The 72,089-nt window shown below is 39.7% G+C and overlaps 1 protein-coding gene across 2 annotated transcripts; it reads left to right on the top strand.

Annotated features, from left to right (window-relative positions):
* Positions 1-38,949: 38,949 nt before the first annotated feature.
* LOC107791950 (cyclin-D4-1-like) lies at positions 38,950-41,686 on the top strand. 2 transcript variants are annotated; one of them, XR_012697859.1, is made up of 6 exons: positions 38,950-39,648; positions 40,285-40,371; positions 40,462-40,560; positions 40,657-40,858; positions 40,961-41,243; positions 41,424-41,561. XR_012697859.1 is itself a non-coding variant. In NM_001325529.1 (6 exon segments), coding segments are annotated over 6 exon segments (1,065 nt in total). In that variant the 5' UTR covers positions 39,152-39,333; the 3' UTR covers positions 41,661-41,686.
* The last annotated feature ends 30,403 nt before the right edge of the window (positions 41,687-72,089 follow it).

The raw sequence follows: 72,089 nt of genomic DNA, 5'->3' as shown, positions 1-72,089 counted from the left end.
TATCGAATATATCGAATATAGCTTATATATCTTAAGCTGTATATATAGTATATACTATACTATACTATAATATATATACATCTTACTATATATATATTATATATATCTTAAGATGTATACTATCGAATATGACTTATATACTATGTATATATAGTATAGTGTGTGTGTGTGTATATATATATATATATATATATATATATATATATATATATATATATATATATATCTTAAGATGTATATATAGTATATAAATCGAATATAGCTTATATATCTTAAGATGTATATATAGTATAGTATAGTATATATATATAAGCTTATATATATATATATGTATATCGAATATATCGAATATAGCTTATATATCTTAAGTTGTATATATAGTATATACTATACTATACTATAATATATATACATCTTACTATATATATTATATATATCTTAAGATGTATACTATCGAATATGACTTATATACTATGTATATATAGTATAGTGTGTGTATATATAAGATGTATATATAGTATAGTGTGTGTATATATAAGATGTATATATAGTATAGTGTGTGTATATATATATATATACTATATATACATCTTAAGATATACTATATATACTATACTATATATACATCTTAAGATATACTATATATACTATACTACATATACATCTTAAGATATACTATATATACATAGTATACTAGATATACTAGATATATATAGTAGATATACATGTATATATAGTATATCTTAAGATGTATATATAGTATATACTATACTATACTATAATATATATACATCTTACTATATATATTATATATATCTTAAGATGTATACTATCGAATATGACTTATATACTATGTATATATAGTATAGTGTGTGTATATATAAGATGTATATATAGTATAGTGTGTGAATATACTATGTATATATAGTATAGTGTGTATATAACTATATATATATATATATATATATATCTAAAAATGTATATATACACTATAATATACTATATATATACTATAATATATATACATAGTTTATAAGTCATATTCGATAGTATACATCTTAAGATATACTATATATACATCTTACTATATATATATATATAGCTTATATATCTTAAGATGTATATATATCTTAAAATCTACTAGCTTATATTTCTTAAGATCTACTATACTATACTATATATATATAGTATATCTTAAGATGTATATATAGTATATTTTAAGATGTATACTATGTAAAAAAAAATTAAAAATAGAAAATTTCTGTTGGGCCCGTTTAGGCCCGGGACCGGCCCCGTTAGTTCGTGGTCCCGAGCCGGTTCCAAAAATAAGCCCGCGAAGCCCAGGACCGTTTAAAACCGGACCGCATAGGACCGGCCCACTTAGGACCGGGCCCGCGAAGCCCACTTAGGACCGGGCCCGGCCCACTTAACACCCCTACTACCACTTCTGATCGCTCTAATTAGGAAAGATCATTCGCTTTATTACGTTTTACTCGTTTGTTTTCCATTATGTCACAAACTCATCTTTCTTCAAACTTTCATTTGTTATTTATATAGCCAATTGAAATAAATTACAAATCTTTGTTTAAAATAATCCTATCATTCAATGGACGATATATCTGGTATTTGCTTTCTATATTTTTCTCTCTTAGTTTGTTTAATAATATCATTTACAAGATACATATACTTTACTGATTAAATCATTTAATCATAGTTAAGTAACAAAAGTTACATAAAAGAACTAACACGTATCATACTAATGAGCGAGGTTTTTTGGGTGAAGTTTTTATTTTAACCTGTGACCTCAAGGTTGAAAGTGAAAGGTGTTTGCTACTTGATTAACCATTCTCTAAATCACATTTAAGTAACAAAAATTACAGAAAGAACTGACATGTGTCATACTAATGAGGTTTATTTCAAGTGGACTTTTTTTTTAAAACCCGCAACCTCAAGGTTGGAAGTAAAAGGTGCTTCCCACCTGATTAACCCTCTCCTATCTTTACGAGTGGAGCTGATTTTTATGAAAAACAAGGTTGGAAGCTTATGAGACAGAGAAAGCTGGGAAATGAGATGAATTAAAGAATCAAATATGCAGCATAATGTTGGTTGGCCAATGGCCAAATCCAAATTCCAAGAAGCCATAAATGGTGATACTAAAACCCACAAAAAATCATTGAAGCTAATACGGCAGAAGGCGCTGTTCCTTCAAAAAGTAACAGCATATATGCCCAGTTCTGATATATGTAGTGATTTTGGTCCAAATGGTCCAATATTTCTTCTTCAAGCCAATCATTCTTTGATCATTTATGTCCCTTCCATATCTTCCTCTAAGAAAACTGAACTTTTGACCATGATATCAAATCATGGTCCTCACCCCTTATGATTGTACTTCTTTTTTTCTCTTACTATCAACAAATATTTAGTCGTACTTGTTGTTTGCATCGATCAAAGTAAAAATATGTATTAATTAACTATCGTTGAATAATAAGAGTGGTAGATAAAAACATGTATCATGTATTCATTGGATTTGTGTAAACATGGGTGCTACTTCTACTGTGTTTAGGCCATTTTCATATTCCCTCTTTTTTCTTTCTTTCTTTTCCTTTTTGTTAAAAGATGCTGTGAAATTGATATAAAAGAATATATTAAGAAAGATGGAGTATACTCTAGGTAATATTTGTACTACAAAGTATGCACCTAACTAAAAGTTTGTACGTGACCGTGCATATAAAACAATGATGTACAATATTGATTCTTTTTATTTTCCCTAATAATTCCTCTCAAATTAAGGATATCAAGAAATTACGATCAGAGTTGGCCGATCTTATCAATTCTTTAAAAGACAAACATAGAGTGAAAGCCAATGGATATTTGACAACTCATAGTTGTATTTAATACACCAAAATAAACTACGCCAAGAAGAAAGAAAACTCAGCGCTTATCGTGGAGTCGCAGAAGCTACGCCTAATGTTTCGGATGCGTTTGATGTCGAGGCACGGCATCTCGCAGGGTTGGGATGGGATCACAGGCGGATTTAGCATTTGCGATATTGAGTTCATATAAATTTACTTTTTTGATATGCGATATAAATTTACGTAATAAACTTTATATATTTTGAACAAAATAAGTAGATCTAAACTTATTATTTTAAAAAATAATAATAGATGTTAAAACTTTAAAAGTTGAACTCATATACTTTAATTCTTGAGTCTGTCTCTCGGTAGGTCGAGAGAATAAGTCAAACCTGTATGAGGGTAAAACCGGGCCAACTGAACACCTCGATTTCCCGGTAAGTAAAATGGAGTAGGAACGTGACTGTAATGAATCGAAGTCAAAGCAAAGAGCCCCTCGTATCGGGGCTCGGGCAAAACACCTACCCTTGGGGGTATCGGGGCCATGTCCTCCGGGTCTGGTTCGAGGATCAAGACTTCGGAGAGCATTACCAAACAGCTGCACACGACTAACAAAGGGTCATGATGTCCGTGCCCAATCAGATATCATGGCATGAATCTCGGCTCCGTATCGGCAGAAAATCAATAATTAGCGAAACAGAAGATTTTTACCTTTCTTAGAATTATACTTAGGGTAAAACTCTCCTATTATATAAAGGGGGAAGCTTATTACTCATGGGACACATTGCAACACGCATATCAAGGTAATTTATTTCAATTCTCTTTGTTGTTTAAAGTTCTTATTTTTGTTCTTAAGTTCTTCATAAGTACAAGCTCGAAATCGAGGGTAGGTTCCTCATCGAGCTATCAACCGAGCTCGAAATCACCCTTGTCATTGGTATATTACGTCTTTCATTTGCTTAATCTAACGTCATTAATCATTTGTATTGAATTAATTCACATATCCTTAAAACCACATATAAATTCAATTGTTATCCATTTTTTAGGGTAAACGGTTTGGCGTCCACCGTGGGGCTAGGGATAATAGTGGTAATTTATTACAAATTTCCATAACGCACTCTATTTTATACTTGTTCTTTGAGATTTTAATTTCACGACAAATTGAAAATGTCGAACTCTCAATCTGCTCATTTGAAAGTTGATGTTGAGTCTGGCCACCATGGCGAGAACAACAATGCAATGCCCAGCAACGAAGTGCCTCCTGTTGACCCCAACGGAGTTCCAGTGGCGGACCCGGTCAATGCTATATCACATATGACTATCGACGCAAACTTGCCTACTGACCCCGAAAACAACATTCGCGGGGGAGCCCGATCGATAGCCCGGAGTACGTACGACGGTGAAGGTGATGAGATCAATTTGCGAGCGATAGCCCAGTTGCAGAACCAAAGTCGCGCCCCCAGCAGAGTTGAGCCCGAACCATCCCGGGAAAACACCCGCAGAAATAAACCAGCCACCGAAAGGCCAGGTGAAGTTGAACCCGGGACCAACCCCGAGATAATAAAGATGCTTGAGGAACTGACAAAGCTGGTAGAATCAGGAGAAAAGAAAATCGAAGCCAACGACAAAAAAGTGGAGACCTATAACTCCAGGGTTGATCAAATCCCAGGAGCGCCCCCGATATTGAAAGGCCTGGATTTCAAGAAATTTGTTCAAAAACCTTTCCCTCCGAGCGCAGATCCGAAACCGATCCCAAAGAAGTTCCGTATGCCTGAGATTCCAAAGTATAATGAGACCACAGATCCAAATGAACACGTGACCTCCTACACGTGTGCCATCAAGGGGAATGACTTAGAAGATGACGAAATCGAGTCGGTTCTGCTGAAAATGTTTGGAGAGACCCTGTCTAAAGGAGCAATGATATGGTATCATAACCTGCCCCCTAATTCCATTGATTCGTTTGCTATGCTTATAGATGCCTTCGTAAAAGCTCATGTCGGGGCCATCAAATTTGAGACCAAAAAATGGGACCTCTTTAAAGTGTAACAAAGAGATAACGAAATGCTCAGGGAATTAATATTGAGGTTTCAAATGGAAAGGATGGACCTGCCCCCAGTTGCTGACGATTGGGCCATTCAAGCATTCACTCAAGGACTCAACCCCCAAAGTTCTTTGGCTTCACAATAGCTGAAAAACATTTTGATAGAGTACCGGCGGTAACTTGGGCTGATGTCCATAACAGGTACCAATCAAAAATCAGAGTCGAGGATGATCAGATCGAGGCCCCCTCTAGGTCAGTGTATCCCATCAGAACTAATGACAGGTCTAAGAGAGTCGTCGATCATGAACCAAGACCAAGCAGATATCGTTATCAACCGTATAGCGGAGATCGATGGGGCAGGGGATCCGGACGTAGCCCTGTGAGGAATGAAAAAAGAAGTGATCGAAGTCATAATAGTTGGGGACTCATGAGCAAAAATGGTTTCGACCGGCCAATCAGGGCTAGGGAGGCACCAAAGTTATCGGAATACAACTTCAACTTTGATGATGCCGGCATCGTATTAGCCATCTGACACATCAAAGATACCAAGTGGCCTCAGCCTAATGTGTAAATACCATTACAGTCTGATCCTGCCCAAAGAGACCCCATCCTAATGTGTAAATACCATGGCACTCACGGCCACAGGACCAAAGAGTGCCGACAACTAAGGGAAGAAGTGGCCCGGTTATTTAATAACAGACACCTCCGGGAATTTCTGAGTGATCTAGCCAAAAATCACTTCAAGAATAGGGACTCCAACAAGTAGACTGAGCAAGAGGAACCTTAGCACGTCAACAACATGATCATCGGTGGAGTCGACATCCCCTAGGAGCCAATGCTGAAGTGCACTAAGGTGTCCATTACAAGGGAATAGCGAACCCGAGATTATATGCCAAAGGGGACCATCTCTTTCAACGATGAAGACGATGAAGGCATCGTGCAACTGCATAACGATGCACTGGTAATTTCTGTACTTATAAATAAATCTCGAGTTAAGTGTGTGTTGATTGATCCAGGTAGCTCAGCCAATATCATCAGATCGAGAGTCGTAGAGCAGCTGGGTCTACAAGACCAAATAGTGCATGCAGTCCGGATCATAAACGGATTCAGCATGGCATGTGAAACTACTAAAGGGGAGATAACCTTGCCAGAACCATTCAGGAAACGAATTTCTACGTCATCGAGGGGGATATGAGGTACAACGCTTTATTCAGAAGGTCATGGATTCACAAAATGAGGGCAGTACCCTCGACACTACACCATGCATTAAAGTTCCCCACACCGGGAGGGATCAAAACAGTTTACAGGGAACAACAGGCCGCAAAAGAAATGTTCGCAGTTGATGAGGTGATCCCGATGTCCGCACTCTCAACATCAAAGAACCTGAAGCCGGATAGAAAGGAATAAACTTAATAGCAACCACCGACATCGGCCCCCGACCGAACCGAAGAAGCAAAAAGTAGGGGAGGATGATGATTACGAAGTTCCTATGCCGTTCATCACCCCTGACGATTTCTATGAAACCAAATCAATGGTCGAGGAGCTGGAGCAAGTCATATTGATCGAATACTTGCCCGATATGAAGGTATACCTGGGCATGGGGTTAACTCCGGAGCTCAGGAAAAACTCATTGAATTCCTTATAGCTAACATATATTGTTTCGCTTGGTCCCATCTTGATATGACAGGGATCCCGCCAGAAATAACCACTCATAAACTGAGCTTGGATCCTAAGTTCCACCCGGTTAAATAGAAGAGGAGGCCTCAGTCCGAATTTAAGCATGCATTCATCAAAGATGAGGTATCCAAACTCCTTAAAATAGGTTCCATTCAGGAAGTTAAGTACCTAGATTGGTGAGATAACATAGTGGTAGTGCCTAAAAAGGGAAATAAATTAAGAATGTGCGTAGACTACAAAGACTTGAACAAGGCGTGCCCTAAGAACTCTTTTCTTTTGCCTAACATCGATCAAATGATCAATACGATGGCCAAGCACGAGATACTCAGCTTTCTCGATGCCTATTCCGGGTACAACCAAATTCGGATGGACCCAGGCGATCAAGAAAAAACTTCCTTTATCACTAAATTTGACAATTATTGTTATAACATAATGTCGTTCAGACTAAAAAATGCTGGTGCCACTTATCAACGCCTAGTAAACCGGATGTTCGAATATCAAATCGGAAAATCAATGGAGGTTTACATTGATGACATGTTAGTTAAGTCCTTGCGAGCAGAGGACCATTTGGAACATTTGCAGGAAACCTTCAACATCCTGAAGAAATACAATATGAAGCTGAACGAGGAGAAGTACACATTCGGGGTCGGGTCCGGGAAGTTCCTTGGATTCATGGTGTCCAACCGGGGGATCGAGATCAATCCCGACAAAATCAAAGCTATAGAAGACATCACTGTGGTGGACAATGTCAAGGCCGGTCAGAGAATAACCGGGCGCATAGCCGCCCTGAGTCGGTTCATATCAAGGTGCTCCGATAAGAGCCATCGGTTCTTCTCATTATTGAAGAAGAAGAATAACTTTTCGTGGACCCCGGAGTGCCAGCAATCTTTGGAAGAACTCAAACGGTACCTTTCGAGTCCACCTTTGCTTCATACTCCGAAGGCAGATGAGCAATTGTATATGTACTTAGCGGTATCCGAAATAGCAATAAGTGGTGTCTTAGTTTGGGAAGAGGAAGGTACGTAATTTCCTATCTATTATATTAGCAGGACTCTAGGCGAGGCCGAAACAAGGTACCCTCACCTAGAGAAATTGGCGCTCGCTTTGCTAAGCGCCTCCAGAAAGTTAAAGCCATATTTTCAATGCCATCCCATATGTGTCGTAACATATTAGCCACTAAGGAACATAATGCACAAAACCGAGCTCTCGGGACGATGGGTAGTAGAAATTAGCGGGTACGATATCGAATATCGACCCCGAACCGCCATCAAATATCATATTTTGGCAGAATTCACACCGGCCTTAACACCCGAAGTTGAAAAGGAATTATTGTTAACCTCAGGGACTTCCTCGGGAATCTGGACCCTCTTTACGGATAGTTCTTCTAATACAAAGGGGTCCAGACTCGACATCGTGTTGAAGCCGCCTACGGGTAACATAGTTAGGCAATCTATTAGAACTGTGAAATTGACTAACAATGAGGCCGAGTATGAGGCCATGATTGCAGGTATCGAATTGGCCAAAAGCCTGGGGGCCGAGGTGGTCGAAGCTAAGTATGACTCCTTCTTTGTGGTAAATCAAGTCAACGGGACATTCGAAGTAAAAGAGGAGCGAATACGAAGGTACTTGAATAAATTACAGGTAACACTGCATCGATTCAAGGAATGGATCTTACAACACATACCACAAGATCAAAATAGTGAAGTCGATGCTCTGGCTAACTTGGGGTCATCGGTTGTTGATGATGAATTCAGCTCGGGAATGGTCGTACAACTCATGAAATCAGTAGTGGAAGAAGGCCATGCTGGGGGAAACTCAACAAGTTTAACTTGGGACTGGAGAAATAAGTATATAGACTACTAGAAAACTGGGAAGTAGCCCCCGGATCCTAAAGAATCGAAAGCTCTGTACACGAAGGCAACCAGGTTTAGCCCGTCCGAAGGTACTCTATTCAGAAGAACGTTCGATGACCCACTCGCCATATGCTTGGGGCCGGGAGACACCAAATATTGTTTGAGGGAAGTTCACGAAGGCACTTGCGGAAACCATTCGGGGGCAGAATCTTTGGTTCGTAAGATAATCAAAGCCGGCTATTACTGGATTGACATGGAGAAAGATGCAAAGGACTTTGTGCGGAGATGCGATGACTGTCAGAGGTATGCACCAATGATCCATCACCCCGGGGAGTTACTATATTCGATCTTGTCTCCTTGGCCATTCATGAAATGGGGAATGGACATTGTCGGTCCCCTGCCATGGGCACCCAGTAAGGCTCAATTTATACTATTTATGACTGACTATTTCTCTAAGTGGGTCGAATATCAAGCGTTCAAGAAGGTCCGGGAAAAAGAAGTCATCGACTTCATTTGGGACCACATAATATGTCGGTTCGGTATATCGGCCGAGATAGTATGTGATAACGGGAAGCAATTCATCGGTAGCAAGGTAAGCAAATTTTTCGAGGACCATAAGATCAAAAAGATCTTGAAAACACCCTATCACCCTAGTGGGAATGGGAAGGCGGAGTCTACGAACAAGACCACACTTCGAGTACTTATGCGCCACCAATTTACCTATTTTTCCATGTTTCTTCCATTTTCTTATATTGTCTCTTCCTATGCCTAACTGTTATATGTTTATACTAGTGTTGTTAAATTGATCGTCATTATCATGTTTACGGATTTTCAGTTGGTAATCGAGTATTTATTTAAAAGTTGAGATTTATATTGTGGAACCAAATGTTGAAGTAAGGTTTGTACTTATTATTCTATCTCCCTATTGTTATTTATGCATTGCATTATGGTAAGGGAGAATGTTAATACACGAAGGGTGATATCGTGCCATGATATGAGAGTTAATGCACGAAGGGTGATGCCGTGCCATATTGATTGAGGTGGGAGAACCAAGCCTCAGGTTCCGATATGCAACCGAAGAATCAAATGGTGAGGCCATGAGCACGAGCCTGGAACTATTAGATGACAGGCGCGCCGCCGCCCTAGTCCGATTGGCCGCCCAGAAATAGCGGATAGAAAGATATTACAACCGAAGAGCCAACCTACGATACTTCAATATCGGGGACTTTGTGTTAAGAAAAGTAATACTGAACCTCCGAAACTCGAACGAAGGAAAACTGGGACCGAATTGGGAAGGTCCATAACGAATCATCGGGATTACCGATAAAGGTTCATACAAACTCGAAGCAGAAAATGGTGCACATCTACCGAACAACTGGAACGTGACCCACTTAAAGCGGTACTACTGCTAAGGTACGACCTCATCCACTTTTTTAAATTACGAATTGGACTAACACTTGCAGGCAATAACCAAAGGAGAATGTAGTTGTTAGGTCTGAAAGCACGCGTTGCACTCTTTTTCCCTTGAACAGGTTTTTTCCCAAATGTTTTTTTCGGCAAGATTTTTAATGAGGTAACAATAAATCATGCTAACTTAGAGCCCGACAAGATACAAAAATAAAAAAAAATCCTAAGGCATCTTTGCCTGGTCTTCACCGGAACCCGACTCGTTACCAGAACCGTCGAGGCCTTCGGATTCTTCAGAGCCCTCAGAGACGTCTTCACCTCGGGGTTCAGCTAGCTTCTTGGCCTTGACCTTGAGTTTTTTTGCCTCTTCGATATCGGCAGATAGGTCGAAGCCTCGGGCATGTATTTCTTCGAGGGTCTCCCTTCGGGGAAGCCGCCTTACATACTCAGCAGTAGTCTTTAGGCGGGCCTCGGCTGCTTCAACATCGGCCTTATATTGGGCCACCATCTCATCAGTATCGGCCGAGGTTGCTTCCAACTTGGACCTCATTGTTTCGAGCTCCTTGCCAAGGGCATCCCGTTCAGCGGTGGCCGAGCCCAGTCGTACTTGGAGGTCCTCATTTTTCTGAGTCCGTGTATCGGCCTTCTCTTTTCCACCCGAAGCTGAACTTCCACCGAAGATAGCTTAGCCTGGGCGGTCTCCTTCTCCGAGGCCAGTAGGTCCATCTTGTTTTTTCCATCCGTCGGCCATCACTTGGATCTCATCCATCTCCTTGTGGAGTTGGTCGATCTAGTCGATCTTCTGCTGGACCTGCGATGTATTGTTGTTAGCCTCTGCGATCGAACCTTTGTTTTTAACTTCAAAAACCTTTACCTTTTCTAATAAGTCGGCATGCTCCTGCCTTAAGACCGATGCCTCTTTCTGAGTTGCATCCAGCTCGGCCTGGAGGTTATTGGCGACCCTCTCTTGTTGCTCGCTAAGAAGCTTGTACATGTCCCTTTTTTGGGCAAGCTCCTTGATCTCGAGCTCGAGTTGATTGACCTTAACCCAGGACTACCAAGGCCTACAAAAAGGCAAAGAAAACGTGAGAAACGTCAAACACAGATAACTATAGATAGATGGAAGGGAACAATGCCTTACCTGGTTCAGTACTTGCTATGCCTTATTGAAAAGGCATGGCATGTTCACCGCATTCATTTTTGCCTAGTCCTCCTCGGTCACCAGGAATCGGAGGTAACTAGCTACCCCCACAGGAGCGGACAAAACCCGGGCATCCTCCGGGATGGTCAATATAATTGACCTCTTGCGACCAGGGTCCACGCTCGGATAGGGAACTGATCGACCAATTTCGGGCTCGAGCTCGACCCGCCGGCTTCCAAGGAAATGTCTTTCTTTGGAACATCCAATTCACCCACACTGGAGAAGTCTTCCAAAGCAGACGAGTCCACTCTGTTGAAAAAGGAGTGAAGGGGTTCTTCCGCACCCTGTCCCCCTTCGTTGGATTTCTCCTTTCTCGCTTGGGCCTCCTCGAGCATAGACTCAGTATAGGAGGGCATCCCCGAGATCACAATTATGTTGGGTGCTTCCTTTGGAGCAGAACCGACATCATGGGAAGTTTCACCCTCGGGTATCCATATCTGTCTTTTGAGTTTGAGGGGGGTCGATCTCACGAGTCTCCCCCTAGGATGCATCTCATTCCCCGGGATAGGTTATCCCGTGGGTTACAAAAATATATTCATCCTCCGGCTCGTCCCTAAGACAGAGGAGGGAGTTGGAGCCTGGCACCCGGGGACTGTAGCCCCTTTTGGGCTTGCGAAGCACCCGCTTCTTTGGTTTCTTCACCTCAGAGATAGGGGAGCACGAGGGTTCTCTTCCTCTTCTTTTTTCCCTCTATGGAAGCAATGAAGGGATCAATGGACGGGGGCACATCTTCATCCCCTTCCGAAGGTCTAAGTTTGGTGGTCTTAGGCAATCCTGTAATAACAAAGAGGGAAGAGGAGTTGGTATAATAAAAGGTGAAGACATAGTGTTGGCTACTTGGAAAGAGGCCTTACCGTGAGAACGGGCCTCCCATCGGCCCTTCGAGAGTCCGTACCATGTGCACTCGAAGTACTACATCTAAGTATAGATGCCCTCGATCCACACCTTTAACCAGGGGACCGCATTCGGAACCTGGATGATAGTTGCACAGCCACAAGCATGAATGAGAAGATAGAAATGGAAGAAGAAGAGTTTTTGATGTTGAGAGAGGGAGTTGCACTTACGAGACGCATTCCACTTCTAAGGGAATGGCATGTATTCCGGGGGGATCAAATCTTCGGTCTTCACTAGGACAAAGAATCCTGCCAACCCTGGTCTCGATCTTCATCGATACTTGAAAAATAGGCCTAGCTGGCCCGGCGAGTAAGCTTGATCAATCCCCCTCAGAACATCCGGGGACTGTATAATCGAAGCATTTGATCGATCATGAACCGATGAGATTCGGACTTGTTCACGAAGTAGCGGAGGAGGGCCACGATCCCCCATAACGATGGTGGATTTTCCTGAGGCACACCTCGTACTTCTTGCAAAAGTCTAGAACGATCGGGTCTATCGGGCCCAGTATGAAGGGATAAGTGTAAACACTTAAGTACCCCTCCACGTGGGTAGTGACGGAGTCCCCAGGCCCGGGGACTACTACGTTCTTGCCTTCTCAATTATAGTCTTTACGAACTATGGGAACATCTTCAATCACAGAACATATATACCTCGAAACTCCTTCACCCCGATCCTGTTTGCACGAGGTATTCTCGACTTTAAAGTCATTTTCAATTGAGCAGCTGAATCGCGCTCAAATGTACACCTCAAAACAAGGTATGAAACGGTCGATTGCAATTAAAGTAACCCGACGAAAAGTTGGGGTCGAATCTACAGGGAGCTAGATGGGAGTTAGGCTCATCAGACTGGCCTGTGGTGGTAGACGGCTGACCCTTATTCTTAGGGTTGTGTTCATCCATCAGTGAGTACCATGAGAATGGATTCTTCGGCCGCACCTTTGTGTCAAAATCCCTCGGCTCTACCCTCGCATCTGTGAGATACTCTATAATGGTGTTGGGATACGAGTAGGATGTGTCAGCTTGCCGAGCGACCATGGAGATGTTGGCTGATATCACGACACCTACATTGATAGGGTACCCGACCATGATGGAAGCAACTAGAATAGCTCGAGGGATTGGAAGATATGTCTCGTTCTGGCACGGGTCTAGTCTGCTACATACAAAGGTTTGCCACCTCTTTGCCTCAAAGCTCAGCGTACTCCTGTGAATAGAAACCCCTGTTGTGATCTATGATGGTGGTGGCCCAGGAGCTGCTAGAATCTCTGCTAGCCAAGAACGAGTTGCATCCCCAAGTGCACATTTTTCTAAGTGCTTTGTGGGCTCGACATCATCAAACCCCAAGTAAGTGCTCAATATGTGCTAATCAAATCGCACCTTGAGGTTCCTCACTTTAGTTACCTCTGTACCTTTCTTGATATGCGCCACATTGGCATAGAATTCCCGGACAAGGTACTCCTTCGCATCCACCACGCTATGGGTAAACCTCATCCACCTTTTGCAATTGTAGAATCTCCCCTTCAATTATAGCATATCCCCTTCTGCCATCATCGGGGATGTCCTGAATTGATGTCTTTGGTGCCCGGGGGACAAGTGTAGTAGAAGGCTCAGAAGCGTGACTGGCACTCTCTGAACCCTCAGAAGTGTTGTGTGATGTGGATTACTCGTCCCAAAGCTGATACCTCTCTGGAGACCTTGATTGGACAGCCGTCTACTTATGTACAGATGCTGAGTTGCCCTCTGATGCTTCCCTAGATAGTGCATAAGAACTGGTCATGGAAAGGTCTACACCTCTCCCTCTGCCGGCTGTTGTTTTCTTTCTGATTTCAAGCTGTTGGGCACTAGGTAAGGGTCTCTTCCCTCATCCCCGAGAAGGGTCACCCCTTCCTTTTGAAGTGTCGCCTCTGCCTCTAGATCGAACCATTTTCTGTACCAAGCAAAGGCGATTGTTAGATGCCATTCAAGTTAAGACATACAATGAATGTAAGGATACATTAGAAGATACAATGAGGAACACAATTGAAACATGTTTGTAGGATAGGGATTTGCGGTTCGCATGTTTTTCATTGCGGCCGTAAAATAGGACTTGCGGACCGCACAATTCTCATTTGCGGCCGAAGAATTGGATTGTGGGCCGCACATTTTTCATTTTGGCCGCAATTCAGATACCACCAATATGCCAACTCTCTGAGAACAAAGAATTGGCTCTTTTGCGGCCGCAACCTGTTTTCTGCGGTTCGTACAAATTATTTTGCGGCTGCACATATGAGTCACCAATTTGACAACTCTCTAATCACAGGAAATAGGTTGTTCTGCGGCCGCAATGGGATTTCTGCAATTCGCACAAATTCCTTAAGGCCGCATAACCATTCCTTACTAAATTACCCTAGACTCAACTTCTGCGGACCGCACAATTTCTTGTGCGGCTCCAGATTTCAAATAATGATGAACACGCAGTGCGTTTTCCTAGGGCTTGCAATTTTTGCACAATTTTGACATGGAAACAACATATAATCATGAAAATCTATTAACCCATTCTCCCTAGATCATTTTCTAGGCTACCCGCTACAGATTTACCCCACATAGTTGTTCAATTAGACTCAACAGACAAATGGTCTAAGTTATTACTAAAAATCTAAAAATTAAAAGAAATTAACAAGATTATGAAGTATACCATATATGAATGATTGCAATAGATGAGTGATCAACAGTTACTAGACGTGTGGGCAGATGATTTAGTAAAGGATTTCGAATTGGTGCAAGTTTTGTGCTTAGAGAGGGAAAAGAGGATCAATGACCTAGCCTCTCTATTTATACTATTCGACTTTATGCTAAGGGAAGGAGAAGTGAGTGCGGACGCAAAATTCCAATTGCGGTCCGCACTCTCTTACCTGGAGGCTCCATTTCCCTTTTGTTTTATGGTCCACAAAATTTGGTGAGCGGCTGCAGAGCAATTGTTACGGATCGCAGAATTGGTGTTGCGGCCGTAGATCAGCCCTTTTTCTGATGGACCAACTTCAGAGAGTTGGCATTTTTCACATTCCAATTCTGCGGTCTGTCAACTATGCTAGTAAGACCATGAATAGTGCCCAAGTCAGCTACACCGTTACGGAGAAAGTGCTCCTTGCCATTGTATTTGCAATTGAGAAGTTATGCCCATATTTGATGGGTGCGAAAGGTATTGTCCACATGGATCATGAGGCTCTTCGTTATCTTATAAACAAGAAAGATTCCAAAGCTCGGTTGATGAAATGGGTGCTTTTGTTGCAAGAGTTTGATATTGACATCCAGGATCTAAGAGGGAGTGAAAATCAAGTGGCGGACCACTTGTCTCATTTAGAGGAGGAGGGGAGGCCGCATGATGGCCTTGAAATCAATGACTCCTTCCCCAATGATCAACACTTGTCTATTTCAATGAAGGAGGTGCCATGGTTCGTGGATCTAGCAAACTTTCTTGTGTGTGGAATTATCCCGAATGAGTTCTCTTCAAACCAAAAGAAGAAGCTTAAACATGATTGTCAAGATTATTATTGGGATGAGCCATACCTTTTCCGAATTTGTATGGATGGGGTAATTAGAAGATATGTACCGGAAGAAGAGCAAAGTGATATTCTTGTGGCTTGTCATTCTTAGTCATATGGTGGTCACCATGGTGGAGCAAGAACGGTGGCCAAAGTGCTAAGTTGCAGTTTCTATTTGCCCACTCTTTACAAGGATGCAAGTAATTTAATGAAAATATGTGATGAATGTCAAAGGGCCGGTGGAATCTCGAAGAAGAATGAAATGCCTCTCACTACCATTTTGGAGATTGATATCTTTGATGTGTGGGGTATTGACTTCATGGGTTCTTTTGTCAGTTCTTGTGGAAATACCTATATTTTGATCGCGGTTGATTATGTGTCTAAATGGGTTGGGGTCATTGCTCTACCCAACAACGAAGCGAGGAGTGCGGTGGCGTTCTTGAAGAAGATTATTTTCACAAGGTTTGGTACTCCGCGGGCTATCATAAGCGATGGGGGATCGCATTTTTGCAACAAGGCTTTTGACACTTTACTTATCAAATATGGTGTTACTCATAAAGTTACGACTCCCTATCATCCACAAGCTAGAGGTCAAGTAGAAGTCTCCAACTGGGAGATAAAGAGTATCTTGTCCAAAAAAGTGAATGTTAACCGGACGGATTGGTCAAAGAAGCTTGATGATACATTATGGGCTTATCAGACAACTTTCAAAACTCCTATCGAAATATCTCCATACCGGTTGGTGTTTGGCGAAGCTTGTCATCTTCTGGTGGAACTTGAGCACAAAGCCATGTGGGCTCTAAAGAAGTTGAATCTTGATTGTGATGTTGCCGCTAACTTGAGAGTTGCACATTTGAATGAATTGGATGAGTTTTGGAACCATGCTTATGCGAGTTCGTCCTTGTACAAAGAAAAGATGAAATATCTTCATGACAAATATATTGAGAACAAAGAGTTCAAGGTGGGTGATCTTGTATTGTTGTTCAACTCACGATTGAGGATATTTTCCGGAAAGCTAAAGTCTAAATGAAGTGGTCATTTTGAAATTGTGAGTGTGACACCTTTTGGTGCATTGGACTTGAAGAACAAAAACAATGAGGTATTCTGAGTCAATGGTCACCGGGTGAAGCACTATTTGGGGAAATTTGGTGATGGCTACATCGTGGCAGTTATTCATTTCAAATGATGATAATCTGCATCGTACCGCGACGTTAAATCGGGCGCGTCTTGGTAGGCAACCCATGTGTTTTACTTTTCTTTGTTTCTCTTGTACTTAGGAGTTATTTTTATGCTAACTTGATTTGAAGTATGCTGCAGGAATGAGTGTGCTTTACAAGAATTGTGCCGAGAAATCTGGTTAAGTGTGGAAAGAACTGTGGTCTGCAATTGCATTGTGCGGACCGCACAGTTTTAGTTGCTGAAGCAAAAATGTGCTCTGTGGCCGCACAAAAATCTTGCGAACCGCAGAACTGGAATGTGAAAAATGCCAAGTCTCTGAAGTTGGTCCATCAGAAAAAGGGCTGATCTGCGGCCGCAACACCAATTCTGTGATCCGCAACAATTGCTCTGCGGCCGCACACCAAATTTTTTGGACCGCAAAACTAAAGGGCAATGGAGCCCCCGGGTAACAGAGTGCAGAACGCAATTGGAATTTTGTGGCCGCACTCACTTCTCCTTCCCTTGGCATAAAATCAAACAGTATAAATAGAGAGGCTTGGGCATTGTTCCCCTTTTCCCTCTCTGAGCACAAAACTTGCACCAATTTGAAATCCCTTGCTAGATCATCTGCCCACACGTCTAGTAACTGTTGATCACTCATCTATTGCAATCATTCATATCTGTTATGCTTCATAATCTTGTTAATTTCTTTTAATTTTTAGATTTTTAGTAAAAACTTAGACTATTTGTCTGTTGAGTCTAATTGAACAACCATGTGGGGTAAATCTGTAGCGGGTAGCCTGGAAAATGCTCTAGGGGGAATGGGTCAATAGATTTTCATGATTATATGTTGTTTCCATGTCACAATTGTGCAAAAATTGCAAGCCCTAGGCAAACTCTCTGTGTGTTCGTCATTGTTTGATATTTGCAGCCGCAGAAGAAATTGTGTGGTCCGCAGAAGTGGAGTCTAGGGTACTTTAGTAAGGAATGTTCTGCGGATGCAAGAAATTTGTGCGGACCGAAGAAATCCCATTGTGGCCACAAAACAGCCTAGTTCCTGTGATCAGAGATTTGTCAAATTGGAGACTCACATGCGCGGCCGCAAAATAATTTGTGCGGACCGCGGAAAATAGTTTGCGGCCGCAAAAGATTCAATTATCTGTTATCAGAGAGTTGGCATATTGGTGGTATCTGAGTTGCAGCCGCAATGAGAAATGTGCAAACCATAATCCAATTCTGCGGCCGCAAATGAGAATTGTGCGGTCCGCAAGTCCCATTCTGCGGCCGCAATGAAAAACATGCGGATCGCAAATCCCTACCTTGCAAACATGTTTCAACTGTGTTCCTCACTGTATCTTCTAGTGTATCCTTACATTCATTGTATGTCTAAACTTGAATTGCATCTAACAATCGCCTTTGCTTGGTACAGAAAATGATTCGATCTAGAGGCAAAGGCGACACTTTAAAAGGAAGGGGTGACCCTTATCGGGGACGAGGGAAGAGACCCTTACCTAGTGCCCAACAGCTTGAAATTAGAAAGAAAACAGCTGCCGACAGAGGGAGAGGTGTAGACCTTTCCGAGACCAGTTCTTATTCCCCATCTAGGGAAGCATCAGAAGGCAACTCAGCCTTTTTACATGAGCAGTTGGCTATCAAGTCAAGGCCGCCAGAGACGTATCAGCTCAGGGACGAGTCATCCACATCACACAGCACTTCCGAGTATTCGAAGAGTGCCAGTCAGGCTTCTGAGCCTTCTACTACACTTGTCCCCCAGGCACCAGAGACATCAGTTCAAGACATCCCCGATGATGGCAGAGGGGGAGATACTACAGTTGCCGGCCTTGAGCAGTCGAAGTAGAAAGAGGTGTGGGAGGACCGGTTTGTCAGTTTGGCTTCTTTCTCCAGCTTCCGTGATTGGTGACCAGTGAGGTAGCTCACTCTTGAGCGACAATTTCAGTTAAAAGATTTTGAAAAGTATAACCTTGCAGTTTTGAGGTAGTTTCGGTAACGCAAAAGGTAGATGTGGTTTAGCCAGAGCGTGGTGGATGCGAAAGAGTACCTTGTCCGGGAATGCTACACCAATATGGCGCATATCAAGAAAGGTACAAAGATAACTACAGTGAGGAACCTCAAGGTGAGATTTGATCAGCACACATTGAACACTTACTTGGGGTTTGATGATGTCGAGCCCACAGAGTGCTTAGAGAAATGTGCACTTGGGGATGCATCTCGTCCTTGGCTAGTAGAGATTTTAGCAGCTCCTGGGCCACCACCACCATGGATCACAGCAGGGGTTTCTATTCACAACAGTACGCTGAGCTTTGAGACAAAGGGGGTGGTAAACCTTTATATGCAGCAGACTAGACCCGTGCCAGAACGAGACATATCTTTCGATCCCTCGAGATGTTCTAGTTGCTTCCATCATGGCCAGGTTCCTCTATCAATGTGGGTGTCATGATGTCGGCCAACATCTCTGTGGTCGCTCGGCAAGCTGACACATCCTACCTGTATCCCAACACCATTACAAAGTATCTCACAGATGTGAGGGTAGAGCCGAGGAATTTTGACACAAAGGTGCAGCCGAAGAAGCCCTTCTCATGGTACTCACTGATGGATGCACACAACCCTAAGAAAAAGGGTCAGCCGTCTACCACCACAGGCCAGTCTGATGAGCCATCAATGGTAGTTATAGAGGTAGTTGATATTCCATCCACTTCGGCCGAGCCTTCATCTAGTGCTGCAGCCATGCCTCCACCACCATCATCAGTTCCCACAGCAGTACCTGCCAAAGGTTCCACCTCAGCTTTGAAGATGGTGCCTATGGCTACTGCTTTACTGTCTATGCTGTGAGTCTCCTAGACATAGGCAAGCCTCAACAATTGGATGCAGACAGCCACTGCAAAGCTTTCTGACTTATCCAGTACTGTTGCAGCACCGTCTTCTATTCCGGCACTTCAGATGCCCCCATCAGTGGAAGAAACTCTGAAGAAGCTCCTGGAGAACCAGAACACAATCATGGCTACATTGGTGCAGCATGGGTCAGTGATCGAAGAGTTGGGCAATGAAGTAAAGAAGATGAGAAAGTCCTAGGCCTCCAAGAAGTCGGTGGACAAGCTCCAGAGACAAGTTACCAAGCTTGCTGCAGCCGGAGCTATTCCATTCGACATGCTGATTGACCCACACCACTCAGGCCCAGATCCTACAGCACCAACGGCACTGGTGGCACCAGCTGGCTAGTCTGACGAGCCAGACTCTGCTGCCGACACTGCCAAGGCAGTGCGTCAGATGTTCACCAACCCACTCACTCCCAGAGTTGAGGATGATGAGATCCAGTTGGAAGAGACTGAGGGTGGTGACATTGCTGGGGATACAGATATGTCCAAGGAGCCATAGGGAGTCTTCTTCACTCTTTCCCTTCATTTTCTCATATTTTTTTAAGCATTGGGGACAATGCTTATTTTTATTCGGGGGGGGGATGGAGTTTATTTGATCTTATTTGATGATTCTGAGATAATTGGTTTGTAATAGCTTGACATTATTTTTCTTCTCTTTCCTTATTCTGTATATATTCTCTCTTTTTCTCTCATTATGTATATATTTTCTCCTTCTCCCCCATTTTGTATATTCGTTAGGCTTTCAACAGTTTTTGCTTTGTAGCTTCTTTATGTTTGTTTTCTTATTAGTTAGTGTTTAAGTGAGTAGCTTCTTTTTGAATTAGTAGCTTCTTCTTGATTTAGTAGCTTCTTTTTATGTTTTAGTAGATAATAAGCCTTTGATTTTCTTAATGCCATGGTTCTTTCCAAAGGTACTTTTTGTGTGAACCGGGTGACTCTTCCTAATGATGGATGGCGTGAACACCTTCATAAGGGACTGAGTCCATTTTTGTGTTTAGGTAATAATAGTAATAATGAATAAAAAGACCTAATTAAGTCATGCTCGAAGAGTCAAACATGCTTCACTTGCTACCAACACACTTAACTACGTGCTTATGGTTAGAAACAAGGTTTTTGAAAGAAAGAGCCTTAGTTAGTGACTTTGTGACTCTTGTGTTGACTTAGGCAACCATCGAGTCGTTTAATCGAACCATAGTGATTTTCAATCTTGAATGTGGTCGTTGTAGGCTCTTGACTCTTTCCTCTTTAACAATCCAGTTGCATGAGGGGTAAGAATTGTTCTTAGTCCAAGTACCCGTGTGAAAGGTCTAAAACTTGCCCCGAATGTGCTTCAAGGTGAAATCCTAAGTTTTGCTTGGCTTGAGAAGTGATTGTAGGCTTTCCTTGGCCCGCTTGAGTTCTCTATTGCCTACCAATGATGTCATCCCTAGTCAATCTCTTCGAGCCTTTAGCCTTTCTCATTTGAAAACTATGTTAAAAACCTTTACCCGTTCTATTGTGACCCTTTCTTGGCACCCAAGCTTTCCTTAATACTCATGTGAAATAAATGGCTAAAAACGTAAGTTTGGGGGAGAGACGAGGAAATTGAAAAAGGGTATCAAGGCACAAAGATAAAAAAGAAATGATGAGAAGAAAAGGCAAAGAAAATAAAAGAACAAAAAGGAAATTGCAACAAAAATGAATAAGTAGAAGAGTTGAAGGGATTTAAAGAAAGGCAATGAGCCCAAACATGAAGAAATATGAATGTAATGATCAAGAAAGAGCGATGTTAAGTCTCTCTAGTCCCCCAAAGAAAAGAAAATGCCTCAAAGAATTGGCAAGGTGTGAGCGAGAATAAAAAGATGGAGTGCTTAAGGAAAGGTATAACCACTCAACCATATTGTATCCAACCCTAACCCAAAAAGCCTTCATTACATCCCAAAAGAAGTCATACCTGATTTCAAGCCGAGTAAGCTTACATTAATGGCGATCTACATGAAGGGCAAGCCTATGATACTTGAAGTCGTACTTGCGACATTCTCTTGAGAGAGATGAGTGAGCCTTTCATAAATTTTTTAACTGAGTGCTAAAATTCTTAAGTGAGCTAGGCAAACGGAGAGTAGAGGAGGAGGAGTTTGGGATCCACAATGACCTACATAAGAGAGCGGGCTTCCTTGATGAGTAAAGTCAACTCTTGATGCTCAAGTGTCACACTAGAACTATATGTGCATGAATGTTTAACTTGTCGCCTTGTTGATAATGCATAAGTAGTGTGGGTAATTGTTGGTCCCAATTGATGTGTGAATGGCTCACCTTTAACTGGCTGAAATGGCCCTTAACTTGTGGAGGTGGGAACTATTTTATTTGCTTGTGGACAAGCAAAGACTTAAGTTTGGGGGAGTTGATAAGTGGGGATTTTGACTACTTATTAGCGCCTTTTAGCTTTTGTTTTAGTCTAAAAGCATTGAATTGCGTTGCCAAAACTAATGAAGTGTGCAAAATTGTAGGAATATTGGAAGTTGGACTCCTGAGATAAAATCCGGCTCAAAGAGGACTAGGCCGGGCACAAGGCAACAAAAGGGCACAAAAGCATACAAAGTGCAGTCCGCAGAAGAAATTTTGCGGCCGCAGGAGAAATTGCGGTACACAGAATTCCATCTGCGGCTCCAACCAAAGAAGAATAACCCAGCAGACTTTCGTGCAAATTGCGGACTACACATGAATTGTGCGGCCGTAAAAGAAGGGCTCAAGACCAAAATTAGAGAGATGACAAAACAGTCAAGTCCAAGGCTTCATTGAATTGCGGTCCGCAAAATATTTGTGCGACCGCAGAAGATTGTCTTGCAGCTGCAATCATACTATTGCGGACCGCAGAAGAGGGCTTGCATCCGCAGTGCTAAATCTGCGGACCGCAGAAATATTGCCTCACAGTCGCAGTTCAGAATTGTTCGGTCGCAGAATCCCATCTCCTACCAGATGAAGATTTCTGCGGACCGCACATGGAATTGTGTAGCCGCAGAACCTCCCGAAGGGCATTTTTTCCCAAAATTTTCAGTCTTGTATAAATAGACAAGTTTCACAAAATTAGGTTATGTTTTTACATCAGCAAGTTCTGTAGACGTTTTTCTTTGCCTCTTTTGGAAGTTTTCTATATTTTGGTGTATTTTACTATATATTTTATCATTTTAACTTTACATTATGAGTTTAATTAGTATTTCTCTTCTTTTTCTTCAAACCCAAGCATAAGTGGCTAGATGTTTACTAGGGTTATGACCCAACCCTTGTGTGTTAACCTTATGGGTAATTTAATCAGTGCTTGTTTATGATTGAGTGTTTATTATTTAGCTTAGTTCATGCTTTAATTTGTGGAATTAATGGTTGCAAACATTAGTTCATGCCTATTTGACTTAGTCTCTACTTGAGAAAGAGAGACTTAGTCTAGGAAAACTTGGCTAACAAGGAATTGGGACAACCGAGAGATTGATTAACCCAATTAAAGGGTTCAACCTAGAGATAGTAATAACCCGACTCGAGCTTTTATCAACTGTTTTATGTGATACCCATTTGGTCTTGAGAAAGCCAAATTTGGCAAAACCACTTTCTGACTGAGAGGTATTGAGTGGGTAATTGAGAGTTGATAGCTATAATACACCCCGATCAACAAAACAAGCATTAAGGTTTTTATCTCATTAGGCAAACACCTAGGTGATGGTCACAACCCTAGGCTTTTTACAAATTTGAAAAACATCAAAAACAATCATCCTAGTCTTATTTCTTTATTGTGCAAACTTTAGTGTAAAATTAGAAATAGAAACAAAACCCTCTTTTGTGGAAGTGTAAATTAAGATAATCCAATTTCACGCATTAGAATATATACCCCCTAACTCCCATCTAGTTCCCAGTGGATTCGACCCCGGCTCTTCGTTGGGTTACTATAATTGCAATCGACCGTTTTATACTTTGTTTTGAGGTGTGCATTTGAGCGCGATTCAATTTTTGCCGCCGTTACCGGGGAGTTAAAAACGGTGTTAGCTATATATTTGGGTGTGTTTTTGGAATATCTTCTTTTCCTTCCGTGTTACTAACGTGTTTGAATAATTATAGGTGCAACCATGGAAAATAATGAGCTCGGAAATATTTCTTTGGGGGATGTGTACATTGAGGATGATCAAGTGGATGAGGTTCCTCTTGAACCTCATGCTTATAGAAGAGGCCGAGTGCCTTATGCCAATGTGCCCGTTCCACCCCCACATCCATCACGAGCGGCTCCACACCGGGTGTTGCACAATGAAGGATATGCAAGTACAATAGTCCCTCCCCATATTAGGGCGGGCAACTTTCAAATAACCAATGTGATGCTCACTTTGCTAGAGCAACGAGGCTTCTTCACCGGTGCTCCAGGTCAAAATGCATACAAACATTTGAATGGGTTTCTGGACAGTGTTGGGGGAGTAAACAAACAAATGTCTCCGAGGATGCTTTGAGGGTAAGGCTTTTTCCCTTCTCTTTACGGGGGAAAGCTTCAGATTGGTTGGAACGTTTGCTGAACCATTCCCTTCACACTTGGGATGAATTGGCGGAAAAGTTTATTTCTAAGTACTTCTCTCCGGGGCACATGGCTACACTTAGGGATGAGATTCTAGCATTTAAGCAAGAGCCCAATGAATCACTACACGAGATATAAGAGCGATATAGAACAATGATCAAAGAATATCCCAACAACGATATGACGGAGAACATGATTCAACAAACTTTCTATCATGGGATCAACACAACCAACCAATGTGTAGTGAACCAACTTGCCGGTGGGAACATCATGACTATGTCTTATGCGGAGGCGTGTGAGATCTTAGATGAAATGGCGGACACATCATCGGCATGGCAATCTCGGGCTAATATTCCACAAGGTGATCCCAACGTGATTCACCTCCATAAAGAGTTACATGACCATAGGCAAGCCATAGCCGAATTGACTACCACTATGAATTAACTAGCAAAGGCTCAACTTCAACAAGTGCAAAATCCTAGGCAAGTAAATGCCATGAAGGGAGTAACCATGATAATGAACAAACGGAAAACCAAGGGTCCACAAGTGCAACAACGAGTGGACAATTTTGTGCAAAAAGATAGTGGGTTTGATCAAGATGATTCTTACAATGACCAAGAAGAGGAGGTGCAATATGTGAACAACTTTCAAGGGCAGCAAAACAATTTCCAAGGCCCAAATCAACAACAATGGCGACCTCAAAACAATCAAGGCAATTGGAATTCTAATAACCAAGGTAATTGGAGTGGTGGAAACAATCAAGAATATTGGCATAACAACAACAATCAAGGAAATTGGAATGGAAATAATCAAGGTAATTGGGGAGGTAACAATCAAGGTGGATGGAAAAATAATCAAGGCAACCGGAGGTCGGGTTTTCAAAGGCCCAAAATGTATTAATAACCGAGCAACCCACCTCCTTATCCTTCCCATAGTCCTAGTTCTTCAACCAATAAGATGGGGCATATTGAGAACATGTTCAAGCAAATGATGGAAAAGAATGTCGATTTTGATGCCCAACTTGCCTCACACAATACATGATCCGCAACTTAGAAGTTCAAATGGGACAAATCTCTCAAGCTCTAAATTCTCGTCCTAAGGGGGCACTACCAAGTGACACGGTGGTGAACCCAAAGGGTGAGAACAATGCGGGGCATGCCATGGCCGTTACTACAAGAAGTGGAAGAGGTGGGAATGCACCCACCTTAAGTCAAAGCCAACTTGTGGATGATGAGCAAGTGGTACAAGAAGAAGAGGTCCCGAGCAATGTGATGCAATCAAATAATAAAGTTCGGATTGATATTGATGACAATGTGGAAGAGACTCAAAAGGAAGTGAACCCATCTAGGGATCACGTTATTGACATACCAGGACCGGTAGTACAAAAGGCTAAGGCACCATTGTCTAAGCCTCCTCCTCCATATCCTCAAAGGCTTGCCAAGAAAAATGGCGAGAATCAATTCAAAAGGTTCATTGACATGATGAAGAGTCTCTCGATCAATGTGCCATTAGTTGAAGCTTTGGAATAAATTCCCAGTTATGCAAAGTTTATGAAGGATTTGGTGACAAAGAAGCGGTCGATGAATTTTGAAACTATCAAAGTAACTCATCAAGTGAGTGCAATTATGCATTCAATGGCTCCTAAATTTGAAGATCCCGGTGCTTTCACAATCCCTTGTACCATTGGAAGTGCCGAGTTTGCTAAAGCTCTTTGTGATCTTACGGCAAGTATCAATTTGATGCCCTATTCGGTTTTCAAGACCTTTGGAATTAGGCAACCAAGACTCACATCTATGAGATTACAAATGGCCGATCGTACCATGAAGAGATCGTCGGGAGTGATTGAAGATGTATTGGTTCGTGTTGATAAATTTATTCTTCCGGTGGATTTTGTCATTCTTGATTATGATGTGGACTATGAGGTGCCGATTATTCTTGGACGACCTTTTCTTGCTACAAGGAAGGCTCTTGTTGATGTGGAAGCTGGAGAACTCACTTTTTGGGTGGGTGATGAAAATGTGGTATTCCACGTGTGCAAATCTATATGGCAACCAAATAGCAATGAAATGTGTTCTTTTATGGACTTGGTGACCGATGTGGTTGTGGATGATACAAGTGCCACGATCAATGTAGGTGATATGTTGGAGGCCGTCTTGCTCAAATTTGATGATGACGAGATGGATGGCTTCATGGAATGTGTGAATTCTTTGCAAGGAATGGGGTCGTACAACTATGCACCCCGGAAAGTCTTCTTGGATCTTGAAAATAGGAAAACTCCTCATACAAAGCCTTCAATAAAAGAGCCTCCAACCTTGGAGTTGAATCCATTGCCTCCACATCTTAAATATGAATTTCTTGGACCTTGTTCTACTTTACCGGTTATTCTTTCTTCTTGTTTGACTAACGTGCAGGTTGATTCTGTATTGGCGGTGCTAAATAAGAGGAAGAAGACTATTGGATGGACATTGGCGGAATAAGCCACGCATTTTGCATGCACAAGATCAACTTGGAGAAGACACCAAACCATCTATTGAACATCAAAGGAGACTCAATGAGGCTGTGCAAGAAGTGGTCAAAAAGGAGATTATTAAGTGGTTGGATGCCGGAGTTGTTCCCCCATTTTCGATAGTTCGTGGACTTCTATGGTGCAATGTTTAACAAAGAAGGGGGGCATGACGGTGGTCACCAATGACAAGAATGAGTTGATTCCCACAAGAATGGTGACCGGGTGGAGAGTGTGTATGGACGCAAGCTCAACAAAGTCACAAGGAAGGATCATTTTCCACTTCCCTTCCTTGACCAAATGCTTCATAGATTGGCCGGCAGTGCTTTCTATTGTTTACTAGATGGATATTCGGGATACAACCAATTCTTTATTGCTACTAAAGATCAAGAGAAAATAACTTTTACATGTCCCTATGGTACTTTCGCATTCAAGCGGATGCCATTTGGTCTATGTAATGCACCGGTGACTTTTCAAAGGTGTATGATGGCCATATTCATGGACATGGTACATGACTACCTTGAAGTTTTCATGGATGACTTCTCGGTTGGGGATTCCTTTGATTATTGCTTGGAAAATTTGGATAAAGTGTTGGCAACATGTGAAGAAACGAATTTGGTGCTAAATTGGGAGAAGTGTCATTTCATGGTCGAGGAAGGCATTTTCCTTGGCCACAAGATCTCAAAGAATGGCATTGAAGTCGACAAGTCAAAGATTGAGGTGATTTCTAAACTTCCATATCCAACTTCGGTGAAAGGCGTGCAGAGTTTCTTAGGCCACGCAGGGTTTTACCGGCGTTTCATCAAGGATATCTCTAAAGTGGTGAACCGTTGTGCAAGCCTTTAGAGAAAGATGCTAAGTTTCACTTGAATGATGATTTCATGAGATCCTTTGAATTGTTAAAGTTCAAGTTGACAACCACTTCCATTATCACCGCTCCTAATTGGAGTATCCCTTTTGAGCTCACGTGCGATGCTAGTGACGTAGCGGTTGGAGCTGTTTTGGGGCAACGCATCAACAAGATTTTTCATCTGGTCTACTATGCTAATAACACCATGAATGGTACCTAATTCAACTACACCGTTACAGAGAAAGAGCTCATTGCCATTGTGTTTGCAATTGAGAAGTTCCGACCGTACTTGATGGGTGCGAAAGTTATTGTCCACACGGATCATGCGGCACTTTGTTATCTTATGAGAAAGAAAGATTCCAAAGCTCGGTTGATGAGATGGGTGCTTTTGTTGCAAGAGTTTAATATTGACATCCAGGATCTAAGAGGGAGTGAAAATCAAGTGGCGGACCACTTGTCTCGTTTGGAGGAGGAGGGGAGGCCGCATGATGGACTTGAAATCAATGACTCCTTCCTCGATGAGTGAATCTTGGCTATTTCAATGAAGGAGGTGTCATGGTTCGCGGATCTAGCAAACTTCCTTGTGTGTGGAATTATCCCGGATGAGTTCTCTTCAAACCAAAGGAAGAAGCTCAAACAGGATTGTCAAGATTATTATTGGGATGCGCCATACCTTTTCTGGATTTGTATGGATGGGGTAATTAGAAGATGTGTACCATAAGAAGAGCAAGGTGATATCCTTGGGGCTTGTCATTCTTCGTCATATGGTGGTCACCATGGTAGAGCAAAAACGGTGCCCAAAGTGCTAAGTTGCGGTTTCTATTAGCCCACTCTTTACAAGGATGCTAGTGATTTAGTGAAAAGATATGATAAATATCAAAGGGCCGGTGGAATCTCGAAGAAGAATGAAATGCCTCTCACTATCATTTTGGAGATTGATATCTTTGATGTGTGGGGTATTGACTTCATGGGTCCTTTTGTGAGTTCTTATGAAAACACATACATCTTGGTCGCGGTTGATTATATGTCTAAATGGGTTGAGGCCATTGCTTTACCCAACAACGAAGCGAGGAGTGTGGTGGCGTTCTTGAAGAAGAATATTTTCACAAGGTTTGGTACACCGCGGGCTATCATAAGCGATGAGGGGTCGCATTTTTGCAACAAGGCTTTTGACACTTTACTTAGCAAATATGGTGTTACTCATAAATTTACGACTCCCTATCATCCACAAGCTAGCGGTAAAGTGGAAGTCTCCTACCGGGAGATAAAGAGTATCTTGTCCAAAATAGTGAATGCTAATCGGACGAATTAGTAAAAGAAGCTTGATGATGCAATATGGGCTTATTGGACAACTTTCAAAACTCCTATCGGAATGTCTCCATACCAGTTGGTGTTGGGCAAAGCTTGTCATCTTCCAGTAGAACTTGAGCACCAAGCCATGTGGACTCTATAGAAGTTGAATCTTGATTGGGATGTAGCCGCTAACTTGAGGGTTGCACATTTGAATGAATCGGATGAGTTCCGGTATCATGTTTATGCGAGTTCGTTCTTGTACAAAGAAAAGATAAAATATCTTCATAACAAATACATTGGGAACAAAGATTTCAAGGTGGGTGATATTGTATTGTTGTTCAACTCATGATTGAGGATGTTTCCCGGAAAGCTAAAGTCTAAATAGAGTGGTCCCTTTGAAATTATGGGCGTGACACCTTTTGGTGCATTGGACTTGAAGAACAAAAACAATGAGGTATTCCGAGTCAATGGTCATCGGGTGGAGCACTATTTGGGAAAAGTTGGTGATGGCCACGTTGTGGCGGTGATTCATTTCAAATGATGATAATCTGCGTCGTGCTGCAACGTTAAATTAGGCGCTTCTTGGGAGGCAACCAATATGTTTTTCTTTTCTTTGTGTCTCTTGTAGTTAGGAGTTATTTTTATGCTAACTTGATTTGAAGTATGATACAGGGATGAGTGTGCTTTACAGAAATTGTACCCAGAAATCTGGTTAAGTGTGGAAAGAATTGCGGTCCGCAATTGCATTGTGCGGACCACATAATTTAGTTGCTGAAGCAAAAAGGTGCTCTGCATCCGCACAAAAATCTCAAAAATTGAATCGCGCTCAAATGCAAACCTCAAAACAAGGTATGAAACGGTCGATTGCAATTATAGTAACCCAACGAAGAGTCGGGATCGAATTCACAGGGAGCTAGATGGGAGTTAGGAGTATATATTCTAATGTGTAAAATTGAATTATCGTAATTTGCACTTCCGCAAGAAAGGGTTTTGTTTCTATTTCTATTTTTACACTAAAGATTGCAAAATAGAGAAATAAGACTAAGATAATTATTTTTGATATTTTTCAAATTGGTAAAAAGCCTAGGGTTGTGACCATCACCTAGGTGTTTGCCTAATGAGATAAATAACTTAATGCTTGTTTTGTTGATCGGGGTGTGTTATAGCTATCAACTCTCAATTACCCACTCAATACCTCTCGGTCAGAGAGTGATTTTGCCCAATTTGGCTTTCTCAAGACCAAATGAGTATCACACAAAACAGTTGATAAAAGCTCAAATCGGGTTATTACTATCCCTAGGTTGAACCCTTTAATTGGGTTAATCAATCTCTCGACTGACCCAAATCCTTGTTAGCCAAGTTTTCCTAGACTAAGTCTCTTTTTATCAAGTAGAGACTAAGTCAAATAGGCATGAACCAATATTTACAACCATTAATTCCACAAAGTAAAGCATGAATTAGGCTAAATAACAAATACTCAATCATAAACAAGCACTAATTTAATTACCAATAAGGTTAACACAATAGGGTTGGGTCACAACCCTAGTAAAAATCTAGCTATTAATGCTTGGGTTTGAAGAAGAAGAAGAAGTACTAATTAAACTCATAATGTAAAGTTAAAATGATAAAATCTATAGTAAAATACACCAAAATATAGAAAACTTCCAAAGAGGCAAAGAAAAACGGCTACAGAACTTACTGATATCAAAACTTAACCTAATTTTGTGAAACTTATCTATTTATACAAGGGTGAAAATTTCGAACAAAAATGCCCTTCCGGAGGTTCTGCGGCCGCACAATTCCATGAGCGGTATGCAGAATTCTTCATTTGGCAGGAGCTGGGATTCTGCGACCGCACAATTCTGAACTGCAATCGTGAGGCAATATTTTTGCGATCCACAGATTTAGCACTGTGGCTGCAAGGCCCTCTTTTGTGGTTCGCAACAGTATGATTGCAGCCGCAAGACAATCTTCTGCAACCGCACAAATCTTTTGCTGACCGCAATTCAATGAAGCTCTGGACTTGGCTGTTTTGTCATCTCTTTGATCTTGGTCTTGAGCCCTTCTTTTGCGGACGCACAATTCATGTGCGGTCCACAATTTGCATGAAAGTCTGTTGGGTTTTTCTTCTTTGGTTGCGGCCGTAGATGAAATTCTGCGAATCGCAATTTCTCCTGCGACCGCAGAATTTCTTCTGCGGACCGCACTTTGTACGCTTCTGTGCCCTTTTGTTGCCTTGTGCTCAGACTACTCCTCTTTGAGTCAGATTTCCTCTCAAGAGTCCAACTTCCAACATTCTTGTAATTTTGCACATTTCATTAGTTTCGGGAATGCAATTTAATGCTTGTAGACTAAAACAAAAGCTAAAAGGAGATAATAAGTAGTCAAAATTTCCACTTATCAGTAGCCCTCGGGAATGAACGCCGACAAGGGAGGCTCAGTGGTCGGTTCGTTAGCAACCACAATGGGGGAAGCCGTTTCGAGGGCAACCACCTCAGGGGAAACCGCTTTAGTACCAGCAGCCGGTTGAGAAGATTAAGAGGCAATTTGTTGAGGAACGATTTTCGATGTTTTGGCCCTTGTCATATGAGGGAGTGTTTGAAAATTTGAGAAAAGAATGCAAAGTTTTGGAAAAATAGGTTTTGAAGATGAAGAACAAAGTATGAAGATTTGAAGAAAATCTGGAGATTACTATGGAAATTGAAGAACTAGGATGAAAATATGAAGGTTTGAAAAATGTTTGATGATGGCTGGAAAGCTCAAACATAGTAATTTGGTCAAAAAGTAGAAAAAGGACGAAAAGAGGAAGCTTTATAGGGAAACAACCGACGCATCACATTCGGAGGCGACCTGCTGGTGAGCGACACATGTCCGAAGACGCAATTGATGGGACGTTTCGGCTCCCTCGTCGTAACGTACATAGGAAGCAACCAGAGTCATCTGTCGCTTCCCATCGTTTCGGCAAGCCTACTCTCTGAGAAACGAGGGGACTATCTATATACGGGTAAAACTGGGCCCACTGAATACCTCGATTACCCGGTAAGTCAAACGGAGCAGTAACATGACCGTAATAAATCGAAGTCAAAGCAAGGAGCCCCTCGTATCGGGGCTCAGGCAAAACACCTACCCTCGGGGGTATCAGGGCCATGTCCTCCGGGTCCGGTTCGAGGATCAAGACTTCGGAGAGCATTATCAAATAACTGCATACGACTAACAAAGAGACGTGATGTCCGTGCCCAACCGGATATCACTGCGTGAATCTGAGCCCGTATCGACAGAAAATCAGTGATTAGCGAAATAAAAGATTTTTACCTTTCTTATAATTATACTTAGGGTAAAACTCCCCTACTATATAAAGGGGGAAGCTTATTATTCATGGGACACATTGCAATATGCATATCAAGGTAATTTATTTCAATTCTCTTTGTTGTTCAAAGTTCTTATTTTTGGTTCCTAAGTTCTTCATAAGTACAAGCTCAGAATCGAGGGTAGGTTCCTCATCGAGCCATCAACCGAGCTCGGAATCACCCTTGTCATTGGTTTGGCCATTTATTACGTCAATCTAACGTCATTAATCACTTGTATTGAATTAATCCACATATTCTTAAAACCACATATAAATTCAATTGTTATCTATTTTTTAGGGTAAACAAAAACCATATAGCTTAATTCTTGAGTCTTTCTCTCGATGAGTCGAGAGAGTAAATGAGAAGGTACTCTTGGTCGGGAAGCTTTTTACTTTATATTTACACTAAATTATAGTATCAATTTATCATGGTTAACTAATAAACGGAAATGGCATTAAATGTTTTCAATTATAGTTAATTAATAAATAAAAATCATATGTTATGTGCAGTGGTGTAGCCATGAATTTCGTTAAGGGTGTTTAACTTTAAATAATTCAATAATTTGTTTTGACATAAATGGTGTACCAAAATCTTTAGATCAAACTACGTAATATTTAGCTAAACAATAAAGAAAACTTTTAATAGAACTATAATTTTATAAATTAAAATAACAAAAAGATAATGTTAGAAATTTTATTAATAAAAGTAAGCATATAACCAAAGAAAAGAGAGAGTCGAGAGGATTTATAGTTTGTAGAGAGCTTTTGTTGAAGAAATTTTTATAAAGCTTGACTTTTAAATTATAAAATTAATTTAAGAAATAACTTTTAGTAAAAAAATTACTTTTAAGATTAGTTATTTATTTCTACACAAATTTTAAGTTTTAAGAGTTATTAGAAAAAATTTTAAATTGAAAAAGAATCAAATAGACCACACATGGTGGACTCCGTTTAGTTTTGGCAGAACTTTGAACCTGTGAACAACACGTCACTTTGAACATTCTAAATCGTTGGACTGTCTCACTCAACTATGTTAAGGGTGTTCAAAATATAATATATAACCATATAAAGTAATATTTAACTTATTATAATTTTTCGGTGAAGGGTGTATGCGCTTGACCACCTTGACATAGGTGGCTACGCCACTGTTATGTGGTCATTGATTTAGTGTAAATACATAATAAATACAACTGCTCCTCTCCCCCTCCAAAGGCTAGAGTTAGGACCACTGCGGGTTCTTGGTCATGCATGGCAAGTCATGTTACAAGCAATGTGTTTAATTCATGTTCAGCTACAAATGTAATAAGTTATGTGCAAAAAAAAAGAATTTAAAATTTAATTTTGAAGTCTTTTTACATCTTTTTAGTATCATGTCTTAGAACACAGTCACACACTAAACACCGAGGAAAAAACATGCTCTTTCTTCTTACATAAATGGAAGCGAAAGAGAGGAAAGGCTGCACACTTAAGTTTGAATACGTACACTGCTTCTACTCACATCGACATACTTTAATTTGATGCTTGAAGTAAAGGTGATGCATATATATATTTGGTCTAACTAGAATTTTTGGGGTCTAACCCTTGAAAAGTTTTGGTCATGTTTGTGAATTTGGGGAGTGAGAGGAAAGGGGAAGAATTTCTCTAGAGAAGGAAAAGGGCTTGAAACTTTGTATAAATTAGAGTATAGTAAAAAAAGAAAAGAAAAGAACGAAGATAATTATAGTATTAAATACTACTCTCTCCGTTCCAATTTAGTATTTTCCGTTTCTTTTTAGTTTGTTTTAAAAAGATATATTTTTCTATATTTCATAATTCCTTTATTAATCCAATATTCTACCAAGCATGTATAAGGCTACTAGATTCAAAGGGCATTTTGTTACATTATGCAGATTTTTAGTTTAAAATCATAATATTTTTCCTTCTTAAATTTTGTATTTAGTCAAACTAAGTCACTTAAATTAAAAACGGAGGAAATAATATGTATCATAAGAAAATACAAAGTCTGTACGGAGCAATAGTTCATGCACATCGAAACCCAAAATATTACGATTAATAGAAACTTTTCTTGCAAAAGTAGCTCCTAATATATCTGCTTCCACACTGACATATATATACATATAAATAGTTCATTTAAAATTGTGGAGTAAACAACATGATCATGAAAAAAACAGATTAATTAGCTCGAATGCATCCACGATTATCTCTAACGGTTTAAAGATTCGTCCATTGCGATTTTCAGATCCTTCAATCGTGCAGGCCATAGGGTTCTTTAATTAATTAATCTATGAAGAGATTGATAATCCAATCAATTGATAAATTATCCGTTGACTTCTACGTTAATTGCACAATACAATTTAAACTAGTGAAAAACAATTCCAAAATGGGACCTGCCTCAATTTTTTTTTTTTGTTTACTGGGGAACCCGCAACCGCTACCCTTTGGGTTCGCTCTGGGTATACCTCGCTCCAAGGCCGCTCACATACCACACTTAAGAGGTAAACTACACTAGGCAACAAGCTCGACTAAGGCTGGTAAGTGGGCCGGTCCAGGACCGCGGCCCATGTGGGTAATGAGCCTAAACGGGCTGAACCATTTAATACCGGGACCGGAGTGGGCCGGTCCTTATCTTGAGGCTCGCGAAACCGGACCGTTTGAGACCGGGACCGGACCGGTCCTAGCGGGCCTAAACGGTCCCAACGGCCATAATTTTTTTTTTTAAAATCTGCCCGTTTGGACATTTAAAATCTCGTCGTTTCCTCTGCCAAAATAGTCGTTGGCTATTTACAAAATAGTCATTTAACCCTCCAACTTTGTTTTAACCCCAAACTTTTTATAATTATACTTTTTCCCTATTTTCAACTATATATACCCCTTAATTCTTTCATTTTTCTCACAAAATCATCAATCTCGCTCTAATTTTCTTCTATAATTGCTTACTTTATTGTTACAATTTGTGAAAATTGTGAAGTTGGTGAATTGAAGTCTTCAAGTTTTCAACGATAATTAATTTTCAACAAGTTGTTCGTCAATTCGGTAAACTCGTTCCAACTCTTAAGTTTTAATATTATAGTTTTGTTTGTTTTATTTACTTTGTATTGCTTGATTAATTAAGATGGCTTATTCCTTAAAAAAATATTTAGTAAAAATAAGGAAAAATCCAAGAGTGGTGAATCTAGTGGCCAATCTATTCCTCCTCCACTTCCCCCGGCTCCTCGACCCAAACATGTTACCCGTCCTACACCTGCCATTCTTTATAGCGATAATAGTTTATTACAATTTATCGAAAGTCAATTTTGCCATAATATTGTACCCGGTGAATAATTAAACCATGAATATATGAATGCTCTTTATGGTAATCCAACTATTGATGAAAATGATGATAAAGAAATAGATTTTGATGAAACGCAACCGGATGACGATACACCCACTAGTCCTGCTCCTGAAGTTAACCCAACTAATAATAATCTAAATGATGCCCCGTCTGACTCTCTTGTTACTGCCCTTACTTTTTCTAGACAACCTTCTAAACGGACAGAAACATCTGTTGTTTGATCATTTTTTACTCAACTAAGAGACAAAAAATAGGGCTAAGTGTAAAACTTGTGACAAAGAGTTAGCTTTTAAATATGTTGGAGGTCAGGAGGGACGGGTAGGGGAGGGGGAGGGGGTTTGACCGGGGACATATTGCTACACCCTCAAGATAAAGTTAGATATATGAAAGCTTTGGCCGAGGGGACAAGTGTACCTAGTCAGTCTGACCTTAGTACCGGGTCAAATCAATTTCAACCGGTAATTAACACTGTTACCGGTGGTATTTTATATTATGATCCAAAAAAAGATCGGGAAGAATTGGCAAAAATGGTTACAGTTATGTGCTTACCCTATAGTTTTTCTTCTAACCCTCACTTTGTCCATTATATTAGAAAAGTTTTTAATCCTACTTATAAAGGTTTTTCTCGCACAACCGTAAAGAGCGATATTTATAAATATAAACATGAATATGAATAATATTTGCGCTATTTATTTACTCATATAAATTGTCGTGTTGCTATTACAACTGATATTGGTAGAAGTGGTAATGACTGTGATTACCTTACTGTTACCAGATATTGGATTGATGAGGATTGGATAATGCAAAAGCGCATTATTGTTTATAGAATAATTAATTCACGTCACACAGGGCAGATTATTTCTAGCACAGTTACGGATATTTATAGATATTTTTGCATTAGTGATAAGAAAGATATTGCCATCTTGATTAGTTTCTTTTTCTTCTCAATGGTGGTATTAGCACCTTATTGTGCTCATTCCATAGGGGGGGAGGAAGATTAAGAAAGATATTACAATATTTTTATAATGCTATAATAAAATAATAACGCATTGCTTTGAATATCTCTTTACAATATTTTTGACTTTAAATTTGAGTTAAAAAATTTAGGTCACAATTCTATAATATAATTTACAAGGAATTACCTTAGATATTTTTATTGTCATTTTTTTTCCCTCTAACTTCTATAAAAAAAATTTAAAAAATAGAAAGTATCCGTTGGGCCCGGGATCGGCCCACTTAAACCTGAACCATTAGTTCGTGGGCCTGGTCCCGGTCCGGTTCCTACAAAAAGCCTGCGGAGCCCGTTTAAGTTAGGACCGGGCCCACTTAGGCCCGGACCCGACCCACATGCCAGCCATAAGCTCGACCGAGAAAGCATGCAGGGGGTTTCGAGCCTGCAACCTCTCATTTAGGGGATCTCCTGCTCAACCAACTCGGCCATCCTTGCGGGTTGCCTGTTTCATTGTTGAGTTGATGATAACTTCATTGACATCTTCCCATTGGTTTTAAGCCTTGATGAACAGAATTAGCCAATACTTGTCTTATCAAAGATAGCAGATACTCGTAAAATTAGTTAAGGCATGTGTAAGTTAGCCCGAATATCACGATTAAAAAAAATAACTTCATTGACGTTGTTTATTAATGCATTCATGATAGTCGCCGTTTTAATTTACCGAACAATTAAGATTGAGATTATCCTAATTAAGTTCCTAACCTCATGGATAGGTTGTTAGATCGCTTTATCACGATAATAATTCTTGTTTATATTGCTGTTACCGTTATATTTAACAACAGAACATGCGTGTTCAACACAAATAGGAGCGCCTGTATCAATTTCCATATTTTTATTCTTTAAATAAGAGTATATATATAAGAATTTACCAAATGAAAGATATATAGTATAATATTTCTTTTTAATTAATTATTGCTAAATAAAAGAGGGATAAGAAGGGAAATGAGTATTGGCACGCTATTATTGAGATCAAGATTTGAACGTTACTACCAACTAGTATTATTTAAAGAACTCAAGTAATTTATAGTATTTCTTTTGTAGTTGTCAAGTAGCATGTAAAATTTGTTTTACAAAAAAACTAAATATTTAATACGCAATGTTCAAATTCACTCAAATCTGGTGTGTGGGAAAAGTGTGGAAGAAATGATCTCTGATGCTTTTTACTATTTCAATAGAAGAAAAATGTTCTTACAAAAAAATTTGTTGTTACTTTTATAGATTTTTTTATTTTATTTTTACCCACACAAAGTCCCAAGAAAGTTTTATAAAAATGTTTGGAGGCCAAAGGTGTACATGTAGCGTACATTAGTGGGATAAAGGACATGTATGATGGAGCTAAGATCCGAATTAGGACAGTGGGAGGAGACTCGAGATACTTTCCAGCCGTGATGAGGTTACACCAGGGATCAGCTCTTAGCCCATTTTTATTTGTCTTGACGATGGAAGTATTGATGGGTCACATTCAAGGGGAGGTGTCATGGTGCATGTTATTTGCAAATATCATAGTATTAATTGACGAGACGCGAGACAGAGTTAACATTAGGCTGGAGGTTTGAAGACAGACCTGTAGTCTATAGGCTTCAGGTTGAGAATGCCGAAAATAAAAATACTTCAAGTGCAACTTCACGGACGTTACTCATGAGGCTAACGTGAAAGTGAGGCTGGATTCACAAGTCTATCCCTAAGAGAAGAAGTTTCAAGTACCTTGGATCAGTAATCCAAGGCAACAGGGAGATCGCGATGATGTCACACATTGTATTGGAGCGGGATGAATCAAATAGAAGCTAGTATCAGATGTCTTGTATGAAAGAACGTGCTACCAAAACTTAAAGGTAAGGTCTACAAAGTGATGGTTAGACCGATTCTGTTGTATTGGACAAAGTGTTGGTCTCAGGAATGAAGATATTTGAGACAAGGTAGGCGTGACCGCCGTGGTGGACAAGTTGGGGAAAGCTTGCATGAGATGGTTCGGGCATGTGAAGAGGAGATGTTCGAACCCTAGTAAGGAGGTGTGAGAGACTGCCGATGGCCGGTCTTAGGAGAAATAGAGGTAGGCCAAAGAAGTATTGGGGAAATGTGATTAGGCAGGACATGACACATCCTCAGCTTACCGAGTATATGACCCGAGAGTATGAAGGACAAGAATTATGCTAGAAGGTTAGTAGGCAGTTGAGCGTATTTCATTTCATTCCAATAGTAGTTGCGTTATTCTAGTATTTCCATATTCTTAGAATTCTATTGCTAGATAATGTTACTTGTGTTATGATTTTTCTACTATCTTGTGTTACTTGATGTTATTGCTTACCTAACATTTACACTATTATATTTATTTCTCGGACTACACTAGGTTTTATTTTTGTTATTGTTGTAAATTTATGTGAAATAAGTCGTATAATTAAAAAATATTTATAACGGATTACAAAATCAAATCTCGACTGTGTGCGCCTTTTTAATATTTTTTTATATATATTTTTCACTCAATGTCGAAGGTTCCGACTAATTGAAATTCATTTGTATAAGATTCATTAAAAGGAAAAGAATCCTACCAATATTTTTTTTTTTATTTCCGACCTTAAAATGACAGAATCATATTCTATCTCACCACAATTTTTTGTTAGTTATTTGGGCTTTTTTGGTCTTTAATTTTTCTTTTCCTTTTTTCACGTAGATACGTTTCTGCTTAGAATCCGCAGTCATCTTCTCTCCCCCAAAATCTCTCCTTTACCCTAAACACAAATGTTCATTTCCTATATAAAAACCTCATTTTCTTGTAACAGTCTCCAGCCCCCACTATCAAATTTTTCTCCCTTCTATAGTCTCTTTCCTGTTCTCTTAAAAATCCTTAAAAATTTATTTTTTTTAACAATCTCATGTAAATGGGATTAAATTTTGTAAAAATATAAGATTTTGATAAAGGGGGTTTAATTATAACATAGTAAATTAAGATTTTTTTTTTTGCTTTGCTAGTTTGCTTTAATGGCAGCTGATAACATTTATGATTTTGTAGCCTCAAATCTTTTATGTACAGAAACAAAAAGTCTTTGTTTTGATGATGTTGATTCTTTGACTATAAGTCAACAGAACATTGAAACTAAGAGTAAAGACTTGAGCTTTAACAATGGTATTAGATCAGAGCCATTGATTGATTTGCCAAGTTTAAGTGAAGAATGCTTGAGTTTTATGGTGCAAAGGGAAATGGAGTTTTTGCCTAAAGATGATTATGTCGAGAGATTGAGAAGTGGAGATTTGGATTTGAGTGTGAGAAAAGAGGCTCTTGATTGGATTTTGAAGGTGTTTTTATTAGTCTTAAATTCTTAATCAATTGAATCATACTCTATTTATTTGGTTCTTGGATTTTTTCCCCTTTTCAATAATGTTGGCATTGGTTTATTTCTTTGATTGTGTTGATCTTTTATAATTAATTTATGAATGCTCATTAAGTTAGTCGGAACCCCATTTTAATTAACTCCCTGTTTGCATTAATTTGATCTCACTTTTGCTATTTTGGAAAATGCTGGATTTATCATTGAGTTTCAAGCTTTTGCTTTTTTTAAAGCTAAAAATTGAGTTTTACATCTTTGATGTACTTCTCTTGGTATTAATAGATTTTCATGGATTTTACTTTGGAAATTATTTTTATGAGCCGATGGTCTGTCGAAAACAGCCTCTCTACCCCTTACCAGACCCACTCGTGGTATTTTAGTGGGCTATTGTTGTTGTTGTTGTTGTTACTTTGGAAGGTATTTTGAATTTTTGATGACATTAATGGTTGATACATTGACTTAGTTTGTTAGAGCAATCAAGAATGGAATGTTATGTCTTTATGTATTTTCACTCTTTAAATGGTATCCTAATTTGTATTACATAGGAAATACACTACGAGAATTCTGCTATAGTGATTACTGAATTGGGATTTGTGTTTTGCAGGCTCATATGCACTATGGATTTGGAGAGCTGAGTTTTTGTTTGTCGATAAATTACTTGGATCGATTTCTATCTCTGTATGAATTGCCAGTAAGTTCACTATGAATATCACTTTGTTCTGCCTCTGTTTGAAGTTTGAATGCTAATTCATTGTTTGCATTCGGCTAATTTGCTATATAGAGAAGTAAAACTTGGACAGTGCAATTGTTAGCTGTGGCCTGTCTATCACTTGCAGCCAAAATGGAAGAAATTAATGTTCCTTTGACTGTTGATTTACAGGTGAATGAAACTTTCATCCAAAATTGAGATATTTGTCATGTTAATAGTTCATTTCTTGAATTAGATTATGTAGTAACTTTTGAGTTTGTGGAACAGGTAGGGGATCCCAAATTTGTATTTGAAGGCAAAACTATACAAAGAATGGAACTTTTGGTATTAAGCACATTGAAGTGGAGAATGCAAGCTTATACACCTTACACATTCATAGATTATTTTATGAGAAAGATGAATGGTGATCAAATCCCATCTCGGCCGTTGATTTCTGGATCAATGCAACTGATATTAAGCATAATAAGAAGTCTTAACCTCACTCTAAGTCTTTGGATATAGTGAATTGATTTCTATTGTTTCATATGGTCCTAAATATTTAAGTGTTTGATGGGTGGGAAATTGAATGCAGGTATTGATTTCTTGGAATTCAGGTCTTCTGAAATTGCAGCATCAGTGGCAATGTCTGTTTCAGGGGAAATACAAGCAAAAGACATTGATAAGGCAATGCCTTGCTTCTTCATACACTTAGACAAGGTAAATTTTGTGGGCGCCCATGCATCGATGTAGCGGTAAGAATGTAACGATGTGTAGATTAGACGCACATCACAAGTTGGAACGCTGTTGACGCATGTCACGAGTTCGAATGCTGACGTGGACGCAAGTCTAGTATTTAAGTAGAGAGGGGTAAAGAGGCGAGTCCATTACTCACTAACCTCGGAACTTTTTCGATTATAAAAAGAGTAGATTTTTAAGGGCAGGGCAAGCATTTCTTTTGTTCTAGATTCTTGAGGCAATAATGTACAAATACTTGGTTTATTTATTTAACTTAAGTGGGGTTCCCTTTTTTGTAATTTTTTTTTTGGATTTTGCAGGGTAGAGTGCAGAAGTGTGTTGAACTGATTCAAGATTTGGCAACTTCTACTATTACTACTGCTGCTGCTGCCTCATTAGTACCTCAAAGTCCTATTGGAGTGTTGGAAGCAGCAGCATGCTTGAGCTACAAAAGTGGTGATGAGAGAACAGTTGGATCATGTACAACTTCTTCACATACTAAAAGGAGAAAACTTGACACATCATCTTTAGAGCATGGGACTTCAGAAAAGTTGTGAATCTGAATTTTCCCTTTTTAAAAAAAGAAAAGAAAATCCCACCATCTCCAAGTCCATTCAATTTTGGCTAAATGGAAGATTTGGTGTGGCTTTGACAAAGTCACAAAAGAGGAGAGTAGAAAATATACAAAAAAGAAGGGTGTGTGGGGGGGGGGGGAAGGGGGGAAGGGGGTGGGGTGTTTCTTGCTTTTAGCATGAAAAGAAATGTCACTAGCTGTTAATAAGAACTCCTGAGTTGTCAACAACCATAGTAATAGGAGGTTGAGGGGTAAAAGGGAATTTTGGGAATGGCCATCATTTTTGGTAGGGATATACTTTTTTCTTGTTCGTTTTTGGCTTATTATTGTTATTTCATTTGGAGAAATAAAAGAATGATAATTGGGAAAGGAAAAAGAGAGAACTATTTGAGAAATATTATAGAGAAGGCAAATTCTAATACTATTTGAGAAATGCATTTTGCGCTTGAATTTTTGTCTATAATGGTGTAATGTCTTGTGCAAAAAAGTTTTTCCTCATTTCCTTTTCTTTTACCTGTTATTATTTTGCACTTGGTGAGTGTTGATAATACCATCTGTTAGGATCGGGTTATCGGGTAGTGCGGAATTTAGCCAAATAACGTTATAATGATAATAAAAAAGACAATGCAAGTTGATAATAACAACAATTAAAGAAGATAAAGAAGACACAAATTTAACGTGGTTTGGTCAACGGTCAAGGTGACATACGTTCACAAGCGGAGAGGAACAATTTTACTATACTAACAAGAGTACAAAATTAGAGTAAATACTCTAATTAGTCCTAAATACCCTAAGAGAATAACCTTACAAGATCACTACAAAGATAGGGTACACACAAGTATTTCTCAACACTCACTCTCTTACAAAATACTCTATAATGAAATAAAGGAGGAGAAAGAAAGACAAGAGTGAAAAGCTCTTGAATTGGTGTGTTTACAAATGAGGAGAAGCTCCTCTATTTATAGCAAGAAATCCTTGGCCTAATAGTGGATATTATGTCATGGCAAATGTCATGATCCACAAATGTTTCATCCTCGGACGGACGGACAGTCCGAGCGCACTATTAAGATATTGGAGGATATGCTCCACGCTTGTGTTATAGACAGTTATATACAGTTATACATATATTATACATGAATTATCATAAAAATAAGCTCTAAAATATTAAAATTATCTTAAGGATCGATCATTAGGTTTGAATTATAACTCTAATAAAGTAAGGGTGTTGGAAAGAAGTGAGCCTTAGATATACCTTGATTTTCAAATCTCATATTTTAAGCTTGAAGAAATTGTTAGAAGCCTTTTGGTTGGGCAACAACATTTGTTTGATTATTTGTAGAAAAGCGTAATTGATTTTTTACGGATAAAATTTTTAGTTTTTTACAGTAAAAAAAGAGCAAGGCGGATTATTTTGCAAATTAGGGTGTTAGAAGTATTTCGAGGGGAGAAATCGATATTATGTCATGGCAAATGTCATGATCCATAAATTTTATTATAGTGGATATTATGTTATGACAAATGTCATAAAAATTTGGCCCCCACTTGAGAAGAAGCCAAATTAATAGCCATATTACAAATCTCCACATTGACCTAATTTCGGCTTATATATAGTAAATTTGCTCCACCTTTTTCGAAAAAATCTCAATGGGCAAAATCATTCTTCATAAATGCCAATCAAGTTCAAGCAAAGCTTGAACTTGGACACTGGAAGAGGTTTTGTGAACATGTTAGGAGGATTGTCTCTAGTGTTGATCTTCTGACCAGAGACTTTTCCTTCAGCAATGGTTTCTCAGATGAAATGATACTTTATATCAATGTGCTTCGTCCTCTCATGATACATATGATCTTTAGTCAAGTGAGTGGCACTTTGACTATCACAGAAAATGATAAGACCACCTTGGTGTGAACTGAGTTCCGCAAATAGACCCTTCAACCATAAGGCTTCTTTGATTGCCTCGGTCACTGCCATATATTCTGCTTCGGTAGTAGATAAAGCTACTACATGTTGTAATGTACCTTTCCAACTAATAGTGCAACCACCAATGCAAAATACATAGCCTGTTCAGTGATCTTCTTTTGTCAAGATCACCTGCATAATCTGAGTATACAAAACCAACCAAAGTGTTAGTATTTATCCCAAACTCCAAACGTGTGTTTGAAGTACCTCGCAAGTATATGAGAATTCATTTCACAGCCTGCCAATGTGCTTTACCAGGGCAAGCCATATACCGACTTACCACGCTCACTGCTTGTGAAATGTCTGGACGTGTACAAACAATTACATACATAATACTGCCGACTGCACTGGAATAAGGAACATGTTTCATGTACCTCTCTTCTTCCTCTGACTGCGGGGACTGAGCAACTGATAACTTAAAATGAGTAGCAAGAGGGGTACTAACTGGTTTAGCATCTTTCATGCCAAACCTCTCCAAGACTTTCTCCAAGTACTATCTCCATGCCAAGGATTTTCTTAGCTGCTCCCAAATCTTTCATCTCAAATTCACTTTTCAGTTGACTTTTCAAATTGTGAACTTCTGTTAAATCCTTAGAAGTAATGAGCATGTCATCAACATAAAGTAATAAGTACACAAATTCACCCCCATTTAACTTCCGGAAGTAAACACAACTATCATACATGCTCCTCGAATAACCATGACTCAACATAAAGGAATCAAACCTTTTGTACCATTATCTTGGAGATTGCTTTAATCCGTACAAGGATTTCTTCAACAAGCAAACATGATCTTCTTTTCCTTCAACTTCAAATCCTTCGGGTTGATGCATGTATATTTATTCCTCAAGTTCGCCATGTAAGAAAGCTGTCTTAACATCAAGTTGTTCTAATTCCAAATCATACATGGCAACGAAGGCAAGCAAGATACGAATAGAGCTATGTTTAACAACATGTGAGAAAATATCATTAAAATCAACTCCTTGTACCTGACTATAGCCCTTTGCAACTAATCATGCCTTATACCTCGCATCTTCAACCCCTGGAATGCCATCCTTTTTCTTGAAGACCCATTTGCAACTAACAATTCTTTTTCCTGATGGCGACTTTACAAGAGACCAAGTACCATTCTTGTGGAGGGACTCAATTTCTTCATTCATTGCAATCAACCACTTGGCTGAGTCAGCACCAGAAACTACTTCTGAATATTTTGATGGTTCTCCAATTTCTTCAGTTTCCTGTGCAACTGAAAAAGCAAATGTAACATAATCTCCAAACCTTAATGGTTATTTACCTTCTCTTCTTGGTCTATGTTTGGCTATAGAATACTCCTCTTCTTCCGGTTCAACTTCAGGAGTCTCAACTTCAGGAATTTCAGCTTCTGTCTCAATTTTAGGAGTTTTAACTGTATTTTTCTCCAAAGTTGATGAGCTTGGCTCAGAAGGAATGCCAATCTCAATCTCCACCTAGTTCTGTGTACTCTTTCATTTATCTTTATTACAAGAACTAGAAGACTCTTTTATAGAATGTAACATAGAGGATTCATCAAAGGTCACATCTCTGCTAATTATAAATTTTGGTGCCGTGGGATCAGGATACCATAGTCGGTATCCTTTCACCCCACATGCATACCCAAGAAAAATGTACTTTTTAGCCCTTGGCTCTAATTTTCCATTATTTACATGCATGTATGCAGGGCAACCAAATATCTTTAAATCAGAATAATTACCAGGAGTACCTGACCATATTTCCTCTAGAGTCTTAAAGTTAAAAGGTGCAGAAGGAGCTCGGTTGACAATATAACAAGCAGTAGAGATAACTTCTGCCCAAAAGGCGTTTGTCAACCCAGCATTTGAAATCATGCAACGAGCCCTTTCCAAAAGAGTTTTATTCATCCTTTTTGCCACACCATTTTACTGCGGTGTCATTCTCACAGTACGATGTCGAGCAATTCCTTCATTCTTGCAAAATTCGTTGAATTCATCATTACAAAATTCCAAGCCATTATCTGTTCTAAGACGCTTAACCTGTTTTCCTGTTTGCTTCTCAATCAAAACTTTCCATTGTTTGAAATTTAAGAAAATACCACTTTTATTTTTCAGGAAATAAACCCAAACTTTCCTTGAATAATCATCAGTGAAAGTTAACATATACCTCGCATCACCTTTTGATAGGGTACGTGAAGGACCCCAAAGATCTGAATGAATGTAATCCAAAGTACCTTTTGTTCTAGAATCGCTGGAGATTTGAAGCTGACTATTTTCTGCTTTCCGAACATACAATGTTCACAGAAATCTATATTTCCGGTACTTTGGCCATATAAGAGACCTCTTTTGTTGAGGATGGAAAGACCTTTTTTACTCATATGCCCCAATCGCATATGCCACAATTTGGTAATGTCAAAATCTGATTTATCTGATATTGAAACTGTAGCAACACCTGTAATAGTAGATCCCAAAAGAGTATACAACGTACCAGATCTGCGTGCTTTCATGATCATAAGAGCACCATGAGAAATTTTCAAAACTCCACCTTCACTTGTGTACTTGCACCTAAGAGATTCTAGAGTGCCCAAAGAGATGAGATTTTTCTTTAAGTCAGGAACATGTCTAACATCGGTGAGAGTTCTCACCATACCATCGTGCATTTTGATTCGTACTGCACCTTTTTCAATAACTTTGCAGGAAGCATTGTTGCCCATCAAGACAACTCCACCTCCAATAGATTCATATGTAGTAAATAAATCTCGATTGAGATACATATGATAAGAACAACTCGAATCTAAAATCCACTCATTGTTAGATTTGAAACTATTATTAGTTGCTAAAAAAATAGTTTCCCCACTCTCATCAGCAGCTACACTTGCTTCGGCAGTGTTAGTATTTTTGTGCTCATTTTTCTTTTCTGTATGCTTTTTTTTGTTTTTCAATTTAAAGCATTCAGAAATAATGTGACCTTTCTTATGACAATATTTGTACATGATATTTCTGTATCTGGATTTTGACCTTGATTTAGGTTTCTCACTACTTGAATCTTTCTTATTGGATCTACCTCTTATGAATAAGCCTTCCCCCTGGTTCTCACTTTCTCCAGTAATATCTATATCTATTTGTTCTTTTGATTTCAAAATAGATTTGATATCTTTATAAGAGATATTATCCTTTTCATAAAGCATAGTATCTCTTATATGTTTAAACGACTGGGGTAAGGAAACACGCAATAACACAGCTTGATCCCCATCTTTGATTTCAGCATCTATGTTACTTAAATCCATAAGAAGAGAATCAAAAGTATCAAGATGTGTAAGTATAGAGGTACCTTCAGCCATACGAAAAGTGTAGAGTTTTTGCTTTAGGTAAAACCTGTTTTCTACTGTTCTTTTCATATATAGGGTTTTAAGCTTTTCCCATATACCTTTGGCTGAGCTTTCTGCTGCAACTTCACGCAAAACCTCATTTGAAAGATTTAAAATAATACATGTTGTTGCCTTTTTGTCTGTGACGGCAAACTCCTCGTCCGTAATTTTATCCGGCATCTTCTCCTTTCCTTGCAGTGCCAAATCTAAGCCATCCTGAATTAGGATAGCTTCCATCTGTAATTGCCACATTCCGAAGTTTGTACTTTGGTCAAATTTCTCAACATAAGACTTTATTAGAGTCATTTTGGCTATTTAAACTAACCCGGTTAGATCTGGCTCTGATACCAATTTGTTAGGATTGAGTTATCGGGTAGTGCGAAATTTAGCCAAACAACGTTATAATAACAATAAAAAAGACAATGCAAGTTGATAATAACAACAATTAAAGAAGATAAAGAAGACATAAATTTAACGTTGTTCGGTCAAGGTGACCTACGTCCACAAGCGGAGAGGAGCAATTTTACTATACCAACAAGAGTACAAAATTAGAGTAAATACTTTAATTAGTCCTAAATACCCCAAGAGAATAACCTTACAAGATCACTCCAAAGATAGGATTCACACAAGTGTTTCCCAACACTCACTCTCTTACAAAATACTCTATAATAAAATAAAGGAGAAAAAAGAAAGACAAGAGTGAAAAACTCTTAAATTGGTGTGTTTGCAAATGAGGAGAAGCTCTTCTATTTATAACAAGAAATTCTTGGCCTAATAGTGGATATTATATCAGGGTAAATGTCATGATCCACAAATTTTGTTATAGTGGATATTATGTCATGACAAATGTCATGAAAATTTGCCCCCCACTTAAGAAGAAGCCAAATTAATGGCCATATTACACCTTCCCTTAAATCTTAGTCAAAATGGAGTGAAACTTCTTTTTTCCTTGAACGAAGTATAGTGAGAAGTCTCTATATAGGACATCCTTTATAATCACTTTATTATAACAGTCAAGTTTTTTTTGACATTCTTCATGCTATGTTTTAATATATGTTCTCTATACCTTCACATCACTACAGGAATGACATGTAACCTTTCTCTATAAACTTCTAGAGGCTTGTTAATTCTTCACATGCTCTCGGTAATCTGCCTTCTGTTATTTGGTGAAAGAAAAAATATTTATCAAGTAAATATTATTGACATAAGACGTAGTTTACTTAAAAAATAAATGAAGATTTTGCAAAACTTCGTAAGATGGAATGACCATTTGAGAAATTTGAATGTTTAGTAAGTCACATCACACATGGCATGCCGGGTTAATCTTTCCGGCACACACAAAAAAAAAAACTGGTTTTCCGGATGTAATGACTTTCTAGGAAGGTTAAGTTTGGAAGATTTTATAGTGACACAAAAGAATTGACTTTACTCTGTAATTAACTTAATTTAAATGACCGTTGAAGTGAATTCCCAACCTAAATATAATATGTATTAAGAAAAGAAAAAAATAGATATTACATAGCATTCTATTTTTTCAATTTAGATGACACATTTTGTTTACCAAGAATCAGTTTGACAAATTTTGAAGCTAAATTGTATAAGTTCAATTCAACATTTTAAATTAAAATTTAGATATACAGAAACTATACGAAAAGTACTACTCCCTCCGTTCCAATTTATGTGAACTAATTGACTGGACATGAAGTTTAAGAATAAGTGAAGACTTTTGGAATTTATGGTACTAAACAAGTTAGAAAGGGGTCCATAGTAATTTAAGTAAAATATATCATCTAAATTGAAAAGGAGCGGTTTATAAAACGAATGTCTGGCATACGCCTCCCTATCGAAGGCTCGAACTATTTGCAAAGATGTACATAGGATGTTTTTTGTAATTGGTGTATATTTGAAGAAGTAAATAAATAAATAAATAAATTATTATAATAATGAGCGGTGCCATTTCTTATTTATATTTAATATTTTTATTTTACTTATTATCGATACATAATGTACCTGTATTGTATCATTTTTCGACGAAATAGTTATTTGTTATACCGCTTGGGCCAAGATATACACATCCCTTCCCACCAATCAATATGCCACCCTTTGTGAATTGGAAGAGTAATACTCTTGTTGAACGGTTTATATGAATGTAAAAATATTTAAAATTTCGTTCTGATTGCTGCCAGATTTGAATTCTAAACTTAATAGATTTTTAATCTCTGATAGAGAAATATTGTAATTTAATTTAATTTAAGTTTATTGAAAAGAACACCCGAATAAAAAGATATCAAAAGAAATGCCTCACACAAATTAAAATACATAGTTTATCCATGGATCTTTGTACCCAAATCTCTCTTACACACCTGTTGACCGCGGGAATTATATAACACACTCAAACCTTTCAAAAGGTTGTTAATGACACAGTAACCCGTCACTTTAGCTATATGGCATCCGCGTGTTCTACACATAAAACGTAAATTCTAAAAATTTTATGTCAGAAGTTTTATAAAGAATCCACGTGTCCAAATTTTAAGTTTCTTTTTTCCTTTTTACACTAATTAACAAATAAATAAATAAAAAATAACCCCTCCCACTCTTGTCTTCTTCCCCGCCCCAACCCCCAACCCCGTGCGTCTTCTTCCTGATAGAATAATGCCCCAGTGCTGGAACGAGAAACAGTTTGCTTCTTGGAAGACCAAGAAATAAGATTTGGGCCAAAGAATACAAAGGACCCAGTGATAGACCATCGAGTGTCAGGACAACCAGCCAAATCAGCATCAAAGTATGCAGTAAGAGAAAAAGTAGAACTTCGCTTCAGCGCTAATCCAAAGTCAAGAGTGCCAGCAATATAATGCAGAATGCGTTTAATAACAGCAAAATGGCCAGAAGTAGGAGCATGCAAGTGCTGACTAACTGTATTTATAGCAAAATCAATGTCTGGACGTGTTAAAGATAAATATTGTAAAACACCTACCAAACTACGATATAAGGTAGAGTCAACAGGACCAAAATTCTCAATACCAGGAGAGCGAGAAGAGCATGTTGTAGTGGCAGGCTTTGCTTGTAGCATACCAGCACTATCAAGAATATCTCAAGCATACTTACTTTGAGAGAGATGTAAACCATCATCCAGGCAAGTGACACGAACTCCCAAAAAATAATGAAGTTCACCAAGATCACTAATAGAGAACTCAGAGTGGAGTAATCCAGAAAACCAAGAGATCAAGCGAGGGTTAGAGCCAGTAAGTACAATATCATCCATATATAATAAAAGAAAAAGATAATGGCCACCGGATGAATAAACAAACATAGAATAGTCTGCACAACTATTATGAAACCCGTGAGATAACAGAAAATAGCCAAACCTACTAAACCAAGCACGAGGCGCTTGCTTAAAACCATATAATTCTTTATGCAATTGGAAAACATAGTCTGGTTGAAGAGAATCAATAAATCCCTGTGGCTACTCCATATAGACAGACTCATGCAAAAAACTATTAAGGAAGGCATTTTTTTACATCAAACTGACGAATAGTCCAACCACGAGAAAGAGCAATAGAGAGTACCAAACGTATGGTGGTAGGGCGAACAACAAGACTAAATGTCTCACCATAATCCACACATGGGGCTTGTGTATAACCTTTAGCCACCAATCGTGCCTTACATCGATCCAGGGATCTATCAGACTTCTTCTTTACACAATAGACCCATTTACAGCCAATAATATTAACACCAGAAGGCCGAGGAACAAAAAATCATGTCTTATTTTCAAGTAAAGCATTGAACACCTCTGCCATAGCACTTTTCCATCTAGCATCCTTAACAGCTGAGCTAAAATAAGTAGGCTCAACAAGCATTAGTCATAGACATAGAATTAAGAGCATACTTTGGATTTTGGTTAACCATGCCACACTTAGATCGAGTAATCATAGGGTGAGTAGAATCAGAAGTGGAGGGACTGGTGGTTGTGGAGGAACAAGCAGATTCCACAGATTCTATAGAGGTAGGACTAGACAATGCAGCAGGTGTAGGAAGGAGGACACGAGGCACAGAAGGACGTGCAGGTAGAAAAGAATACCTATTTGCGTATGGAAACAATGCTCAATAAAGCGAACAAAACGACTGATATAAACACGGTTAGTATCAAGATGTAAACACTGCTATCCCTTGTGACTAGAGCTATACCCCAAAAACACGCAAGGAGAAGAAGGAGAGTCAAGTTTATGACAATGATAAAGATATAGATTAGGATAACAAAGACACCCAAAGGGTTTTAGAATAGTGTAATCAGGTAGAACCCCAAAGAAAATTTCACAGGGAGAGCGCTTAGCTAGGGAGGGAAACGGAAGACGATTAATAAGGTGAACAGAACTAAGAAAAGTTTCTACCCACAAAGAAAGATGTGCATGAGCATGAAAAGTAAAGTAAAGTGCAACATCAGGGATATGACGGTGCTTGCGCTCTACTACACCATTATGTTTAGGCGTGTGAGGGCAAGACAACTGATGATGAATACCATGAGATCGGAGAAGGGAGATAAAGGAAAAACTTTGATACTCACCCTCTCCATCTGAACGAAATGCCTTAATAGACCCACCAAATTGATTTTCAACAAGAAGTTTAAAGTGTGTAAAACAAGATATTACATTACTTTTAAGAGGAAGAGGATAAATCCAAGTATAACGAGTGAAATCAACAATAAAAAGAACATAATAACGATAACCACTAACTGAGAGCACAGGAGACTGCCAAACATCAGAATGAATTAATTCTAAAACATAAGAAGTAGTTTAAGTACTTAAAGGAAACGGCAAAGCCGAATGTTTAGAACTTAAGCAAGAGTTACAAGTAAAAGAACTAGAAAATGGCCTAGGAAATGAAATCAACTTTCTAGATCAAAGTAAATCTAAGATAACATGACTTGGATGTTCCAAGTGTGCATGCCAAATAGATCCAGAGTCATAAAAAATGTCTGGCATACGCCTCCCTATCGAAGGCTCGAACTATTTGCAAAGATGTACATAGGATTTTTTTTAATTGGTGTATATTTGAAGAAGTAAATAAATAAATAAATTATTATAATAATAGGCAATGTCATTTCTTATTTATATTCAATATTTTTATTTTACTCATTATCGATACATAATATACATTATAATTTTTTGACAAAATAGTGTTTTATTATATCAGTTGGGGCAAGATATATACACCCCTGCCCACCAATCAATATGCCACCCTTTGTGAATTGGAAGCGTAATACTCTTGTTGAACAGTTTATATGAATGTAAAAATATTTAAAATTTCGTTCTGATTGATGCCAGATTTGAATTCTAAACTTAATAGATTTTTAATCTCTGACAGAGAAATATTATAATTTAATTTAATTTAAGTTTATAGAAAAGAGCACCTGAATAAAAAGATATCAAAAGAAATGCCTCACACAAATTAAAATACATAGTTTATCCATGGATCTTTGTAGACAAATCTCTCTTCCACACCTGTTGACCGCGAGAATAATATTACAGATGCCCCTTCCCCTCCACCTTTTGTCTTCTTCTCCACCTGATTTCGTCTTCCCTCCCCTTATTTTGCCTTCTTAACCTTCTCCCATTTTGCCTTTGGTTTTGGTTGCTCAAGATTTGAAATTTTTCGAAAGTTTTTTGATGGTATATTTGTCAGTGAGAATGGCAGAAGTGCAGAAAAATAATGAGCACCTTATTTGAATTTAGAAGTAGGAAAATCAGTGATGATTCATATCCAGAATGCTTGTTTTACCTTCTCTGTTGAGTTCATTAGTAGACTATATTTGAGACTTATTTGAAGTTACGTTTTCAATTTCTTATTTTGGATTTTTTTGACAAAGTGGCCCTTTTGATTGTTTCAATTTTGCCCAAAAAAGATCTGAAATTTCCCTTTTCCGTTATTTTTTTTTGGCTCATCATTATTGAGCTTTGTGAAAGGAGGGTAATGGTAAGGGTAAGGGTAAGGGGAAGGTTCCTTGAGGGTATAGGTTAAGAATATTTTTTTGGTACCCTACTAGTACCCCTATCCGTACTTGATGGAGCGAAAAACGGTACTTAAGGATAATTTTAAATTAAAAGTTAAAAAAATTATATTTAAATACAAACAAACTTTAATGGATGAAAAACGTTCAAGGCTATGAAGTGCCTTTTATTTTATTTTATTCAATGTAAACATTAGATTTTTAATACAAGTTATAATGTATTTCACTTCTAACATTTGTTATAGGCAAAACTTGAAAAGCAGGGTTATAGGTTTCTTGTATGTAACGAACAAACCTGTCAGATGACGGTAAACTAAAAGGCAAGACCTCTGCATCAACCATTTTTGCTATATTTTCTCTATCCTTTTTTTGGTCATAATGGAGAAAACCTCCCATCACAGGGTTAATTTGCGGTTGTACAGTATGAGAATCGTGCCCCGACTGAGTAGGATTTGTTTAACAAGGGGGACCCCTCTCCCTAGCAAGCCAAACATCTTTGTGATGAAGTTGCATATGCTTCATTAAACCTCTCGTTCCGTCATGATCAGATTTATTTTTAAAAGCTATTTTTCACGACCCAAAATCATAACTTGTCGTGATGGAGCCTATCGATGGTACTAGGCAAGCCGTCATTTCCAAATACTCCAAATATTTAACAGAAAAATAAATCAAGACATTTGAAATAGGCAAAGTTTTCATAAACAAGGGAGTAAAACTCAAAATACAAGTGCGGAAATAGCTCCCAATATCGGGTTGTCACTAAGCCATGAGAATCTATACATAATCAGTCTAGAAATGAAATGACTGTAATTGTTTGGATCCAAATACAACGAAAGAAAGGATAAGGAAAGAGAAACAAGGTCTGCGAACGCCAAGCAGCTACCTCGATATCTCCAACAGTCAGCTACGCGAAATATCAACACTCTCCGCATTTAAAAACATCTGGATCTACACACGAAGTGCAGGGTATAGCGTGAGTACAACCAACTCGGTAAGTAACAATAATAAATAAGGAACTGAAAGATAGTGACGAGCATTATAATTTTAGTTTATTTTCAGTAATCTCGGCAATAAAGTAGACATGCTTCCAAATCCGGCAATTTAAGTAAAATCAGTTTATACATTACCAAGTTCAAGTAAAACCGGATACAATATCTTTTAGGAGTTTCAAAACAGTGACATATAGCAGCTAAGTGCAACAACAAATGAAAGCAAGTACAGCCTCTCAGGGCAACAGTCACTCAACCATTCTCAATAGCTCAATCACTCGGCTCTCAACTCTCATCATTCCCACTCAATAGGTACCTGCGTTCACTGGGGGTGTACATACTCCGGAGGGGCTCCTTCAGCCCGTGCATTATATCACTGTGGCGTGCAGCCCGATCCCATATAAATAGCCATAAGGCTCGTTGCGGCGTGCAATCCGATCCATATATACAACCCTAAGACTCGTTGCGGCGTGCAACCTATCCATATATATATACATATAGCTCATAGCTCGGCACTCAGGCCCTAGCTCAGTCACCGACCTCTCCAGTCTCTCGAGCTCTCAGAAATCATAAAAATAATTAGCCCAAACAAAGATAATATAATGTAAACCGTGACTGAGTACAAAACAACAATTAGCAATTAATTCAACGAGTACACGACCTCTACGGTTCCCAATAACGTAGTCACATAGCCTAAGCATGACTCCTAACATGATTTGCAGTCAAATTTCTATAACACAGGGAGAGAATATAACTAACAATAAGTTATTCAACTTTACAGTTCCACGGAATGGTCCAAGTCACAATTCCTACGGTGCACGCCCACACGCCCGTCACCCAGCATGTACGTCACCGCCAAACAATCATGTAACAATAAAATTCGGGGTTTCATACCCTCAGGACAAGATTTAAAACTATTACTTACCTCAATCCGAGCCTAAAACTCTACTCCAAAATGCCCTTGCCTCGCGAATCGGCCTCCAAACGTCCCGAATCTAGCCACAAGCAATACAATACAATCAATACGGCTAAAGAAATTAATTCCATAAGAAAAATACAAATTTTAAGCCAAAATCCGAAATTGGTCGCAACCCGGCCCCCGGGCCCGCGTCTCAAAATCCGACAAAAATCACAAAATTCGAAAGCCCCATTCACTCACGATCTAACCATATCAAATTTACCCAAATCCGCTAATAAAATCACATTCAAAACCTCAAAAATCTAACTCAAGAATTCCTCCTTTTTCCACCAATTTTCCATCCCAAATCACAAATTAGATGGTGGAATTAAAGGCATAATTTTGATCAAAATTGGACAGGAATCACTTACCCCAAACACCCACGCAAGAATCTCTCCAAAAATTGCCTTCTACGAAGCTCCCACTTCAATTTTATGATATGAACTCAAAACTCTCGTTTCTAATATTTTAAATCTGCCCAGATGCACCTTAATCGCGAACGCGACCACCCTCTCGCGTTCGCATAGGCCAATCTACCTGCCCCTCAACTTAACTTTTCGCGAATGCGACCACAACTTTGCAAACGCGACCCTACCCCGCGAACGCGTAGACTAAGGGCCTAGGTCCCCGGCAATCTCAACATCTCTTCGCGAAGGCGATACCTCATATGCGTTCGCGATGCACACACAACTATACCTTCGCGTTCGCGCCCCACTATTCGCGAACGCGTAGAACAAAACCTTCCCAGCTCACAAACACCCTTCGCGAACGCGAGACTTCACTCGCGAACGCGTAAGAGAAAACTAGCAGAAATACACCAGCAGTCTTCAGCCATCAAGCCAAGTCCAAAAGAATGATCCGCCAACCATCCAAAACTCACCCGAGGCCCCCGGGACCTCAACCAAACATACCATCAAGTCCCAAAATAAGATACGAACTTTGTCGAACCCCCAAATCACCTCAAACAACATCAAAAACACGAATTGCACATGAATTCAAGCCTAATGAACTTTAAAATTTCTAAATTCTACAAATGACGCCAAAACCTATCAAATCATGTCCGATTGGCCTCAAATTTTGTACACAAGTCACAAATTCCCCCACAAACCTACTGCAACTTCTGGAATCGGAATCCGACCCCGATATTAAAAAGTCAATCCCCTGGTTAAACTTTCCAAAAAATTCCAACTTTCGTCATTTCAAGCCTAATTCTACTTCTAACCTCTAAATCACAATCTGTACACGCTCCTAAGTCCAGAATCACCCAACGGAGCTAACGGAACCAACGGAACTCCATTCCGGAGTCGTCTTAACACAGTTCTGACTACGATCAAAATCTTAACACTTAAGCTTCCGTTTTAGGGACTTCGTGTCCCAAAGCACTCTGAAACCAAAAACGAGACCTCCTGGTAAACCATATAAGCAGAAACAGATACGGGGAAAGAAGCAAATAGGTGATCGGGGATATTACTCTCAAAACAACCGGTCGGGTCGTTACATTCTCCCCATCTTAAAACAATCGTTCATCCTCGAACGAGCATAAAGACATACCTGAAGTGGTAAAAAGATGAGGATAACGACTGCGCATATCCTGCTCGGTCTCCCAAGTCGCCTCCTCGACTGGTTGACCCCTCCACCGAACCTTTACAGAAGCAATATTCTTCGACCTCAGTTTTCGAACCTGCCTATCCAAGATCGCCACCGGCTCCTCAACATAAGATAAATCCTTGTCCAACTGGACTGATCTGAAATCCAACACGTGAGACGTATCGCCGTGATACTTCCGGAGCATAGAAACATGGAAATACTGGATGAACTCCTACTAGATTGGGAGGCAAGGCAAGCTCATAAGCAACCTCCCCAACACGTCACAACACCTCAAATGGGCCGATAAACCTCGGGCTCAGCTTCCCCTTCTTTCCGAACCTCATAACACCCTTCATGGGCGACACCCGGAGCAAGATCCGCTCTCCAACCATGAATGCAATATCGCGAACCTTCCGATCCGCATAACTCTTCTGTCTGGAATGGGCTGTGCGTAGTCTATCCTGAATCACCCTAACCTTCTCTAGAGCATCCTGAACCAAGTCTATACCCAATAATCTAGCCTCGCCCGGCTCAATCCAACCCACTGGAGACCTACACCGCTTACTATACAGAGCCTCATATGGAGCCATCTGGATTCTTGACTAGAGACCTACGTCGCTTACCATACAGAGCCTCATATCGTGCCATCTGGATGCTCGACTGATAATTGTTGTATTAGGCAAACTCCGCTAGTGGTAAGAACTGATCCCACGAACCCCCAAACTCTATCACACATGCACGGAGCATATCCTCTAATATCTGAATAGTGCGCTCGGATTGTCCGTCCGTCTGAGAGTGAAATACCGTGCTCAACTCCACTCGAGTACCCAATGCATGCTGCACGACCCTCCAGAACCATGATGTAAACTGTGTGCCCCGGTCAGAGATGATAGATACCGGTATGCCATGAAGGCTGACGATCTCGCGGATATACACTTGAGCCAGCTGTTCGGAAGAATAGGTAGTCATCATAGGAATGAAATGAGCTGACTTGGTCAGCCAGTCCACAATTACCGAAACTATATCAAACTTCCATTGAGTTCGTGTAAGCCCAACAACGAAATCCATAGTGATCCGCTCCCATTTCCACTCCGGAATCTCTAATTTCTGAAGCAACCTACCTGGTCGTTGATGCTCAGACTTCACATGCTGGCAATTTAGGCACCGAGCTACATACTCCACTATGTCCTTCTTCATTCTCCTCCACCAGTAATATTGTATCAAGTCCTGATACATCTTCGCGGCACCCGGATGAATAGAATACCGCAAACTGTGAGCCTCCTGGAGAATCAACTCATGCATACCATCTACATTGGGCACTCATAACCTACCCTGCATCCTCAATGCATCATCATCCGCAATAGTGACCTCCTTAGCATTACCGTGCTGGACTGTGTCCTTAAGGACAAACAGGTTGAGGTCATCATACTGACGCTCCCTGATACGATCATAGAGAGAAGACTGAGAGACCACATAAGCCAATACTCGACTCGGCTCAGAAACATCCAATCTAACAAACTGGCTAAACATCCAATGCCAATGGCATCCCTGCTGCTGGAAGATGCGCTAAGCTCCCCAAACTTTTTGCCCGGAGACTCAAGGTATCGTCCATCACATTGGCCTTCCCAGGATGGTACAAAATGGTGATATCATAGTCCTTAAAAAGCTCCAACCGCCTCCGTGAAAGTTAAGATCCTTCTATTTGAACAGATTCTGCAAACTCTGATGATCAGTGTAAATCTCACAATGGACCCCGTATAAATAGTGCATCCAAATCTTCAAGGCGTGAACGATAGCTGCTAACTCAAGGTCGTGGACATGATAGTTCTTCTCATGGGGCTTCAACTGGCATGAAGCATAAGCAATCACTCTACCCTCATGCATCAGAACACACCCAATACCGATCCGCGATGCATCAAAATACACTGTGTAAGAACTGAAAGCTGATGGTAAAACTAGAACTGGCGTCGTGGTCAAAGCAGTCTTGAGCCTCTAAAATTTCTCCTTGCACTCATCCGACCACCTGAAAGGAGCACCCTTTTGGATAAATTTAGTCAAGGGCGGTGCAATAAATGATAAACCCTCTATAAAACGACGGTAATAACCAGCCAAACCAAGAAAACTCCGAATCTCCGAACCGCCTCTATCTTCTTCGAATCTACCTGGATACCCTCACTAGACACCACGTGCCCCAAGAACGCCACTGAACTGAGATAAAATTCACACTTGGAGAACTTAGCATTAAGTTTCTCCTCCCCCAACCGCTGCAACACGATCCGCATATGCTGGGCATGCTCTTCCTAGCTACAAGAGTACACCAGGATATCATCAATGAATACTATAACAAACAAGTCGAGATAAGGCTGAAACACATTGTTCATCAGATGCATGAACGTTGCTGGGGTGTTGGTCAGCCCAAAAGACATCACAAGGAACTCATAATGGCCATATCGGGTCCTGAAGGCTGTCTTAAGAATATCCGAGTCTCGAATCTTCAACATTGATATCCTGACTGCAAGTCAATCTTGCATAACACTATCACCCCCTGAAGTTGGTCAAATAGACCATCAATACGCGACAAAGGACACTTGTTCTTGATTATGACCTTGTTCAACTGCCTATAATCAATGCACATTCTCATAGTACCATCCTTCTTTTTCATAAATAGAACTGGTCCACCCCAAGGTGACACGCTAGGCCGAATAAACCCTTTATCAAGGAGTTCCTGAAGCTGCTCCTTCAATTCCTTCAACTCCGCCGGTGCCATGCGATACGGCGGAATAGAAATGGGCTGAGTGCCCGGCACCAAATCAATACCGAAGTCAATATCCCTGTCAGGCGGCATGACCGACAGGTCTGCAGGAAACACATCCGGAAAATCTCGCACCACTGGAACAGAATCAATAGTAGGGGTCTCTGCATTAACATCCCTCACAAAGGCCAGATAAGATAGACAACCCTTCTCAACCATCCGCTGAGCCTTAACATAGTTTATAGAGCCGCTCCACTCAACCCTCGGCAACCCCGGCATCACCAAAGTCACGGTCTTCGCGTGACAATCTAGAATAGTACGACATGGAAAAAACCAGTCCATACCCAAAATCACATCAAAATCGACCATACTAAGCAACAAGAGATCTACTCTGGTGTCCAGGCTCCTAATAGTCACCACACATGACTGATATACTCAGTCCACAATAATAGTATCGCCTACCGGAGTAGATACATGAACAGATGAAACTAGAGACTTGCGGGGCATATCCAGATAATGAACGAAATATGAGAATACATATGAATAAGTGGAACCAAGGTCAAATAGTACAGAGGCATCTCTGTGGCAAACTGAGACAATACCTGTGATCACAGCATCCAAAGCAATGGCATCTGGTATGGCGGGAAGAGCATAGAATCGGTCCTGACCGCCACTCGATCGGCCTCCCCATCTAGGGTGACCTCTAGCTGACTGGGCCCCATCCTGAGCTGGCTGAGCGGGTAGTGAAGTAACTGGTGCTGAAGCTGTAGTCTGACTCATCTGCTGAGCTGGACCTCCCGTAAGGCGGGGATAATACCTCCTTGTATGGCCAAACTCTCCACACTCATAGCAATTCCCCGGTGCTGGTGGTGGGGACTGGAGAGGCCCCCGAGCACCAGGATAATTGGTAGAAGGACCTGGCATAGACCAGCCCTGACCCGATGGAGCACGGGATAAACTCTGAGCTGGAAGGGCACTGAGAGATGAGTGACCCTGCTGGTAACTGTGTGAACCATGGCTAGATGATGCACCACGGCGAACTGGGCGAGCCGTCTGAGCATGCCTATAAGGATGACCCCTGCCGTGGTAGAACTGACCCCCAGAAAGAACCCCGCTGAATCCACCGTGTCCACGAGGCCTCTTGGCCTCCCTATCAATCCGCTCCTGGTTGCGAACCAAATCAATCTGACGAGCAATGATGACAACCTCATCAAAAGTAGCACCAGACACTCTCTCTAGTCATAAGCAATCACAGCAGAAAAGTGAGGCCATTTATGAACCTCCTGATCCTTTCCCTGTCTGTGGGAACCCAACCAGATAGCATGGCGGGCAAACTCAGAAAACCTCATCTCATACTGCGTCACGGACATATCACCCTGATAAAGCTGCTCGAACTGCCTGTGTAGCTCCTCTCTACGGGACTGAGGCACAAACTTCTCCAGGAATAGACCGGAGAACTGCTGCCAGGTAAGGGGTGCTGCGTCTACTGGCCTACACCTCTTGTAAGCCTCCAACCAACTGAAGGCAGCCCCAAAGAACTGAAAATTAGTGAACGAAACCCCACTAGTCTCTAGAATACATGCTGTACGGAGTATCCTCTGACACCTGTCCAAGAAGCCATGTGCATCCTCTCCCTCGGTACCACTAAAAAATGGAGGCTGGAGTCTCCAAAACCTCTCCAATCGACGATGCTCATCATTGGATATTACAGGAACCACATAGACCTGAGCAGCTGCAACCGGCTGGGCTGGTGGTGCTCCCGGTGTCTGGAGTCCCTGTACCACATGCTCTGGTATGTGGGCGGCAGGAGTCTGAGCAACTCCTCCGGTCTGAGAAGTGGCTGCTACGGTCGGAATAGAGACCGCCTGAGCAAGACTGGTGCACTTTGTCAGAATTTGAAATGGTGCCTGAGCTGGTCCAACAGACTCATCCACAACTGGAGTCTGCTCCTGAAGTGGTGCAACTGGTGGATCTGCAGGTGCTACCCTAGCTGCAGTGCGAGCTGCACCTCTGCCCCTACCACGGCCTCTACCGCGACCTCGGCCTCTTGCGGCCCTGACTGGTGGTACTGGTGGCTATCCATCCTGCCCCGTAGCACGCATCCTCACCATCTCTGAGAGAATAGAACAATAGAAATTCAGTAACAGAATCAAATGATTCGCACGACAAGAATTCAAAAAGGTGAAATTTCCTAAGGGTTCGACAACCTCTCGAAGATAGGTACAGACGTCTCCGTACCGATTCGCAAGACTCTACTAAACCTGCTCATGACTCGTGAGACCTATGTAACCTAGGCTCTGATACCAACTTGTCACGACCCAAAATGTCACCCGTCGTGATGGCGCCTATCGATGGTACTAGAAAAGTCGTCATTTCCAAATACTCCAAATATTTAACAGAAAAATAAATCAAGACATTTAAAATAGGCAAAGTTTTCATAAACAGGGGAGTAAAACTCAAAACACAAGTGCGGAAATAGCTCCCAATATCGGGGTGTCAGTAAGCCATGAGCATCTATACATAATCAGTCTAGAAATGAAATGATTGTAACAGTTTGGATCGAAATACAACGAAAGAAAGGATAATTAAAGAGAAACAAGGACTGCGAATTCCAGTCAGCTATGCAGAATATCAACACTCTTCGCGTCAAAAAACTCCTGGAACTGCACACGAAGTGCAGGGTATAGCGTGAGTACAACCAACTCGGTAAGTAACAATAATAAATAAGGAACTGAAAGATAGTGACGAGCATTACAGTTTTAGATTATTTTCAGTAATCTCGGCAATAAAGTAGATATGCTTCCAAATCTGGCAATATAAGTCAAATCAATTTATACATTACCAAGTTCAAGTAAAATCGGATATAATATCTTTCAGGAGTTTCAAAACAGTGACATATAGCAGCTAAGTGCAACAAAAAATGAAATCAAGTACAACCTCTCAGGGAAACAGTCACTCAACCTTTCTCAATAGCTCAATCACTCGACTCTCAGCTCTCAGCTCTCATCATTCCCACTCAATAAGTACATGCGCTCACTGGGGGTGTGCAGACTCCGGAGGGGCTCTTTCAGCCCAAGCGCTATATCGCTGCGGCGTGTAGCCCGATCCCATATAAATAGGCATAAGGTTCGTTGCGGCGTGCAACACGATCTATATATACAGCCCTAAAGCTCGTTGTGACGTGCAACCCGATCCAAATATACGTACATATAGCTCACAGCTCGGCACTCAGGCCCTAGCTTAGTCACCAACTTCTTTAGTCTCTCGGGCTCTCAGAAATCATAAAACAAATCAGCCCAAACAAAGATAATATAATGTATCATCAAGAACAAGAGAGACTGAGATATGATACAAAAGTAAACCGTGACTGAGTACAAAACAACAATTAGCAATTAATTCAACGAGTACACGACCTCTGCGGTTCACAACAGTGTAGTCACATAGCCTAAGCATGACTCCTAATATGATTTGCAGTCAAATTTCTATAACACAGGGAGAACATATAGCTAACAACAAGTTATTCAACTTTATAGCTCCACGGAATGGTCCAAGTCACAATTCCTACGGTGTAAGCCCACATACCTGTCACCCAGCATGTGCGTCACTGCCAAACAATCGTGTAACAATAAAATTCGGGTGTTTCATACTCTCAGAACCAGATTTAAAACTGTTACTTACCTCAATCCGAGCCCAAAACTCTACTCCAAAATGCCATTGCCTCGCGAATCGGCATCCAAACGTCCCGAATTTAGCCACAAGAAATACAATACAATCAATACGGATAAAGGAATTAATTCCATAAGAAAAATACGAATTTTAAGCCAAAATCCAAAATTGGTCCCAACCGGCCCCCGAGCCTGCGTCTCGAAATTCGATAAAATTCATAAAACCTGAAAGCCCATTCACTCACGAGTCTAACCATATCAAATTTACCTAAATCCGCTAACAAAATCTCATTCAAAACCTCAAAAATCTAACTCAAGAATTCTTCCTCCTTTCCCCCAATGTTTCACCCCAAATCACAAATTAGATGGTGGAATTAAAGGCATAATCATGGGATTTGACCAAAATTAGATAGGAATCACTTAGCCCAAACACCCACGCAAGAATCTCTCCCAAAATCGCCTTCTACTGAGCTCCCACTTCAGATTTATGATATGAACTCGAAACCCTTGTTTCTAATCTTTTAAATCTGCCTAGATGCACCTTCATCGCTAACACGACCACCCTCTCGCGTTTGCGTAGACCAATCTACCTGCCCCTCAACTTAACTCTTCGCGAACGCGACCACATCTCCGTGAACGCGAAGCTTTACCAACATCACCTTATTCGATGACGCGTAAAACAAAACCTTCCCAACTCACAAACACCCTTCGCGAACGCGAGACTCCATTCGCGATAGCGTAAGAGGAAACCAGCAGAAATACACCAACAGTCTTCAGCTATTAATCCAAGTCCAAAAATGATCCACCAACTATCCGAAACTCACCCGAGGCCCCCGAGACCTCAACCAAACATACCATCAAGTCCCAAAATACAATACGAACTTAGTCGAACCCCCAAATTACCTCAAATAACATCAAAAACACGAGTTGTACATGGATTCAAGCCTAATAAACTTTGAAATTTCTAAATTCTACAAACGACGCTGAAACCTTTCAAATCACGTCCAATTGGCCTCAAATTTTGCACATAAGTCACAAATGCCCCCACAAACCTACTGCAACTTTCGGAATCAGAATCCAACCCCGATATCAAAAAGTCACCCTCCCCCGTCAAACTTCTCAAAAATTCCAACTTTCGCCATTTCAAGCCTAGTTCTACTCTCGAACTCCAAATCACAATCCGGACACGCTTCTATATCCAGAATCACCCAACGGAGCTAACGGAATCGACGAAACTCCATTCCGGAGTTGTCTTCATACAGTTCTGATTACGGTCAAAATCCTAAGACTTAATCTTCCGTTTTAGGGACTTCATGTCCCAAAACACTCCGAAACCAAAAATAAGACCTCCCGGCAAGTCACATAAGCAGAAACAGATACGAGAAAAGCAGAAAATAAGGGATCAGTGCTATTACTCTCAAAACGACCGACCGGGTCGTTACACTAATCGTTATTTACAAAGTTTACAAATAGCCTTTTCACTAGCCTTATCATGCGTAAACCATTACCAAAAAAATGAATTTTTTTTTTATGTTCAATCGGTTCTCTAGTGGGAGGTAACAGAACATCAGCTCCAAACTGAGATTGACTCTGAGTTGTAGCTGCAGAGGCAGGACTAGTAGGTATTTCATCTAAGTTTTCTTCTTCCTCACTAAAAATATCAAAATTATCATAATGTGCTTGTAGTGTTTTGTGATATATTGGTTGATCATTAATATTAACATCATCATATTCAGGTGTTTCAGCTATGTGAGTGAAGTCGTCAACATGAGTAGGAGTACTAGAGCTAGTATTACCCTTAGTTAATTTTTTAAACACGTTTTTTTACTAGTTTATGAGCCATTTCTATTAATTAATAATTAAAATAAAAATAAATATCAACACAAGTATAAGAAAAATTAATGCAAAAATTAATAAGAGTTGGAACGAATGTACCAAACGCCGACATAAACGTAGGCGTATAATTGATGTCGATGGAAAAAAATTACTCTGACTAGTAATGTAGTGCCAAAAAAATAAATACGCTATTGAATACTTGATGTTGATGCATGAAAAATTATACAAATATAATTGTGTGCTATAAACGTTAATTGCAATTAGAGATAGAGAGAGATAGAGAATTAGAGAGATGTGAGAATTTTTGAATGAAAATTGAAAGAATGAAATGGGGTATTTATAGTTTTAAAATAGGGCCAAAGTGTATTTGAACAAACATAGGGGTTAAAAATATAAATTAGAGGGTAGGGGGATGTTTGGGGCTAGGGAGGCAAAAATAGTCATTTTTGGCCGTTGCCAACGGCTAGATTTTAAATTTAAAAAATATTTGGGTACTGGTATGGGTACCGGCACGGTACCTTAAAGGTACTTACGGTACCGGTACTAAGGGTACTATTTCGGGTACACTACCTTTACCCATACCCTTCACCAAAATTCCTCACCCCTAACCCCCTATCGGAGCGGTACGGTCTGGTACCGGTACTTAAAAGTACGAGTACTAATATTATCCTACCTTTAGACAGCCCTAGGTGCAATGGTGGGGAAAGTGGTGCACGCATTGTTGGTTGTTTTTTATTTGAGCGGGTCGGATCCTTAAAAGGGTCATGTGATTAAAAAGGTGCTTTAAATTTAAAGTTGCACGTGTTATATACAACATAGACTATTTCTTGGACTAGTCAAAAGTGGTGTGTTATTGACACACTTTGAGGTATGTAATATTATTTCCGTGATCAATAGGTGTGTAAGAGGAATTTTGGTACAAGGTCGATGGATAAATTATGTATTTTGCCTTTTATTTATAACAACAACAAAACAAAAATCAGTGTAATATCATAAGTGGGGTTTGAGGAGGGTAGTTTGTACGCAGACATTACCCCTACCTTATAAAAGATAGAGAGGAGAGGCTCTTTCCGATAGACACTCGGCTCAAGAAATAGTGAAAATAAAGCAGCCAAGCAACAAATAGTAGTAACAACAATGTAATATGATAACGGACTCAAATGACACATGTAATATTCTTTAATTTAATGATCAAAATATGAAAATGAATTGCTAGAAGTATGTCTTAATATCATTAGTTCTTGTAAATTTAGCTATAGCTGCTGGTAATTAAATTCTATTTTCTTTTTCCATCGGCGAGATAGGCTAAAAGGATTATTCTCGTCTCAAAGTTGATCTTTATTCCATTGTCTATTGTTAGGTTTCACGATTAATTACTTATTTAAGTGTAAACTTTAGTTTTGTTTTTAAGTATAAGGCAGGCTTTTGTAATTGTACCCACCCAGAATTTCCCTCTTCTCCATTATTTTTATTTTGTGAGTAAGTTCCCCATTCCCTTTCCAAACGCCCCAGCCCCAAAATTTATCCCATAATTAGTTCTTTGGAGTTCTTTTCTATAGTGGATGGCCCTATTGTGCAAGAAAATTGGTTGCGACAACTTTGTTGTTGTGTTGTATATGGAGTAGTAAGCTAGAATTTTCTTTACTTCGTTAAAATTTGAGAGGGCCACCATGTTTCACCATTGTTGAACTAAGTTCCACACACTTCATACCCCTAATGTGTTTGCTAAAATGTTTGAATGAGTACTTTGTGCACCGATGAAGTCTGAGTAACCGAGTGTAGTTGTATGTGATAACGGGTTAAGTATGGGGTATGTGGGGGTGATTTTACATAATTCGGAGCTTGGTTTTAATTTGTACATGTCGCCCACACCATGTATCTTGTATTATGTATGTTGTATCACTTTGTAGAATTAGCTAATGTAGTGTAGTAGTTGTATAGGTTAAAGACCATGTGCCACTTGCTTGCATTAAGGCTAAATCATTTCGCCAGGAACGACCACTTGATTTGTGTGGCGTAGCTCGTGAGCTATAATTGTGCGTCATGGGAAAGTCTTGAGTACCCATTGCCTTGTAGTGTGCAACACTTGTGCGCTTTAAACCACGATCGTGAGTATAGTACAGTGAGCCTTCGATTTTAAGTGTGGGGTCATCTTTGACTCTCACGATAATCTTAGGCGGATTTCTTGATTCATTCTCACATTCATGCTTATTTATGATGTAGGTTTCTATGGCTCGTGATAGTGCAAATAAGGGCAAGGGATTAGGGAAGTCCTCCACCGCTGCTCCCGCACCTAAAAAGCGCAAGCAAGGGGATGGATTATCTAGGCAAGCTAAAGGGAAACAAGTTGCCGACAGATCACAACATGCACCAGTGCGACTGAGGCCTCGTTTGGATCTAGTTCGTGATGATGCAAAAAAAAAAGAAAAAAGAAAATCTCCAAAACAGCACCCAGGCCAGCGCCCCACGCTGCCTGCGGTGCAGTTTACAGAATGCTCAAAGCCCCAGCGCCAGGCCTAGCGTGGGGCGCTAGGCTGGGGGGGGAGGTAAGTATTGAATTTTATTTTATTTTTTGTTTTTATTTTATTAGATTAATACCCATACCCATAAAACCCGACACATATACCCATCTATCCTAACATAATAACCCACCTTATAACCCATCCCCATCCCCACCACAAATTAAAACATAACTCAAATTTTCCAAAAAACCCAAACACCTGTTACTCTCTCTCTCTCTCTCTCAAGTTTTTCTTGCTTGATTTCATCCTCAATCATCAAGGTATGTTCCCTCTTCTCCATTAATTTTATTTTTGTGAGTAAGTTCCCCATTCCCTTTCCAAACACCCCAGCCCTAAAATTTCCCTTATAATTAGTTCTTTTGAGTTCTTTTCTATGGTGGGTGGCCCTATTGTGCAATAAAATTGGTTGTGACAAATTTGTTGTTGTGTTGTATATGGAGTAGTAAACTAGAATTTTTTCTACTTTGTTGAAATTTGGGAAGTCCACCATGTTCCACCGATGTTGAACTAAGTTGTACACACTCCATGCCCCCAATATGTTTGCTAAAATATTTGAATGAGTACTTTATGCACCGATGAAGTCTGAGTAATAGAGTGTAGATGTATGTGATATAGGGCTAAGTGTGGGGTGTGTAGGGGTGATTTTACATAATTCGGAGCTTGGTTTTAATATGCACATGTCGCCCACACCATGTATTTTGTATTATGTATGTTGTAGCACTTTGTAGAATTAGCTAATGTAGTATAGTAGTTATAGAGGTTAAGGACCATGTACTACTTGCTTGCATTAAGGCTAAATCACTTCGCCATGATCGACCACTTGATTTGTGTGGCATAGCTCGTGAGCTATAATTATACGGCATGGGGAAATCTTGAGTACCCATTGCCTTGTGGTAATACACTTGTGCGTTTTAAACCATGATTGTGAGTATAGTACAGTGAACCTTCGATTTTAAGTGGGGGGGGGGGGTCATCTTTGACTCTCACGATAACCTTAGGTAGATTTTTTGATTCATTCTTACATTCATACTTATTTGTGTTGTAGGTTGCTATGGCTCGTGATAGTGCAAACAAGGGCAAGGGAGTAGGGAAGTCCTCCACCACTGCTCTGGCACCTACAAAGCACAAGAAAGGGGAAGGATCATCTAGGCAAGCTAAAGGGAAATAAGTTGCCGACAGATCACAACTGTCATGACCCAAACTCTCACCACAAGCGTCGTGATGGTACTTAGTCTCTAACACTAGGTAAGCCGATTACAATAACATTTTGAGCCATATTATTTTTTTTTTAAATATATAATTTAATACAAGTGTCGAAACCAAAAGCGAAAATAAATATAAAAACCTCCCAAGACGGGTAATACTGAGTCACGAACTCTAACTAAGTACATTCAGTGATCCCAAGGATCGGATATACAATTCTGTTCGAATAAGAGTAGACAGTTTAATAAAAATGGAAAGACTCCAAGGGACTGCGACGACCAAGCAGCCCTAACTTGAATCCTTGCGATCACACTCTAATCTCTGTCCAAATTCGATATCTCCAATACCTGGCTCTGCACAAAAATATACAGAAGTATAGTATGAGTACACCACAGTCGGTGCCCAGTAAGTATCAAGACTAACCTCGGTGGAGTAGTGACGAGGTATAGTGAAGACACTCACTATTCATTTAACTTGTGCAATATAGTAATATATAGGAATAATAGAAAACAAGTGGCAGTAACAACAACAAAGATCAATCAGGGATATGAACAACAAGGCAACAAAAACACCATAAATATTGCTCAAACGAATAAGGAACACAAGTACAACCAATTAATCAAGTCCTTCAAATATAAATCTTTCAAATATAAATCTTTCGAATATAATTCCTTCAAATAAATATCATTCGAGTATAATTCTTTCAAATAAAAGTCACTTTGTGACACCTCATTTCATAATCATAAAACAAGGGTCTCAACCCACTTTCATATTTTTACTACACCTCGTGCCCATATCTATATTACAACCATACAGACAACTCACGTACCAAAATATCAATGTATATAAGATCCGCAGGATCAATTTATTTTCAATAAAGTAAGTTTACAATTTTTAAACCAAGTAAGAAATCAACAAAGAAATGAGTTTATTTTTGAACTCGTTTGGGTGAAGAAAATAAAATTTAAATTACAATGAAGCATCTGATAGCTACTGATTTGGATATAAAATTTATTAAATTAAAACATAATAGCAATTTATTATTCGAAACAACTCAAACCTCAAAAATCAGTAAAAACCAAAAAACACAATTCCTTAAAGGCTTGTACAAAGAGTCAAAGCCAACACAATACAACAAGGAATACAAAATAAATAATAAAATCAAATAATACATCACGGAAGAACACAAGAATTTACATATCACGGAAAAATAAAATAACTAAAGGCAAGTGCAGCCATAGAGAAATATCAACAAAGGGCACTTCTGAGGTATCGCCTCGTAGTCGCAAATCATAAATAAATTTCAACAAAGGGCACTCCCGAGGTACCGCCTCGTAGTCCCAAATCATAAATAAATTTTAATCTTTCCTTATATCACTGCGGGAGCTTTCACATTTAGTTTTTAAAATTATTTTTTCTGAAATAGCATCCCGCGTTTCAGCCACCTTTATCACACCGCATGACTTCTAGTACCCTACTAAACACGTGTATCAAGCCCCCTTATCTCACTGCATGCGTTCAACACCCAGACCTTATACCACCGCATGCCTATCAATATCACAATATATCACAATTCGCACCCCAAGTGCCCGATTATCACAACATAACACAACTTGCACCTCAAGTGCTCAAATATTACAACATATTATAAATTTGCACATCAAGTGCTCAAATATCAAAACATATCACAAATTGTACCTCAAGTGCTCAAATATTACAACATATCAAAAATTATACATCAAGTGCTCAAATATTACAACATATCATAAATTGCACATCAAATGTTCAAATATTATAACATATCACAAATTGCACATCATGTGCTCAAATATTACAACTTACCACATAAATCAACAATACATTATTTTTCACAATAAGGAGCCCATGGCTCGACCATAATGTGCATAAAATCTTACCAAAAATATCCGGGAGTGAACAACTCAACAAAATATTATTTCACAATTTAACACTTTGCCTCAATATGATTTACGACCTTTATAACTCAATACCAATTTCAACAACATGAACTGGAAAGTAATTCATCAAGGAACAACGCCTTTTTTAATCTATTTTTTTTTTGGCAAATAGATTAATGCTTCCTTTAAAATTTATTTAATAAATTATTTGCAAATGAATAATCCATAATAAAATTATCTTCAGAAATATCAACTCAACAAAAACATGGGATTTACATAAAAATCAAGGTGGCAATCACACCAAATTATCATATAAAAACAAATTCAATAAACAAGGATTTAGTAAGTACCAACAAATTTCCAATGTAACTCATAAAAATGCCTAAGACTTTAAATGTAACGACCCGACCGGTCATTTTGAGAATTTAAGTCCCGTTCGGCAGCATAAAGTCTTGAGCAGCTTCGTATTATGTGTATTGACTTGCGTGCGTGGTTGAATTCGATTATCGGATGATTCAGAGTCAAATCAGAAGAAGGATTCAAATATTAGAAGTTTAAGCGGTAAGAGTTGACTGAAATTTGACTTTTGTGTAAACGGCTCCAGAATGGGTTTTGGATGATTTCAACAACTTCGTATGGTAATTTTGGACTTAGGCGTGCGTCTGGATTTGGATTTGGAGGTCCATAGGATAATTTGAAGTATTTCGGCGAAAAATTGGAAAAGTTGAAGTTTGGAAGATGGAGAAGTTTGTCCAATAGTTGAATTTGGTGATATCGGGGTCGGAATGCGATTACGAGAGTTGGAATAGCTCTTTTATGTCATTTGGGATTTGCCTGCAAATTTTGACGTCATTCCGGGTTGATTTGATAGGTTTCGGCGCGCGTTTTAGAAGTTGGAAGATTTGAAAGTTCATATGTTTAATTCATGGTGCGATTCGTTGTTTTGGTGTTGTTTTATGTGATTTGAAACCTCAAACGAGTCCGTGTTAGGTTATAGAACTTGTTTTTGTATTTAGACGGGGTCCCGTGGGCCTCGGGTGTGTTTCGGATGGGCCTCAGGTCATTTCCTCCTATTTTGAACTATTGTTTTCTGCCATATGATGTTCTTCTTCTCGATCGCAAAGTGCCTTTCTCGTTCGCATAGTGTTCTGCTGACCCACCTCATATTTCCTCTTCGCGTTAACATTCATGCTCTCGTGTTCGCGAAGGTCTGCCTTTTTCCTCTTCGCGTTCGCGTCTCTCCTCCCACGTTCGCGAAGGTATGCCACCCCTTCCTTCGCGTTCGCGCACCCCTCTATGCGTTCGCGTAGCACAGTCATTGGATCATCAAATTTCCTCTCCACGTTTGCAAGCCATCTTTCGCGTTCGCGAAGCATATTTGGGCATCCTTCATTTTTCCTTCTTTGCGAACGCGAGTAGTCTTCCGCGTTCGCGATGCTTTAACACCTGGGCAGCAGAATATATCTTCCAAATCGAGGGTTAGGCCATTTTTATCATATCTTGACTTGTAGAGCTCGGTTTTGAGCGATTCTTTGTGGGGTTTTCAAGCAAATCGATTGGGTAAGTGTTCTTCACCTAGAATTTATTATATTCCATGATTTTATCTTTATTTTTCTCAGTTAATTTGTGTTTTGAGTTGAGGAAAATGGAGGTTTTTGAAGAAAATTTTCA

This window comes from Nicotiana tabacum, chromosome 13 (genome assembly GCF_000715075.1).
Source record: "Nicotiana tabacum cultivar K326 chromosome 13, ASM71507v2, whole genome shotgun sequence".
In the NCBI taxonomy this organism is placed as follows: Eukaryota; Viridiplantae; Streptophyta; class Magnoliopsida; order Solanales; family Solanaceae; genus Nicotiana; species Nicotiana tabacum.
Note: the sequence above shows the minus strand (reverse complement) of the source record. Positions and strands in the feature narration are given on the sequence as shown.